Genomic DNA, 72,089 nt, shown 5'->3' with positions numbered 1-72,089 from the left:
GGCTAGCAGTTATGCTTGTTGGATGAAGCATGACTGTTCAGTATTCAGTTTGTTTGCTATTGCCAGCAAACAATACGCTGGCAAGTGTTTACACTTTCCTTCTCGTGCTATACAAAACTAAGCACGGGTAATGGGTGTCCAGAGTGTTTATGCTAATTCCTGTATAGATCTAGATGTAAAAGTTTAAAAGGAGAGCAAGTCATTTTAGGTCATGCTGTCACCTTCTCTGCACTGGTTAGATTTTGCCTAACATTGTTTAAAGTTACTGAAGAACATTTGCAGCTGACTTCTTCCCTTTACATCTCCCTCTTTTATTTTCCAATTTAGATTTATCTATCTCACTGGTGACGTTAAAGGGAAATAACCAGGTAGGCATAATTTTCCCACACAGAAAAGTAGTGAAGAGCCTGAGAATGCAATGGGATTTGGCTTCTGAGCACATTCCTTAGTTCCTTTGTAAGCCTCTGTCTATATTAATGTATTGCTGCACTTTGCAGAATAATATACTCACACGGGCTTCATAGTCAGCTTTCCCTCTTCATTCTGAGGACCAACATGTTAGTTTTTCAACAGCTGTAATCAGGAAAATAAGAGCTTTAGAGTTTGCTTCAAACCCTGTATCTCTTAGGCAATCTGCTGCTAGAAAGCTACTCACAGAGTTAGCATGAAACTATTCTAATTCTGTATTAATTGCTGTAATTAGTTTTTTTGCGTCATGATCAGATCAAGGAAGCCTAGAGAGAGGAAAAAAAGAACCCTCTTTATCCACAACTCTCCTAAAATGAGGCTCAGTATTGCCATCAAAGGCAATGCAAGTCAGACCTTCCCAGCTGGCAAAAGCCCTCTTCTTCAGAGATGTCAGGGGCAGCTTGGTTCCAGTTGAGCTGAAGTCATTCTCAGCATGCTGTCCTATGTTTAGGCTTTTTGATTAATTTTGTCCCTTTGAGGTCTTTTTGGTTTCCCTGGTTTGCGTAGATCTCTCAGTTTTGGAGGTTTTTTTGATCTTTGCTACTTACAGGCAGACTCACAATTTCCTTACATGATCCCATATATGCACAAGATACTTGTGAAGAATGATACCCCCACAGGTTTCTCCTGACCAGTTTTGAGTGGGAAAATGACTGTTCACAAAAGCACCTGGTTGCAATCTGGGGGAAGTTCCCAGTCTGAGTCTTAGGCTTATATTCCCTGTGATGCAGGATGAGCATTCATTTATAGTGCTCTTTCCCTTTACACAGCTGTTGTTTGCTATTTCCCTGTTATTAAATACTTGCACAAGGAAAGAAATATAAAAATGCTGATACTTGCCATTAACTATTTTTGATGCAACAACTAAGTCTGCCAACTGCATGAAGTGAATGCATTTTGTTAAGCACATCAAAAATACATTTGTAAGAAAAGGCTCATTGGGTCAGATAAGAAGCAGAGTACAGTGGTAGCAAAGTACCTTGGTTTCCCATCCATTAAATGTGTTTTTCTTTCTTTGGTCCTTTGTGTGTTTGAATTATTTAGACTGTAAACTTTTTATAATGGGAACTGCCTCTTAATCACAACTTGTTTGTACAATGGCCACCCATCAGCCAGCCATCAACAGAGAATTCCTTCCCACCTACTCATTTCTCTTGTAGCTCACCCCTTTTTTAGCTGGTATGCTCACCTGAATGTGGTGTCTTCTACATGGCAGCCTTTCTGCATCCTGTTCCTTTCCATTCTTTCTCTCTCCTCCTACACTACCTTCTCCAGATGGTACATCTATAGGAAAATGAACAGATTTAGAAATGGTTGGTTTTCTTTCAGTGGGAATTAAGCTGCATTAGCTCCTCGCCAATGCTTTAATTTGGGAGCAGGCTAATCTGCTAGACCTGGGCAAGAAACCATGTTTCTATTCAACAAGAGCTTTGAAAATGTAAACATTTTCTTGATTTGGATGAAATGTTAACATCTCAGGAATGTTTGCAAAGTCCAAATCCAAGGAGCTGTGAGCTGTGGAGGGCAGACTGGACTTGCACTATCAAAACCCCCATGCTTTTTAGAGTGCCAGAATGCTTCTGCCTCCTAGATTCACTTTTTTTTTAATAAAATGAAACAAATTCAATTTCTACCCCCCAGATTGCCTTGATGGTTTTTTTTGTAAAGTAAAACACATTCGTGGGAAACACCTTGAAGAAGCAAGGTGAATTTGACTGAGCATCCAGATTTTGACTGAGCATGTCCAGATCATCCAAATCCTCTTATGCTTTTATTTTTAATTTTTTTTTTAATTTTATTTTATTTTATTTTATTTTATTTTATTTTATTTTATTTTATTTTATTTTATTTTATTTATTATGTTTGTTAGGACTATTCCTTTATGTTCAGGAAAGTTGAGGTGTGAGATGAAGGAGGGAAATGCAATGGTGTACTGCTCACTATTCCATTCACCTTGTCTCATAAAATCTCAGGTTTTCTCTCTGATTTCAGGAAGAAAAGGAAGATTGGGCAGTATTGCTCCAAAAAGGTTTAATTTCCCATTAAGCTACAGGTTTCCCAGGTGCACAAAAGAATTAATATTATTGATGGTACAGTTGACAGAGCAGAAAATGAAACTTGAAGGACTGTAGTGTGCTTTTTTCAGCAGGTCTGGAAGGAGTGCCATTCTCAAAAATCTCAAATTTTCCTTTTCTCAGTAAGTGACCATTTTTCACAGCAGGTGTTACTTCCCTCTGGCCAATTTCCTCTGGCCCTTCTCACCAGAATGGTATCAATACCTAGTGTTAATTGTTCTTAAATATATTTTTAATTTTTTCTCTACATATCTATACGTGTTATGGACCTCTATGGGAAATTTACTTTAGCGAGGACTATGGGATTGGGCTATTAAATATTAATAAGCAATAAATTTCAGATCACCCAAATTATAGAAATACCACTCCCAGTCATGTGACCATCACTTCTCTCTTGCTCTGCTTTTTTGGAAGTTGAGGAATATGATCTTTTGCATGTTAATTTGTGATGATGCCATCAGTCATTCTTTGAACACTGAATTTTATTACTTAGGTTTCCACATTAGAAGAGCTCAGTTTGTCTGTTGGGTTTTCCATACCACAGGATTTGTGATGTAGTAGGAATCCACTAGAATTATTTTACCACCTAGTACAATATGTCTAGGAGATATAGCTCCTAAGAATGAGTTTCACAGCTCATTCATGCATGGAGATGTTATGAAACTCAAACATGTTTCTAATTCTAAGAAATTATACAAATAAGTTTTCAAGAAGATTGCTTTATGAATACATGTGCTATACTCAGTCTTTTTAAAGAGTAGAAAATCATATAAATGACAGTTCCAGAAACTGTAGATTTATGACTTTTTTTAACTTTCCGATTATGTTGGCAATGACTAAAAAAAATAAAATTTTGTAATTTTGTGGAGAGAATAATGTACTTTTTTATTAAAATAGAAATGACACACTGCTGCATATCTAACTTGATTTAGTGTTTTTATTAGTTATAGAACTGTTTTAATACCTCACTAACTATTGCTTTCTCCCTTAAGATTTTCATTGTTCTCATACCCTAGAAACAAATTGATAATTCTGAAAAAAATAAAGTATTTCTTGGTTGTTTGCTAACAGCAAAATAGCAATCAGTCACCACAGGGTTACTACAATGGGCATCATTATATCTGGATCCTTATCAATTTCACTATATGGGTAAGTATTATTGCTGCATACCGGAACTCCTTTGGTGTTATTGCTTAATTTTAATTGTGATTGTAAAATGTGAAAAATGTGGATATTTAAACCACAATTAAACACCTGCTATACTTGTTGTGCATTGGCATTTAAAGATATATTGAGTATTTAAAATCTGCTGAATCAGATATTACATTGAGAAGGGAAATAAAAAATAAAAAAACAGGGATTGGTTTGAAAGCAAATGTTTGCTTAAGGAAACAGTTGCCGGGAAATTTAATTTAGCCCAATACGTGATGCAGCATCTGAACCTTAAAACATTTTGAAGAGTAAATTCTGATATCGTGCTGTTTCTCATGCAGCTTCAGAGAAGCTGCCAGCCCCTTGCAGCTTCCAAGAATCCCACTGTCCTGTGTATGTCCCTCTGACATCCTGCAAATGGAAACTCCTGCGCTGGAAAACACCTGCCCAGCATTAACAAGATGTAAATGGCAGAAACAGCAGAATGTCAAGTTGCAGAGACACAAAGAAATGAAGGTTTTGTAGAAAGAGCCACTGCTGACTACTCTCAAATTCTTAATTTCATTCAAGAGTGAAAACATTTCTAAATTACTTCTGATTCTGTGGTGAGGAGCCCAGAAAAACACATGATGTTTGTTAGGCATGTGAGTAATCTGAATGAGTTAGAGCTCAGCACATGTTCATGTGCTTTGCTGCCTTGGATCTGTTAGTGGCGTAAGGTGGTTTAAATCTAGCAGACATAAAGAGAGGCAGCAGCTCTCAGTACAATTAAATCTGCAAGCAGCCTGTGCTGCACAGCCTGGCTTATGCACCTTTCCACATCTTCTTTCTTCCCCTTCCATGAGTATAGGTTGGAAAAATTGTTTGGTCTGAAAAATGACAGATTTATTCTCTCGGTAAAGCCTGTTTTACTAATATTTGATGGAAAGTGTTTACAAGCATTCAAAAATTAAAAGTATTTTAAATGTTAATTTTTGTCTAATGCTGTTTCATGTTTATTTAGCCACTTTTCACTCAGAAAAAACGTCATGATATCAACTTTTCCATCTTTGCACCTATGGTAGAAAGGGTTTTCTGTGCCTTCAACTAGTTCTTGCCCATTTCAGGGGATTGCTGGGGCAATCTTTCTCTTCATGATTTATGATCTAGTCAGGTAAGGACCTAGAACCAAATGCCTCCCCTGTGCCAAACCAGCCGCTCTAGGAGAAAAACTGTTCCTCTGTTTAGGAAAGATAACACCAGTACTTTTCTTCTACTGTGGAAGTAATCTTGGTGTTTGTTAGTGGTCTGCTAGTAGGCATCCTTGGTTTTCAGAGGTTTTGCATTGATTTAAGTTTGTGTTTCCTGCAATCTAGGCTCCTGGGAGGATTCCCTGGCTTCTTGCCTCTGTACTCCTATTGAGTTTGCATTGAACTTTGAAACTGATTCAACATGATCTGCTGTCAGCCTCCTACTATACACTGGGTGATCAAAATACCTCTCTTCCCCTTCCTGGGAGAGTGGGGTTCCCAAGGGCACTTCATGGTCCTTATCTTTTCCTGCTTGCTAGCTTGAAACCAGTGATATCTGACTAATAATTGTGGAAAAGCCAACACTGTTTTGATAACTAATGCGTGTAATAAATTGGCAAGTTCTGTATTTCAATTTTTTTCACCAAATTTGGAAGTAGAGTACCCCCATAACTCCTTTGTGCAGAGGCCAAACAGCTCCTCAAATGCTTTACCACAAATAAATCATTTAAGTATCTTCTTCTTGTCTTATAGCATGTTTTGGATACTAGCACACTTTCCTGTCAATCTTCAGTAATGGCTTGTGTCAGGTGGAACCTCCTGGGAAAGAAATGGGTTTATCTTGAAAAGTTTATAAGAGCATCTCCTATATCTCCAATGTGTGTCATAGAGAGGGATTATTAAATATAGAACAAATAACAGACGACTGTATTACTGGGCTTTATTCCATTGAGGGGTTCCATTTTTCAAAAGTGGATTCAGTGCTCATGAAAGCTGTCAGGTTGAGGTCGTTGGAAGCCAAAATGGTGTTTTAACCCACAGATCAGGTGTGATATTGGCAAGAAGTGTGCAGGCACTCCAATGCTGTCCTGCCCTGCAGCACATGGGTTTGTGCTTTAACCAGTCCGTACAAAGGAAATGGAAGGACAGGTTCAGGAGGCGCAATGAAGTTTAGTGCAACTAATCCAAAGTGAGCTCTGAGAAGGCTGGTACCTCCACATGCATCGGTGATGTGTACAGAGGCATTAGCTAGGGTCCCAAAACATGGTGAGCCTCCCTGGAGCGGTGCTGATGTTTGTGCACAACCTCTCAGCATTGGGCAGGCACTGCACTGCAGGGGGAATAAACCCAGGGCAGTGAAGTCTCTAAATCCCACAGGCAAAATGGTCTGACTCACAGGACTTATCTCTGTGATAGGTTAACCCATAGGGAGTCTCACATCCCTCAGGCTCAGCAGGGTGTGTGGCATATTGAGGCTTACATTTTAAGCCTACACCTTTATAGCACAAGGCCTATCAATTAATTTACCTACCCTTGTGTCAACTTTGGCAGCTTTATAAATTGGAAAAAGAGATTCATGATCTAAATCCAGCCTCTCACTCTGCGATGCATTGATGCCTGTAATTCCTCATAGAAAATATCTTTCCTGAAGTCTGCAATGTGTTATAATCTCTAATTATGAATATGTTACAGAATTTGTTCATCTCAAGATGCACTTGTGCATCTGTTATTTATGCACTATACATTAAACTTTACATATAGCTTTAGAAATATTTCTGCAGATGTGCACTTGTGCTTAAAAGACCATAGAAAAGGATATGTTAAGCTATGTGACGACGTCCTTGGGTATGGATTATAAAGCGCTGGAAAGAGCACCATCTTTTCCCCACAGCGGAGTTGTAACTACAGGTAGACAACCTCTGCTGAAATTATGGGGCAGAAGAGCATCTCAGAGACAACATCAGCTACAGGTGATGTTGCAGTCTACCTTCACCTGCACTCATCTGTCTGTCTGTCTCACAGGCAGTTTGTGGGCTGGGTGTTTCTGCTGTTGGGCACTGTGGGGCTGGCAGGTGTTCCTGTCTACCCTGGAGCCCAGGAACAGACAGTGTTTATTGTCTGGGTCTTCATGGCAGACAAGCCTGGTATCAAGGGCATCCTCAGGCCACCCTTTGAAGATGATATAGCAAGAAACCAGTGTGTTTGTGAGGGCAAGGAAGTCTGGCACTGAGCAAGAGAGACCATAAACTTATTAGAGAGTCTGAACTTTATGTTTAAATAGCACATAATGCAGTGGGGACTGGTCCTTGCCTGGCACTTTTAATTGCTGCTGTAATAATAATACAAAAAACAGAGCCACTGTTCTGTACACAGCCATATAAAAAATGATAAATTGTTATTCTTCTTGTTTTCCTATTGTAAAATAATGCTGTCAGTATGGAATTTATTTAACTGGAAGATAAGTCCTCAAATGATTACTTTAGAATCTGAAGGGGAAAAAAAAATACAATTCAGCACTAGCCACTACAAGAAAATTAGAATTAAAGATAATGTAACTTAAACAAACAAACAAACAAACAAATATCAGAGGGCCAATAAATGCATGATGTACAAAAATACACTTATCTTTGAGCACACCCCAAGGTCTCCTCTGGGCCCTGGTTCCAGTCAGTCCCAGAAGGACATAAATGCCACCTGAAAGCTGTGACTGCTTCAGGACCTAATGCCTTTTTAATAGTACTTTGCTGAAATGGAAGCATTATCCAATAGGTTTTGATAGGGGAGATGCTACCAGATTTTTTTGTATGTTAACCTTCCTTGTGCAAGCTAACTAAAGGTGCACATGGTTCACAGAGATGAACCCTGCAAGACTGTGTCTTTGGAAGGTACTGAGATTCCTTCATTCTGACTGCAAGTTAATGAGGATGCTGTGCCAGAAAGGAATAAAAATCTGTTGTGTTGTTTTGGGTTTGGTTTTTTTTTCCTCTCTATGCATGGACTTCTGTACTTTAGAAACAAAAGCTTTTTCTCCATGGAGAGAAGACACCAACATATCTATACAGTGTGCCCCAGCATCACCTCAAACAGATATTTTCTTGTTAATCTGGAAAATAGCAGTGTACTACAACTTCAGTGCTCTATGTTTTCTTTTCACTGTACAACACTGTTTTGCTTTTCATATTGTTTATGCTATGCTTGGTAATAGAAGTACCTGAAATATTTGACAATTGAAAGAAAAAAGTATTCATTGCTTTGCCTTGAAACACCATATCTTTATGGAATCATAGAAGCTGGAGATTGTAAAGGCCTTTTGGGTCATTGGAGCCACCCATGTACTGATACTGGATTGACACTCTTTTCTTTTCCTGTGAAAGCTGCTTGTGATATGGTGGTGCAAGGAAATTTGCACTTTAATAGAACACATTTTCATAAAGGCTCAACCTGATTTTGTCTCTGTTTATGGTCCAGATATATACAGTGCTATACAGGCCATATGAAATTACAGCAAGAAGTTGTGAATGATGTAGGAAATGAAAAATTTGTCACAAAGAGCTAGGATGCAGCAAGCTGTGTTGCACTCTACCTTTTGATATTAAACTCAGATATAGCCAGGCAAGGAAACTGGACTGAAAGATTTCAAGCAAATACAAACTCCACAGAATAAAACTGAGAAAAACAAAAAGACTAACTTAAAAAAAGAAAGGTTTTAGCATATCCTGAAAGTGTTTATTCTCTTCTACTAAAAAAACCCCCAAACACTTCCCAGCTGAAGGGAGCACTTCTAAATGTGCGTTTGTCCCAAATCAAGACAAACTGAAAGGGCTTCTGACAGTTCTGGGAAGCACTAGAGTATTCATACCAGAGGAAGCTGTTTGGTTTTTGTTGGATTTTTGGTTGATTTTGTTTGTTTTCCCCTGCAAGGGGGGTAGAATTGCTCATGCTAGGGCTGGTAAGTAGCACACACAGAATTTAACAGTAGTACACATAACAAATCTTACAACAGGTGGCCTCTCAAAATAAAATCGGGTAAAAGATAGGTAATGCTTAGCCTATCATTACTGCAGCTATTCTGACCTGGTTTGCTTCCACCCATTGCCTAAGTATTCTATACTGTTTTGGGGAAATGGCAAATGTTAGAAATTTCTATAATTTCTATAATTCAATCCTTCTACCTTCCATTTGGGCATATAGATTTCATAATTGCTTGCAGAACTCTTAAAATTTCTTTTTTCTGGTGATGACAAATGCAGAGACTCCTCCTGAGGCCAAGTCCACACAGCACATAAGAAGGTATATGTCTCTCACGTTTTAAAGCTGTGTGTGTTCTTCAGCGCCTTGCAGAATTAGATCCCTAATCATTACCACCATCAGTAGCTACCGCTTACCCTCACTCCTTGTGAAATGCGACTTTTTAAACATGTAGCCCTGGGATTTTGTGCTGGTCAGAAAGCACCCATGATGAGCAATGTTCCCTGGTCTCTGCATACATATTGCTTAAAATCACTGCAGTAGCTCCGGTGCTTAATGCTTTTGCCAGTGAGCACCTGCATCGTACATGTGGGATTCTAATCTTCACACGCGAGATGGCCTCGAATAATTTCTGTGGGTTTTATAGGCAATTCTGTGGTGATCAAACTACTGTAAAGAGAGACCTGCGCCAACCTATAATTTCCCCCCTTTTCAAACATATAATCTAAGGTTTCCCTTGTGGGTGGCCCTTCTTTCTTTTGTGCCATGCTAATTTCTTCATAGGTGGTACCTGACAAGTCCTTTTTTATCCTTAGAGTTTTTTGTTCAGATTCCATTCACTTCAAAATATCATTACCATTGCAAACAAGGAAAATGTGTTTATCAGAAACTGCAAACTCCTTTAGGGCCTCATAGGATTAATCACGGTTATAAAGTTTTATTAAACACAATTTTTGTTTAATGACAAGCTCCACCAGTCCTTCCCATTCCAAACCAATCCTGTCCTAAGGGTGTATCTAGCACAGCAGATTGTTTTCAACAGACTCTCAAGACAATCCCTATTACTTTGTCATGCACAGAGATATTTTTCTTCCTGGATAATTTGAACTTCCTTAAAAATCACATCTGTTTCATACTTTATTTATTTGTAATTTAAATCCTTAAATTGAATCTTTCATTACTAACATCTGGGCTTGAAATGCAGCCCACTTGAAAAAATACAAATTTTATTTTATTTGTAGTTACCCCCCTTCACTCAGTAGCAGTGGTACAAACATTCCCTGGCCAGAGGCAAAACAGCCGGGTATCTTAAAGCTGTGATGCCGTACCACGTGTAATATGGCTCACTTGAATGTCCCTGAAGTGACTGGCAATTTGCCCAGAATTAGACTGAATGCAAGTAATAAGCTGTAGAAATTCCACAATATTGACAATTAGATATCTCTATACAGCAGCAGCTGTGTATTGTTCTCATGGTATATTCCTCTCAAAGCACCTCCTAAAAAAAGGGGGGGAAAAAAACCTGGCAGAAGGTTGCAGGCAGCAGAAAGGTAATATACATTGTATGAAATATCTCAAATTCAGATTAATAGGAATGTTTCTATTAGCACAGTTTTCTACATTAGAAATAATGGCTAAAGCAGAATGCTGAGGAATTTTCAGTTTATAAGACCACATCTGTACTGCAAAATTGCTGTATTTTAAACTTTTTTTTTTTTTCCTGAGAAAGATACTTACCCAGTCTTTCCTTTCATCATGAAAAGGAGGAAGTGTAAGTATGGGCTCACCTTTAGATGCTACTTGAGAAAAAGCTTTGCAAGTCCTTTTGAAAATTGCCCGCAAAACAAAAAGAGACATTAGTCTCCTGCACAATGGGGTCACCACGAGGTTTAGCAATATGGTTCACAACAGAGAAGTAGGGTTAGAGGAAGAGGTTTATTTTTTTACCTGATTTGAAAAAAATTCAGATAGCTTTGAGGGACTTGCTGGAATAAATACATTTATTTCTTATCAATTCTCAATTCCCTCATGTTTCAAAGTTTATTTGTCAGTCTTTCTACAGAAAATGTGGAAAATTAATTCATTGAACATTTATTTTATTTTACTCGCAAGAAGCAGCTGCCCACAGTGATCGGATTCAAATTTTATTTTTTATACCATACTTTTGAAGTTTGCATTATGAGCTATTCATCTTTGATATTTTGCCCAGTGGATATCAATGGAGCTTGTTTCTGTCGGCTACTAAGCTTGTCAAACTTTGGTTTTGGTATCTGCCTTTATTGTAATAGAAATGATCATTTTTTTAAAATAAACTGCTGTTTGGTTGTTTTTGTTTGTTTTTAGTTGTTTTTGTGTTTTTTTTTTTTCCAGAAGTACCATAAAACTGAGGGAACAATAAGATGTCAAGTTTTATATTGCAGATGCTAATTTATCAAGCTAATTACCAACAAAATGCAACTAAATTGCTGATAATCTTGAGACTGATTAATTCAGCAACAGAGATATTGATGAGTATTTAAAGGTTAGGAATAGGAGCATTATGATGCAGGATCCCTTTCCTTCTTTGGTGCTTACCACAGAAGAATTATCTTGGCACCGCATGGCATGCACAACATTTTGACAGATACGTGTGCTGTATGCCAAACAAATTGCTGGAGAAAGGAAAGGCCAGTTTGTGCATTTCTCCGCCTGATGTGACCATGCTGAATATTGCTAAAATAGAGGGAAAGGTTTTGCATGGCACTGTGTGTTCAGGTTTCCCTGTCCTGTCATCTGTCAACCCAGCTCCTGACATTTTCATTTCCTCTTCTATGTTACCTGCCTTGACGCAACTTTTCTGCCTTTCTCCCTCTCTCCCCTGGAAAAAACCCCCAAACTATTCCAGAAATGCAAACACAATAAGACATCCTTACTCATGGTCTTTTCCAGCTGTAGGGGAATTGTAAGTTGCGCCTGAATCCATCTGTCCTTTGGTCAGAGGTAACTTTTCCTCTCTGGGCAGTGGGAAGTGTGTTTCTTACGGCCTTTATCTGAGTTCTGCCTCCTCTCCTCTGGGTGCTGAGACTGCTGAGTCAGTGCTGAATGAGGTAAGTCATGATGCCCATTTCTTGGAACTGTACACTGGACTGAAATGTCTTGAAATGGCATTTCTTGAGCCCTTCTCCTGCCAGCAGCACATCAGGTCCCTTTGGTGCCGAATGTACTCCAATAAAGGAGGTTAAAAAGCCTGTTCATTAATTGACTCCAGCACTGAGTGAGTCCCTTTTATAACCTGTGTTATCAGCAGAAGTACAAGCGTGGTGTGGTAAGAAATGTGATTACGGACGAGATTTCCTGGGAGAGGAATTAGCTGGCTCTGGTGGCGATCTCTGTTGTAATGAGCACACTGCCATCTTTATGAATGCAGTTATAGATGTACTCCCACAGCCCTGAAAAACACCGAGCTCCTCTGCCTTGCTGAGCAGCACCAGCCAGGCTCTCAAAGGGTTAATCTGCAGTTTACTATTGAATAACATAAAATGAGCTGTAAATAATGTAATGATATGTATTGTTAAGCTACATATACTGTACCAGGTGCAAGTACTCCCACTCCTCACTTAGATATAATCTGGGGCAGTCAACAAACACAGATGTATTTTAACAAAAAAGAAAGAGAGAGGAGAAAAACATAAAGAAAGTATGAACAAGAAAAAAATTAAAACATATGTAAGATAATTTAACTGAGATAACGATCCAGGTAAAACCTGGCTTATTTTTCAGAGCCACTTTAACTGTGCTGTGTAAAATACAATGGCATTTTGACTTGTTTTTGGAACATGCAGGAGCCAAACACGTGTGGAAACACCTTGACAGGCCTTTTGTATAACTACAAGAAAACTGATAATCCTAAATCAATTACATGGGGGAAAATATGAATCTTTGAATACTAGTAATTATAATGGTTATTTTTCACTTTTGTAGCACCTGCAAATGATGCACTGTATATATAACAATGATTCAAAAAGCTCTAATTAACTGTTTATTTTTTTTTCTCGTTTGCTGGCTGTAACCAGTCCACATTAATTGACAATTTATATGTGTCTGTGTGTGTATATAGATATAGACGTATATTCTCTCTCCCCCACCCTCCCCACCCAAATATTTTCTATTACTTACGACTGCCTGGAAATCACACATTATTGAATTTACTTCTTCTAGATTTGTTCTTTAAGCCTCATTAGAGACTTTTTTCTGAACTTCCAGTAACACTCAAGGGGTGGAAAAACGTGGTAGAATATGCTGGGCTGATCCTACCTAGTGGGGACAACTGCAGTCCCTTCTGTAGTGTGATGACATGGCTCCTGACTAATAGTGCCAGTCAGAATTCCTAACTGCTCCTACCAAATGTAAAAGAGCTGATTTTGGAAGACCTCCAGCCACAGCTTTCCACTGCTGATAGATTACTCTGGGCTATTCATGGAGCAAGATTAGCCTGACCACCATGAAGAAAACTCTTTGTTCCGTGTCATTACCTAGGACGGGTTGAACCATGTTAAGGCAAAGCTGCATTGGTGAGCTAAATTCATACAGAAATTGGATCAACAATTATTGTGAAATTAGGCTATTATGGGTGAAGGGAGCAGGGGTGTAGATTTGTCGGGGTTCTAGGTAGGTGATGTGAAGCACAGCAAAGCTCAGTGGAGGGAGTGCGGGGACAGCTTGCAGTAGGCACTGTTAGGATTTTTAATGTGGGTGCGAGCGCACAGTTGCCATAAAAGCAAAGCACAGCGGAGCTTTGTATTGAAATGAAAATGCAACTGTGCCTAGGCAGCAGCCAAAGGGTCCTGAGCCTGGGGTAGGCACCACGCACTGCGGCAGCTCCAAAGGCACTGGGAGCGAATGGGCCGGTGCCTGCGAGGAGGCACAACAGCGCCACACAACGCGAGCGCAAGATGGCTGCTGTAACCATCTGCAGGACATCAAAGTCTGCTGCCTGATGGCAAGTGGGCTGCCAAAGCTTCTAAAGGCTTTGGCGCCTGCATGTAAATCGGATGCAAACTGTCCATCTGCTGCATGGCACAAGTGACAGCTGATTCTTTTTGCAGTCCGTAAGATGAACTAGACCTAAGCCAATCCGTCCCTGTTCCTAATCACACAAGGTTTGTCCTACCAGTTTCATTAGCCAGACACACGAGATACAGTATGTGGTTTTTCATTTTGCTCGGTACGTGACACTATAAAAAACAATGCTGGGGATGGGCTGTGAAACCAAAGGGGACACACTGCTGCTACTGCAGAGAAAGCATATTGGCAATGTTCAAAGCATATTGGGGCATAACAGTAGTCTAAAAACCCCAATATGGATTAGGACAGCTGACCAGATGTCTTGACTGACATTTTTTAGCACGATTCAAGGGTGTCCCTACAGTACATAAATGCAAACTATACATCTGTGTACTTTTTTTTTCCACTGGAAATACCATACATGGATGCTTTGATTGTAGCTGACAGCTCCAGTGCGAGGAGAGAGCCATACAATGCTGCAGCTCTTGCCTTCTCCTCTGAGAGGCTTGCTGGAAAAAGTTTGACTTGGGCTCCAACACAAACAGGCAAGAGAGAGAAGTTGTCTTCAGCAGAAAGTTACCTACCTCCTTTCCTCATCAGATGGGTAGTGGGAACTCACTGGGATGCTGTGTTGAAAGTGGGGGATGAGATGTGATATACTGTTATAATAAGAGAATGTTGTTCTTTTCTAGACTGATCTCAAATTTAGAAAGTTGGATTACTATCAAAACATGATTACTCAGCTGTGCAATTGTTTGTGAGAGAGAGGGATCAGGAATGCTTGAGGAGGGGAAAGCACTGCAGGTATATTGAGAAGCAAGGAACAAAGAGGGTGAAAGAACAAAGAAGTTTCTAATTTTTCACCTTACAGTTTTTAAAACAGAGGTCAAATATGAAATGTAGATCCCTTTCCCTCACCAGCCTCCTAATCAAATTAAACATGAGAGGTGGCAATGGTCAGTTTGACCCAGTGCACTTAGTCTAGACTGCTTGCTCTGTGTGTTAGTGTGTGAGCCCAGTCGGCGTCGCTCTTTCAGTTTTCAAGAAATGCTTCACGTGCATGCTTCCACCTTTCCATAAACATAGGTCACTACTTTTCCCCTTCTGCCTCTTGTGCATTGCTTGTATAGGATTAGGAGCTCTGCAGGTAGGAAGCCAGTTTTCCCACCTGCCTCTCCAGAAGCAGCTTGAGGCATGGCAAACACCATTCTCAACAGCTAAAGTTTGTTCCAAAATACTATTCTTTGTCCCTGCCCCAGCCTCAAAGTACAGGGAGAACTGAAATCTTGCATTCTTCAAACAGGGAACTGTATTATAAGCTAATCACAGAGTCTGCCTCTGTCCCCACTGGGCTTCAGAGTGGAATTTGGTCTCCTCTGCTGACACTCCTCGTTAGTGTGTCTGAAGGGGGAGAATTATAGTGTTTGCAAGGATATAACCAAATAGATTAGTTAGTTTCAGCATGTACTCTCTGGTTTCCTGGTCAGTGTAAAGCAGTGTCTAAATTTCTGTTTGCTTGGATCTAATTGTGTCCTTGATAAACCTTTCCTTTTCCCAGCAACCAGCTCCAAACTGCATGCAGAAACAAAAGAAGTCTTTAAAAAGCAAAAGGCCCTGTAGTATCATGAGGCCGTAGATAAAGTTCTGCCCAGCATCTGCATGTACATTTTCTATGGTGCTGTCTACTTGGCTATACATTTTATGGACTTAAGACTTTTGATAACATAAAGCTTGTGCCTTCTGGTGATAAAGCTTATTGGCACTTAAGTTCAGCTTTTATGTACCCATTCAGAAATGTAATATACCCTTAAAAAGGCTTTGTCCTGTGACATGAATTACATCTGTGTCTCTACAGATATTGTATATTTACTCCAAATCTAGGTCTGGTGTCTTAGATGAGTATTTGAGTCTAGGGAGAAGAGTTTCTCTGAGGAACTGTTGAATGATAAAAATGCTGCTCCAGTGGGTCCTGGGACTGGAGAACCACTGACTTGACCCCAGCTCCTCCTTGCTGCTGCAGTGGTGACATCAGAGGATCTCACAGTGGCAGCAGACCCCTAGAGCCCCTGACACTATCCTTCCTGTCTGCAGATGTTCTTGTGTGGCCCTGGAAGATTCTTCAGTGAGTGGGATGTCAGCACTGCTTGTGACCAGCATCCTCCCAGGCTGACCAATCTCAGGACAGAGGGACTGCAGGTGTCCCCTGCTGTGCATAGCTTGCTGCTGCCCAGGATGGCTGCACTGCCCTGTGGAAAGGATTTTCCTGCTGTGCAGGTCAATGTTCAGATGTGTGTGCCAGAGCAAATGGTCTGGGCCTGCTCCATCTTGTTCAGGAATCAGCTGATGGCTGCTATGTCGGTCACCTACATTAGGAGGGTGGAAACAATGAAAAATGAGGTATATGGGGTTTAGAGGAGGCAGCACAAGCCTATGAAAAGGTAGCTGTCTATGTTCCTGTGAATAGCAATCAAGAGAAAACTCTATTCTTGAACACGGAAAATTGCTTTACGTCTGTATGGTGATAAGTACCTATGTCCCTAAAAACTAAATACTTGCCAGCCAGGCAAGCTACTGATAATGTGCTAACATGACTTTTATGCTTATATTGTTAACTATAAAACTGGTGATACAAACTAAAAAGTGCTAATAAGCACACACTGAACTGTGGAGGTACACCATAATTCATTTGTCTTTCCCAAAATAACCTTCCTCTTTGCCGACTGATGGAAAATCACAGATGAAAATGTCCTGAATGGAACTGATGGGAATTTTCCTTCTTTTTGGTCATGTGAATGTACTGTGACTTTCAGATAGCACCTGAGATTGCAGGGATTTTACTACTGAGATTGTAGGTCCTACTGTAAATCTGCACTAAACAGGCACATGTGTAAATTGCTATCATGCTGTTGCATCAGTAGATCAGCTTACAGTCCCTTTTAGATTCTCTTTGTCTAGTTATTTGTATTCTATTCAGGAACTGAGCGTCAAGATGGATATTTAAAATATAGCTTTTGATTTACTTAACTACAAATATACCTCTGACCTCCACATGTAGGCTATGAAATCCCACTGATTTGCCTTCCTGGACTTTTCTTATCTTTATTTCCATGAAAAAGCCTATTCCTGCAAACTGGATGGGGATTTTAAGCCAAAAAAAAAAATCTTTGATCCGGGAATGTGCCTGTCACCAATGGTCATTGGAATACACACTTGTTCACACTAGACTTCCAGCTCAGCAACTCTGCAAAAGTAGAACATATCATAATGTCTACTTCAAAGCAATTCTGAGTCTCTGAAAAGTACAGTTTCCCACATTGCTGAAAATAAGAATTAACATTAAATTCAGAAATATAAATAACCTGTCTGCTAAGGATGCTCCATTTGTTGCCTGTACCAGAAACATTACTTAGAGCATGAAAAAGGGAAAAATAAGTTGCTTACTTCAACTACTGAATAATGCAAAATGAGGGTACAGATATTGCATAAGCAGGTGATACCACCACACTCTGACCTGAGGGCCAGGGGGCTTTCGTGGCATCAATGGGAGGCAGAGGTACTTTGTGGTGGTTGACTGCAGTTCTCATTGTGGACTTACCTTGAACCCATGACAACTGTACTTCAACAGAGAGGCCACTTAGTGTTTTTCTCCCTTTTATTGCAATGAGGCTTAATACAAAATGGGGAAAAAGGTTCTTAACAATGTAAAGGTGTTTTCTTTTTCCTTTGATCTCAGTTCAGATCTATTCTTTTATTCTTTTTGCTGAAAGAACTCAATCATCAATGTTTAATGCTCTGCCATGACAGAGAAGGTACTTTCTCCTTTTCACAGTCCAGTAGCTATGAGCGATGCAATAAATACAGAGGGGTAAGGTCAAGTATTTAGCAGTAATTAATATGTATTGAGATGTATATGTTTGTTAAAGCATGAGTATCATGCAGTACATTAAAAAAAATCATGCAGCTGTCCCTCTGTCCATCCATCCATCTGTCCATCCAGTCTCAGGGTTATCTGCCTTAGTACATGGTCTTTAAATTCTACAGGGTATCTTGCTGCCATCTAAACTAAGGGCCAAATCCTGTTGTCTTCCCACACTTTCACTCAGACGACCTCCCTCTCTATGGCACCTTCACAAGCCGATAGAGATGCAGTGCAGTCTGCATGCTAGCCCCAAGCTAGAACACATTATTGCTCAGACTGTGGAAAGGCTGATTTGGATCCGTTCTTTGCACTGCGGCAGTCCTGTGTGATCCTTGCCTGGCATGAGCTTCCCATGTCATACCAGCTCCTTTTGGGCTAGTTTTGGGCAGTGTTAACATAGCAAAAGGTTTTGGGTGTTTTTTTTTTTTTTTTTCCATGTGGAAACAAAGTGGCTCCTGACAAGATCAGAGAAAACATTTGGGACACTGCTCATTGACATTTTACCTGAGGAAAAAGAAGATTGCGGCATACTCAAAGTAAATCACACAGCAGAGGGAATGTCCTCATTTTAGACTGCAGAGCAGAGAGCCCGTGTGCTGCAATTGCTAAGGTAATGGTTGCTGCTGCTCAACTGTTTCCTCGAAATGCAGCCACTCTGCCTTTTTATTTTTGGGCACTTTTGCATGCATAATGATATCCATCCATTTAAAGGCGAACGTCCTCTTAGTTTTAATGGGCTTCTGTTCATGGAATACTGGCAAATACAGTCTTACTTTGATTTTTTTTCTTTCTTTTTGTCGTTTGGAGATAACTATTGATTTGTCATGACTCTACTGCAGGCACAGGATACCTGTGCCCTTCAAGCAGCTGCTCAGCATCTTTCAGAACAGAGCTGCTCTGTGTACATTGTGGAAAGATATAAATTTTTATAGTGTGTTTTTACAGGGGATTTATCACATAAATAAGGAATAGAAGAGACCTTGCTGGTCTGTTAATTTACCTCCCTGTAATATTAGATTATTCTCCAGAGTGCATTTTCTAGATCCATGGACAGTCCAATTTTAAATGTCGCAAATGATGGGGTTTGCACGACTTCCTACAGGTGAATTTGTAGCCTGTATGGCCTCAGTCACCTTTCAAATATTTACATGTCCTCTACTTCCTTGCTTATTTTTTTATTTGAATCGACATGATACATACATGAGTTTTATTTTTAACCTTCATTTATAATCTATTGTCTCCCTGCCTAAGAACATTTACAGGCCCTTCCAAATCTACCTCCTTTTTGCCCCTATCCTTTCCTATTAATTCCTTCTTTCAAATCAGATTCTTTTTGTATTTAAAATACTCTTTTTTGTTTTCTGCTATCAAACTGAGTTCAATTAAGGACTGTCTAACATTGCCTCTACAATAATGCAAAGGCTGAGAAGGCATATCTGTAATTTTAAAAGGTGTCCATTTTACCTACATAACAATGTATGTGGGGAAAAAATGCATTACAGAGAAAGCACAATTTTGAGAAACAAAGTTTCAAGTAATTATTAACCAGATTTAGTAATTTTCTTTATTTTTTTTCTAAATTAAAACAAGACGTTGCTTTTCTCTTCACTTCCTGTGAATATTTCCAGTCTCTGTAGCTCCCAATTAAACATCGTATGTGAATTTACCACCTTTTTCAGAGCATTAATAAACTTTACTGAGTTAGATTCCAAACAGGCTTTTAGAGTACATGATAATTGTAATACTTTATGTTATGGTGCATCTTCAAAGCTGGATTTAATGAGTCACAGAGCCTACCTGTAAAATTGTGTCTGGAATGAGTTGAAAGGGGAATCACATTTTTTTAAAAGAAAAATATTTTTTTGAAGAAGCTCTGCAAAAAAAGGGCAATATTTCTTAAATCTAGCTATCTCCCAGCTTTGCTTTTTTACATTAATTTTTTATTTAAAAGTTTTTCATTCCACTTGGCTTGCGAACCTTGTAATAAAGTGCTTCTAGGATCAAAGGAAGCTATTTTTATAGTATTACCTCATTTTCTTTTATTAAAATAGAGAACAGCTTTAAGTTTTACACGTATTTGGTCAAAATGATAGAAGCCCTAACCATACTTTCTGTATTTTTTGTAAGGTACAAAGGATGGTCTAAGTTTTGGGTGACAGTCCTTTACAGGGGCACAGAACATCATCTGGAACAAAACAATGCCCTTCTTCTGTTCTGTGTCAGAAACTCTCCATGGCATTTTCAGAAATCCCATCTCTTAGGCAATAGCAATATTTTCATAAGATGTAATTCCACAATAAAGGCCTTGTCTTTCATTTTGTTCATTGCAGTGGAGTTTAGGGTGCTTAGGAAATGAAGGCCAGGGCCCTAGGTAATAGTCTATTCAGGTCAGGAAGGCTAATTAATATGCAGACACTAGCTATGTTTCCAGTGTTTTGTTAGAAGACTTGGTTTATTTGGTCAATGACAAGTACAGTCTGATGGAAAAGATTCAGCCTCTGGAATATCAGTGTTTACTTGCATGTACTCATGTTAGACGGTGAGAATTGTGTCCTGTGTACATTTTAGGATAATGTAAGTTTTTTAGAAGAGCTATAGCTGAAAGAAAAATAATCCATATTATGTACTGGCCTAAACAAAGATGAAGAGAGAGATGTGAAATTTATGCCATCATTCCTTTACAGATTTCCCATTAGACTTTGAATAAGGCATGTAACCCTTACAAGTCATGCTCTTCTGTAAAAGGTGCATCACAGTAATTCCTATTGCAGATATGTGTGTGTTTAATGAAATTAATTTGATGAGAAAGAACTATAGCAATGTGTATCTTAGAGACTTCCTCTCTGTCACTCCTTTTGGAAACAAAAAAAAAAAAGTCACACCAGCCTTATTGGGCTCAGAAGAAAATTCCAGGTGCAATGTACCACGACATATCCATCTTAGATAGCATAATAATATACTGGCAGGGGTCTTTGTGATTAACATAGTTCTTGATCATGAAAGTTCAGTGGTTACAAGATCACTCAGGCACTCACAGACTGTATTTACCTACTACTCATGTCGTTTACATGGCAGTGTGCACCCATGTGCCACTGCAGGCCAAGGTCAGAAGCTTCAGCCTGAACATTACACTGAGTACTTTATCTCAGATTAGGCTCATCCCGTCACTGTACATTTGGGTTGGGCACAAACCAGTTTAGTGTGTTGGAGCCCAATTCATCAGGAGTTCTCTCAAGACTGGCTTTTCCTGAGCACAGGGAATGATTTGAGCCTTAGTCATGTCTAAGCTAGCATCGGTGATTTCGGTGCTGAACACGTGGATCAGGGACCTGGCATGGTTAAGTCTGATCTCTGGTCTATGGTCATGTTAACATCACAGAGCTTGTAACTGCTGAGCACAGTACCAATTATATGTACCACCCTATTTAAATGAATTATAGATGCAGATCTGGCCCAAGGTTTTTCTGACAGATATTGCAAAACTAAAGAGGAACCTGGAAACCAATTCTGATACATGAATTGGAAATCCACCTCACTCATAGAGTTAAATCTACCAAAAGCAGAGTCGATTGTGTGGTAATGCTGTAAGATGTATCAGTGTCTGTAGCAATCTATTTCTGGAAGCCACATTGCTGCAAACGATGTTAGACTCATAAAGCTACTTGTATTATTCTCATTAATGATATATAAGTAACGTGAATAAAGACATTGCTTGTCACTTTAATAGAACTCAGTGGCTTGTCTGAGAGATGGTGTCTTTGGACTGTGTAGAAGAAGGTACAGAGTGAAATGCAAAAAATATCAGTCGGTTTTGACCAATCCAGACACTATTTTACAGATAGCATTTCATTTTAAGAATAAAAGCAAAGGCTAATAGCTAAAGGTACCAAACATTTTACTTTGTCTTATCAATCACTGGTTCTAAAATACAGCAATAGAGAAACAACCTAGGATAATACAGCCAACAAACTGACCAAGGGCTTCTAAGCATCAGTGGCAACACTTTTATTGACCTCACTGTGGCTTGGACTGAGATCCAAATTATTTTCATTTTTGCAGTTTAAAACTGCAATTAAGCTGATTCCTAGACCATATGTTTCACCAGAAACAAAAAAATTGTAGTGACTGTGGATATGAAAATTAATATTTTCTTAGAAAACTAATATTTATTAGTACATACATGTTGTGTCATTCGTTTAAAATTCCTCTATGATTAAACATTGATGCTTCCTCTAATTTGTATGTTTGGGTTTTTTTTCAACAAGAAGTAATAACAGGGCAATAAATATTTCTCAATTCAGTGCATGTGTAAACCAGACTGTTATAAAAATGTCTTTAATTTAGGTTTATTTACACGATTTTGCTATGTAGAAGTCATTATAGTTATATACATTTTAGGGTTCGGACTACTGTATTCTGCTAAAGCAAAGCATTTCTTTTTTTTTTCCTTTTGTTTGAGCAGGCTTTTTTTTTTTTTCCTGCCCTTTTTTAACATTTTAGAATATAAATTTATTAGAAATGTTCTGAATTGATGGAGACTTTCTGTTTTGCTCTTAATATTTAGCTCTTAAAGTACATTTTCCTTTACAAGCTTTTGATGTATTTGTGGCCGTGCTACTGTTACTCAATATTAATAATATCTGGCCACTGGGAAGACATATATTTATTTACAATAAAAACTGATGTATTAATTATTTCATTCAGTAGACAAGTATCATCATAAAGGCTGGGCTTATACAACATAGCAGGCATCATAGCTAAAATCATAAATACTGTACTTCTGTTTAGCTTGACAATGGCAGGTAATAGACTATCATTTCTGTTCCCTTAGCTACTGTATTCTTTTCTATCCATCATTCTTTATTGTTATTATCACACTTATTTCAGCATTCTTGTATCGGCAGCATTTAGTGACATTGCAAAAACATGGTTCAGAAAGGCTGAACTTTTAATTGTGATGAGAAATAAGTTAGCTTAATTATTCTATGTAAGTAGAAAAGATGTGGTTTGTTCTTCTTCGTAAGTCCTTCCTTCCTAATCGCAATTCAACACCCTTTTTAAGCATTGCTATGTATGAACTTCATGCTGCTAGACAAATAAATTCTTTGGAAAAATGCACATTTTTATTTGGAAATAATGCCATCTCTTTGTTAGATTTGCAGCAATCCTATTTTGCCTCTACTGTTTTTAAGTCGAAAATGAAAAATTATTTAGAAGATGTTTGTGCATCATATTGTGCTGAATGGTATGTAGGTCAGCATGCTGCACCATAGCAGATAAGGCACAGTGAACAAGTGTTCTATGTACTTACAAGCAAATATCAGTCATAATAGAAGTAGACAGATCTACAAGAGCGTTTTGGCTTAGGAAATGTTTCTTGTCATTAGCATTTAAAAAAAGCTATGAGATTCAGGCCTATCAGCACCAATTCACAGCAAAGCCTGGCTTGCACAGGTTGTTATCTGTTCAGTACAGAGGTGCAGCTGGTTAGCAAATGGATTTGCAGATTTTTTTTTTTAGCAGGGATGAGTAAAAAGGCAAAGAATCAGGTACTTACAACCCATTCAGAATGTAACAATTTTGTTTGTGTTATAAACCAAACCTTCTGTTTTTTGCAAACTGCATTATTTTTAGAAACAGAACTAAGAAAAAACGGCTGATTTAAAAAAAAATCTTTATTCATATTCCAGTTTCCCTAAGGGCTCCAATATCCATGAAGTAATACCAGCAAAGGGAGCAATGAAGACTGCAGACTTCCATGATTCAGTTTATGATGCTGCTTTATTGTGTTAGCAGTCAAGTCAAAAGGCAATATCTAATATTTTTAATTTTTTATTTCTTCCTCTATTGTTTCTCAGAAATGTGAAGGGGAAAATATATGACTGATTCACTCCCTAATGCTGTGGCTGAAGGTTAGAGTAATTTTTATTTTATGTGGAAGTGGAATCATTCCTCATGGAGATAATAATCAGAGCTGGTACTGAAAGTAGCTCAGTTGTACCTGAATTGTAGGGTGCTGTTCTGCACAGTTATTTTCAAGGTGGTAGGGATGGGTTTCCTTTTTAAGGAAAGATGTTGTGCATGAGCAGTTCTGCTTTTTAGGATATCACTGCCTTATTCAATGTATTTTAGATGTGAATCCAATGACTCACAAAGTGTGAATCTCCTGACAACATTTTCAGGTAAGACCGGAAATGAGAGAAGAACCTCTCCAAATTAAGTTCCTTACAGTGTCTGATACTCTACTGCAAAATTAGCTCCAGTTTGCCAAGTCGAAACTATGTTTTGTGTTTCCTAGTCTAAATACAGCTCACTGAATTTAATGGACATTGTATGAGTGTAACAGAGAGCAACACTTGGTTCAGGAGCTACAAAAAGAAACATCTCCAACACGATTTTATTACACTGGTATCTTACATTGAACATCTTACTATTGACTATAGTAGCAGGTCTCTACTAGTGCATACTTTGCTATTGACAGATAAGACATTTATAAGCTATAGCATTGATAAGATTCTCACACTTGTTCATGGAAGATGAACAAGATTTCCTTGCTCAATATGTATGTTCAATAATCTGTTGACAGAAGGAGGTAGAGACAATTCCATGCAGATTTTTTTTGAGATAAGTATCCTATAGTATAACCATTTTTGATGCATAACCATATGGGAATGTCTTCACCATGAATTTAAAATTTACTTTGCTATTGGTTTAATGTAAATTTTTTAATTAAGTATTAATATCTCTATAGATTTTGTAATTGTTAATTTATTGCTCACTTTAACAAAGTTTATCTAGTGATGGAAAGCAGACTCCTTTACCCTGAAAAAGCCAAAGTAGGAAGCTGTGGTTTTCCCAGAGTGCTTGAAGTTCATATACTAAAAATAAGGATAGCAAAGATAATCGAACCATCTCAACAGAGATGTGAAGATGTAGTGCAGATGACCTGGACATCAATGTGAACTTCAAAATAGGTCCTGCTCCATAAATACAGCATGTCCTTTTCATTTGTCATACCTTTACCTTTGCCACCACCTATCTAAGCAAGCAACAATACTTAACAGCCCGGGAGATGGACAGGACTTTACATACAGGAACCCAGGGTTGCACACACTCAAAAGGAACCTTGCTTCGATAGAAATGTATTTATATCAAATCATCAAATTATGAAATGTTATTCTGCACTAAGGCACAATCTAAAGGTATGTAATAAGAAATGCAACCCACTTGAGGGTCAATTTATAGATCCAGTAATTTCTTTTTTATAGAAATAGAGATATATTTGATCGTGCATATAAATTTATAAACAGTATAACATATCAATGAAAAATAAAGGATGACATCCTAGAAATCAATGGAAAAATTCTCATTCACTACAAGAGAAGACTTTATGAATTGAAATTGCCATTTAAGCCAAAATTACCTGTAATATTCCAAATTCAGTGTAATCCTTTGTCTCCTTGTCTCACCATAAGTTTGACATTTTCAGATTGCTGTGGAAAAACTGTCTCAGGCACACTAGGAGACAGTTTAGTTATAAGATCTTGCATTAATTACAAAGTTCATTCTTATAACATCTATTACCTTAGTAAGAGACATGACCAAAAATCATTGCTAAACCTAGGGAGTGAATTAATGAAATGTTGCTTTGCTCATGCTGTAAAACAGGTTCCACCTGAGGGAAATAGATGGGAACAATAGCTGAAAGCTCAGGGTGCATTAGCTGAGCTCTGGCCACGTGGGCAGTGTTGTGTGAAGCACAGGCAGCACCTGGCCCAAGACAGCTGTCTGTGGTCAGCCCTTCAGTCTGCCTGCTCTCGAAAGCTTCCTGGCAGGTGCTGTCCTAGCAGTGGCAAAATGAAGGAGTGTCACCTGTGAGGAGCAAATAGTCTCAAGATAAACTCATTGCCTCAACAGCTGCTACTTGCACAGAAGAGCTGCTGGTCTACTGGGGTAGGGTGAGGTGAGTGCAGAAATAAAGCAGGTCAAGGCAGCCTCCCAAGGGAACACAGAGGACTGAATAGTTGGCCGTCTCTCTGCCTCTTAGAACCTACTACCTCAGTCCACTGCAGTCAAACTTGAGTTATCCAGCCCAATTCAAATCCACAATAACCTCCGTATCCCAAGGAGTGCAAGGCTGCTGTGTGTTAACTAAAGAGCAGCCATCCTGGTTGCTGAGATAGGCACTTTTGTGTGTCAATAATAATGTAAAGTGTCTCCTCCTGACTTGTCCTGATTTTCCCACTTACACATGTAATGAATGAGGAAAACATTGTGGGCCACGTTTGCAGCAGCATTGTAGAGGCTATCTGTGTTTGGAAAACAGAGGTCAGAACATCAGCTGTTATAAAATGGTGTTATGTCACTGTGATAAACTGGATTACAGCAATTTACATCAGCTGAGGACTTGGAACTAGATTTTTAGGAACATCCGATGAAACAATCCTAGAGCAAAACTCTACCTTAGGCAGCTCCACATTTACATGCAGTGGGAACCTGATACCTGATGTATCAGAGGGAGGAAAGTAAACTAAGGCGACAAAACCAATACACAATTAGTCTGATGAATCTCATGCAACTGGTTTCCAAAGCTGGGCAAGTCAAGGCCATACATGTAAATAGAAATCCACTGATTTTATAATTTCAAAAGCAGATCAGCAGAACTTGACCTTGCTTGCACCAGTACTGCTGATATCTTTGATTTAAGTGACAGCAGGATCAGAGCTTTACTCACCATACAGCTAAATTCAGCCTTACAAGTGGCAAAAGGGGTGAGAGTTAATAAGGAAATACATCTAATAATCTCATTTTAAGTTTCGTGTTATTTTATCATAGCTGCTCTTAAGTATGGAACTAAAAACTGGTAAAGCAAATACTCGCACTAAGGGCTGAGGGAGAGCACCTGCTTTTTCCTCTTTTATTATATAAAAAACATGGAAAGAAAAATTAATAATGAAACAAGAACAGCTAAAAAGAAAAATTATTATGTTTAGGAGCAGAAAACAAATGCCAAACAGCTCATATCATGTATGGATAAAAAATATTGTACATATTATCAGTAAGCCAGAATATGCAGCATATTATTCTTTAGAACAATATGGATCAAATTTATAAAATCCTTCATACCCTTTTTTTTTGCTCAGAATATATTGTGACTTATAGAGAGTCAGTCAGAGGTAGGATTTTCAGGATATGTCTGAGCTTTAATAGTTCTATTTCCATTCAAAGCTGAGAATCAGTTTCTTAAGTCTTCTCTGAGAGTTATTAGGGGAGTTTACCCATTGGGACAACGGGAAAAGAGGCCAGTTTTGAGCAAATAAAAACATTAAAAAATGATGCACAATTGCTTGATGGCTAGGTTATAGTTATTAGCACTTGTAAAACTGTAGATACAATTAATGGAACATGGCTGGGACATCCCCAGAAAATTAGATGTATTGCTGTGATTTGACAGAGTGCTTCCATATATGTCTCCAATATATAAAAAAGGAGTGGGTAAGAGCATAGGCTAGGAGGAGAGGAAGAGAAGAGCTTGAAGGTGGCAAAGAGAAAATGTGGTTAGGCAGGCTAATGAATTTCTGGGGAGGGTGAGGGTAGTAGGTGTGATTTATAGGTGACAATGCATTTTCTAGATGGTCCCAGGAGAAAGACTGATTCCTGTGCTGGTAGCATGCCTCGAAAAAAGAAGGATTTCAGCCCTTTGTTACCTTGCTTTCATTGGCATTTTAATCTACCCAACATCTTAGTCACGCCAAAACACCCCTCATCACAACCCCTGGATGCAGTCTTTCTGTTTCACCATTAGATCCCATCCTGGTAGCACCAAAGCAATATAGGTTGTTTAGAATACCTTTCTCTGTTACTGTAAGATCTCATGATAATCTCTTTTAGTCCACAGTCAGCATCTAGTGAAGTCCGTATGACTGAACAGGGCTCTGTCTTAAAAGACATTCCACAAACGAAAAGCAGCCTTCACTGGATATCTGGCTCAGCCAGCCCTTTTGCAGGCTTCTTCCTTGTCCCAATTCCTTTTGCCTGTTTGCTCACATACAAACAACAGAACTCACTATCCTGATGTGACACAAAGTAATGTACTTATTTAGGCATTTTCAGGAAGCAAATGTGGAAAAGCACATATATATATACGTGTACAAATACACACTTTTAGAAATGCTCATTTGACAGATTAATAGCCTAAAGACTCCTGAAACAAAGTAAACATGCAAGTAATGATTGATATAAAAACCATTTTCTTCTGATTAAAGTGTCAGTTGGGTGTAAACAGGGCAGAACAGGGCTTTTAAAGAAAAGATGGTGAACCCCTTACTCACAGTGCCGTGCTGCTCCTCAGCATGCAATGACACAAGGGTTCATGCAGCTACTTTTTGGAGGAATTGCTCACATTGTAAAACAAAGGCTTACAAGCTGGGGCTTTGTCATTTGGTTATGAAATTAACTGATTTGTGTATTCCTGTAGATTCAAATATTTTATTAGCATGAAGTACAAGGCATGAAGGCCATTCCTGTGCCACAGCTGTCTGAAGAGTATATGTGAGGTTAACAAAATGAAGTGAAAAAGAAATTTACGCACAAAAAAAAAAAAATCTAAAAAGGAAAGGGAAAGTGCCCTTGATGTTAGAGCTTGCTTTCCTTTATGCAGGAATTCTGTTGTTACTTTTGAAAACGTAAAAGCGGTTCCAAAGCACATTGGCATGTGCATGAAACTGCAATACTCACTTGGCACTGCCTGTTCCCAATGCTGGCAGTGTGGCACATAGACCTCTTTAGCCTCTTCCTCTGTTGTTTTCTGCACAAGAGCCAACCATTGTGGCTACTCATGAGGCAAGGCTGGCAGCTGAAGAACCCAGATGCCAAGCTCTGGATTGTCTGTCTGTTCGGTTTGTGGCTGGTCTCTTCCCTGGCATCTGCCCTGGCATTGCAGCAGGCTGTGTAACCGTCTGTGGAGTTGGGTTCAGGATTAGTCTTCTGCTGGATAGCATGCTCTCCTGGTCACTGTTTGCCTTTCGAATTACTCTTGATTATGAGGAATGCATTTCTCTCCTGCAGACTCCACCCAGGACACGCGTGCTTGTGCAGAGGGGTATAGTGGGTGAGAAAGGGTGGGCGCTCCCCTCCCTTGGCACAGCATGGTTTTTGCTACAGAGCAGAGCGTGGTTAATTTCAGCCACATAAACCCAACCATCTCCTCTCAGCCAGGAAAATTTTCAAGTTGAATGTGATAACATGCTTATATGTCTTTTATGTGGCTGAGCCCTCAGGCCCCAGCAAAGGCCTGAAGAATGCCACCTCTGGTTTGTGTTAGCCCACGTGTCTGCAAGATCCTGCTTGGGCTCTGGCTGATTTTTAATCCACTCTAAGTGTCACAGCCGAGCGATATGTGGTGGTTGTTTCTCCTTTGGGGTATGTAGCTCTGACATCAAGAAAGTTCAGCAGGTGATTTAAACAGAGGAAACTTCCAGGACAACAGAAACACTGTTAGTGCGTGCCTGAAGGGGTCAGCTGCCTTTTCTTGTAGTTTCTTAGTGTAGCGTTGTTATATCTCATGACACAATCCTTTATTTTTAATATGTATTCTTCTGCCTTTCTTCTCTTTCACTTAGAGAATGCCAACTGACCAGAACCTGCCAGTCTCTGGGTCAAACTTCTTTGTCACTGCATCTGCCTAATGCGGGGGTAAGCAAGGGAAAGATTTCTTATATTGTGATCAGGCTTTTGCTCCACTGGCATGACACTTATCTGGAGCCTGATTTTCAAAGGGTGTTTCTTTTCTCTAGGGTCCCCTTTACCTTATCTGTGGATTGGTATAACTCCAGGTCACTGCACCCCTGTGTGCATATGTTGAGCAAGACAGGAAACTGCCTAAAAGACCTTGATGAGAAACCTCTTTTGAACCCTTCTAATATTATGAAGTTGTGTTTATAGATGTTATGTCAGAATGTTTCTAGAAGAAAGTTTTTTCAGTAAGAAAATAGAATAACAGATTGTTTAGCAGTCCGTTTTCTAGTAAGCAGATCTGTAAGAGGTAAAAGAAGTATGTGCCTAATTCAACATTTGTGGATGCTGGGCTAGTTATAGCATCATAGAATCATAGAACAGTGTGGGTTGGGAGCTCTCACTGTGAGGTGCAGGGACATCTTGAACCAAATCCGGTTGCTCAGGGCCCCGTCCAACTTGACCCTCAGTGTTTCTGGGGCTAATGGACAATGTGGGGACTCATTTACTTTTTGTAAATATTGTCTGTTATGAGACTTCTGAGAAGAGTATTCTGGAATAGAGGAACCATTTCTTGGCCCAGCTGGACATCTCATGCCAGCATGGCTGTAACAGTAGCTGAGAACGAAGGCAATACTGAACTACCTGCATTTATTCTTTTCTCTCTTCTACTAGCTCACACTTCAGGTGTCTTGTACCCTGTAATATTTCATACAGCTAGGACTGCAGAAGTCCATGAGGGAGCAGCACAGTGCAGCTGTGTGACTGATGCCCCATGGGCACAGCCAGTAGCATTGGTATGCTCTCATCGCACCAGGAGACATTGTCACACCATCTATCAAAGCCTGCCACAAGCATTGTGTTGCCTACCCGGTCAGTTCCACCACATCTAGAGCTACTACATATCCAGTCCATCTCCAGGTTTTTCTACTAGAAGTTACTTTCAAAAACATCTCTGTTTGGAGCTGAAAACACTTGAATAACAAGTGTCCATGTTATTCTTTCTGACTGGAGGCAAAGAAAAAGTGGCTTTTCGACAATTCATCAAATTCTGTTTGGACCAGAGAACTTTACTATGGTGTTGTGCCAAGTTACAATGCCAACTTTCAGTAAGATGTCAGAAGATAATTTAAACAGAAATTTCCTACTCAGAATACTACTGAACAATGCCTTTCCCAATCTTTTATAATTAAGATCATCTATAAACCTCAGAAATATAATGACATGTCACATAGCCATTAGCACTGAATAAGAAGCCTATTAATTTATTTTCTGGGACAATAAGCTGTATTTGTGTATAGAGCTGCATTAGTACCAATTTTAATATTATTAAAACCGGTTCTCTCTGTTTATAGAATGCATTTTTGCTATCATGAGGAAATAGAAAATTTTCAGCCTCCCATATTGATCAAGTTGTTTTAGTAAGCTTTATCACAAGAACTTGCTGGTTATTTCTAACATGTAATTTGCTTGAAGTTGAAATATGAAATAATTCATAAAATTCTGAAAAAAAAGTTCATTTTCTAGATCTAGTTTGGATTCTACTTCTACATTTGACAGCAAGTAGAAATTCTGGCATCAGTATGCATAGGTAAAAATTTTTCACTTTGAAACTCACACTGTATAAACCCTTATAAACTAGTCATAAGCCTCTTGTGTAGTCTGGACTGCTGTTTTTCATTCAAAACTTCTAACCTATGGTGGCCTTTAAATCTATTCTTAAGTTGTTTCATGTCTGTAGCCTGTGCAAATGACTAGAATCGGAGAACATACACAATTGTGTTGGCTGTACTGATTGTGGGGAGCTGATGTTAATGTCAAAAAAGGTTGTGACCAGTTGGCTAGAAGTGCCCTCCTGTCCCCAAAAAAAGGGTGATGCTGCAGATGGTTTCAAGATAGCATGTGAAGTGCTCTGAATTGTGACCAGGGATAGAATCAAGAGATTTTCATTTTACCCACAACATGCACTGCGCTTATTTTGTACTCCTTTCTTACTCTGATATAAATCATCAGAGGCAGATGCTTATCACTTTTTACATCAATAAATCCCTTCCCAAAGACTGAAAATATATACTAGTCATCAAGTCATCATTTGTTTTGAAAATCCAACCTAAAGAACAAAATATGGAAACATTATTTGAAATTATATTTGGACAGCAAATGACAGATGTATGCTGGTTTTGCATTTACCTCTTCTCTTAAAATCACGTCATTTTACGATATACATAATTTTGGTCCTTCATCCCTGAAGAATTTAATCATTAGTGGTTGGACTGTGTTGATAGTATATAGTCAGTTTTTTTGGTACAAACCCCTTTAAGAATAAGTTGGCAGAAAAAAATTATTTAAAACCTCATTAAAAGGAGCAGCTAAGGTTTGGCACAAACAAATCTCAGTGAGGGAATTAATTCTTTTTCACCAAATTAGAAAATATCGGTTTGTTTGTTTTAAAATGATATCGGTGCAGCAACCCCCTCATACCTCCTCCCCCAGAATATAGCTGATCTGCTGCTTTTGATGCTTTTTTGTGCTCATAGAATTCTTATATAGCTTTTATTTAAGATGAAATTTGGCAAGTGATTAGACCATAATATGTCTAAATGCTTTGTGTATTTTGGAGAAAAAAAATAAAAAAGAGCTGAGATAATAAAGCTCCAAAAGTTGCTGCTGCGTGTGTACTGCAAGTGCTTTTCAAAGAAGTTTCATAAGATTTTTAATTAGGTGGCTAAGACTATACATGGTAGACTGGAACTGTTTGGTCTGTGGGGTAAATAATGTGCATTTTAAAAACATTTATAAATACATATTCCCCCACTTGACAGTGCTATTCCAGTCCACTGAGTAAATAATGCATATTTTTAAAAATTCATAAATACATATAATATGTAAAAAAGCTGCCCAGATACTGTATTTGTGGGACCTAGAAACTTGGATGATGCTGAAACAGACACAGTCCCCAAGGATAATGATACATACTCTATAACCTTCCATGAAAATTTTCTTTCAAAATAAAGCCAGAAAGGAAATTCTATAGACCAAATTACACTCGAACAAAATGAAGGCTCTGATGCAAACCTCCAGAACTGTGCAGAGTCAAAGCAAAGTTTGTTTTTGTCCTCAGATCATGCTGCTGAGTTTTTTACTCCATTCCTTTCTTTTCCTTCTTGCTACCTTAAGAATAGCGTGATTTAAGAAAAGAAGGTCAGTATTCATGTTTCATTTCTTGAGCCCTGTGAATCTGAATACACAGGATTATTCAGAGAGAAATGTTTTATTTCTATTCATTAGTTTTCTGGATTTGTTTTTTTTTTAAATTAATTCCTGAATTAAAGGAATACAGGAGTAATTTCAAGCAACCAGAAACCCCTGGTATGATGTAGGAAATGTAGAATCTCTAAGTAAGAAGTATAGATGAATAGGTCAGGACTTTCACTTCTGTAGTCCTTGGTACAACAAAATGCTGAAGCACACACTTAACTTTAAGTGTGTGCTTATACCTAGTCCTATTCAGCAATAAACTTAAACACGTCCTCCGATCAACTTTAACTAGAACATATGTTTATATGTTTTTCTGAGTCAGTGCTTAAAGTTACACTGATAAAATGTATCAACAAGATTAAACATATTTAAGGTATGTAGACCTACTGGGAGTTGTGCTATGTGGTGGTCAACCAACCTCCTCCCTCCTTCTCTGTGCATTTATTCATAGATATGCAATAAGGTGGGCACACCCGGAGCAAATTCTGCCCGACCTGAATGGCAGCACTTCATGGCGTCCTGAATTTTATATGGAATGGAAGAAAATGAGACCCCAAAGAGATATGGACAGCAAAATTGTCCATAAAATTATAGGGTTCGAGTCTGAAAGGAAATTATATGAATTTTAACCTCTGGTTTTGTTTTTTCCCCCCCCCCTCCTTTTAGAGGGGAAAGACCAACTTCATGTGGTCTGGTTCCTTAGTGAAATTATTCCTTTTTGTATCTTTATATTATTTTCTTAGCTTCTAACTACTGTATTTCTGCACAGTTTTGTATCTGCTAGCCCCAGCATTTACAGCCTAGGAAAACCTCATAAATCTACTTCATTTTTCTAATAAGACATGAAAGTCCTTAATTGGCCTTAATGAAATGCACTTAAAGGGCAATAAACGTGTTTAAGCCCCTCTTTCAGGGTGAGCTACAGTACTCTCACTCTGCTCTGTTTTAGCCTTTGTGGTAATTAATCACTTATTCATATGTGGCACATCAGTAACAAGATCAAGCAACTACTGCACAATTGCATGATAATAAGCTGCTCATATATGTGTCAAGATTTAGCAATCCTTTTTAAAGCCTAATTTAAACTCATTTTACAACTAAGCAGGCTGCTTCTCTGAAGTATTTCTACCCAGTATCTTTTTACATATTACTGCTGAAATGCCATCTTTTTATTTTGTGTAGAGAGCTGCATTTGCCTTAAATCTACTCATGGCACCAGAGTGAATTACAGCAATGTAAGAGCCTTACCATTGTATTTTTGCAAAGGCTTTATCTTTGATCCAAGACCACAGTCACTCTCACACAGAAGGAAAGGCCACAGAATTAACATCCATTAGGATAACATTTTAAAAAAGTAATGAATTACAGTGAAGGTTTATTTTCCAGGCTACTGAGACAGTTTGTGAATCCCATGCTGCTCGCCTCTGTCAGTGGGCACGAGTACAATCTGAGTGAGGGAAACCAAAGTTATTTCTTAGGAGTCAGGCCTTTGATTGCTGGCAATGAATCTGCTCCTAAAACCTGGAATCTGATTTGTATTTGCTGTAGCTTCCAGAATTCCTTTATTTAGACGCAGAGGAGTGCATATATTGAATCTAAGTTCAAGTAATGTTGACAAAGCTGATGTCTTTTGCCAATCCAGTGGCCTGAGGTGAAAAATAGCAGTGTCCAAAATGTCTCTGAGACAGGTGCTCACTTTTGCCAGCCAGGTGTTGTATCCCACAGTGACATATTCACAGGAAGTGATCTGAACATTTATGTTTGGTTTTCAAATAAACAAGTGGTCAGGTCAGTGCTTACTACATATGAAAACTCACAAGTGTAAAATGGGCCTGTCGTTCTCCATGGATTATCTCAGGTGGAAGAGCTGTTAAAAACTTTAGTTTCAGTTTTGGGATTCTGAAGTCTATTTTGTATGAATCTGTTTCACAACAGCACTAAATAGAGCCTGCAAAGTCAGATTTAGATTTCTAATGGTTATTTCCTGTCTTGTAGGCATTCCCATTTCAAAAGTTGTCCACTGTCATATCTGATCTAGAAGAAGCAGCTTGTGTTTCTTACTATGAGTGCAGGCATTTTTACAGACCAGTGCATGGGCAGTTTAAAATCACGTCTTAATCCAGCTCCCTATAGTAACCTGGATATGGTAAAAATGTAGATAGTCATCTGTGCCTGTGCCTGTGGGAATGTGTGTCTTGGCTGTGGCAAGGTTGTCAGTAAATCTAGAGACATGCCCTATATTCTGGCAGCTTAAGATCAACACCCATGTATATTTTCTGTTTTGGACTCCATATTAGTGTAGGGAGATGGGAGAAGGAAGAATACAAACACTTTCCCTATTCATGCCCCCCATAGAAAGAAAATGGACCCATATCATCTTCTGTATTTAGCAGCTTGTGGGAAACGCCCTGATTGAGGAAACTGTTTCCAGAGGGATGGTACAGTACTTTGAGGAAAGACTGTCACAAGCCAGATCTTTTGGTTATGAAAGCAGCTTACATTACACATTACATTAATCAGTTAAAACTCAGAAGCAGAACACAGCAGGTTTTTGTCAGTCTCAAAATACCCTCACACCTAGAGTTAAAGCAATTTGAGGGAAGAGCCAGATTGGAAAAATGGAACAATTAAAACCCTATTAAAGTTTAAACTCTTTTCAAAAGTGGCAGATAACTAGGTTATCTTAAACCTAGGTAAGGTTTAAGCAGTTCTTCAGTCTGTAACTGTGAGCACTTGGGACCCGCAGGAAGGAAGGCAGTCAGGAGACAGCCTTATTCCAACAGTTGCTCATTCTGCAGTAGCTGATGTCGTCAGTACATTGCTAGCTCAGGCAGAGGAGGCTAAGCTATGAAACAGTACCACAGAAGCATGAGGATTTCTGCACCACAATTAAAAATGTAACGGCAAAACATTCATTTAACAGAGGATATCAAAAAGAAGGTGGAAACGATGGAGAGTTTTGGACTTGACTAAATCTGAAGACTCCGTTTCTGTTCTCAAGGCACTCGATCTCTCTGATAAGAACCAGATGGTGCCCACAATCTGGGACAAGACACTTTGAGAGATGTTATAGGAAATCCTAAAATTAACGTTTGACAAAGCTATTCATACTTATCAAGCATGGGAAACCACTTGGTTGTAATAGATTAGGAGAAGCTTATGGGAGGTCATGGGTGCTCTGAAGTGTTGGATGTGGCACAGAATGTAAAATGCTACCTTGCGAAGCAATGGGGATGGGGATGGGGACAGGGAGGAGAAAGCTGTTAGAAATATCCCCAGTAAACACTTTAAGGAATAATTCTCAGCAATAGATGTGGGGCGTTTTTAACCAATCAAAAACATGATTCCTAAGGAATTCTAGAAATATGTATTAGAAAGAATACACAAATATAATTTAATGGTTGGAAAAAATCTCAGAGGATGACTAGGAAATTTTACACTGGGCTGGTGTCCTTTCTAAAGTGTGCAATGAAAGCCAAAAGTGAAATGGGTTAAAAAAGGGATTGTGCTACCCATCATCGTTTGCAGCCTTTGGTTCAAGAAGCCCTTAAACCAGCTTCTGATGGAAGCCAGTAAAATAAGTGTACCAGGGAATCAGCTCATGCCATCTCTCATCTCTTTCTCTTAGTATCCACTGCTAGTCAGAGTTGGAGATAGGGTATTGGGGAAAGATGGACCTTTGATATGACTGTGTATAATGGCATCACAGTAAACTGAGAAAGATATAAAAGTTTATTCCTATGCCAGAAATGTAGTCCAAGTCAAAATAAAAAAAAAAAAACAAAACCAAAAAACTGGTGGTACAAGGAAAATTGGCATTAATTTGTTTATATTGGCTAGGAAAATCCTTGTACTTGTCCTTAACTGTTATTTTTATTCTTATTATTTCTCTGGGATATTCTACTATAGAGACAAAGGAAATTGCATATCAAATCTATACACTTCACACACAGTTCATAAATGCCTGATGTTGGATACAGGATAGTTGTCAGGAATTTACACTGCTTGAGCTTTGAAATAAGGTTGCAGATGCAACACTACTGATCCTATTATGCAGCAAATTTGTGGAAAACCACAACTAAAAAATACGAAGGAGTCTCAATTCATATAGGCTGTAGTCAATCTCATCTCTATTTAGCAGTCTTAAATTACAGAGCAGCACTAACGAATCAAACATGGGTTATCAACTGCTACCATTTTGTTCAGCTGAAAACTGAAAACCAGGATACTTACATTGTTAGAAAGTAACGTCAGAATCCCCAAAGACTTGCAGAAATAAAAAGGGACAGATAAAGCAAAATAGGATTACTTGGAACATGGGAATTTCCACCATGCCATGAAAATGATGCTCTGTGTAGCTACAACATAAGAAAAGAGGCGGAACTAGCAGTGGTGTCACAAAGAGAAGCCCCAGGGTTGCAGATCTTACATGCTTTTTTAGTTTTTCATCCCTGAGGATTGTACAGTAGGGATGAATTGATAGCTGATGGGCTTAGTGCTGTCTGTCAGCAATGCCGCTGATGCACTTACCTATGGGTCTGCAGAACAGCACAGGCTACTGGTGCAAGCTGGTCTATTTTTTCTAACATTCTTATGTCCTTAAAGAACGAGCTTTAGAAAGTTTAAGTTCTGCTTTATTTTGATTATTCATTGTTGCTATTGTCGCATCTAGTGGGGAAAGTAAGTTCTGTATTTTTTAAGAGATTTGAGACAGATGAAATAATTGATAGATGCTTTTGTTATCTGCTGCCTAACCAGGACTCAAGCACTGAGCAAATGCGGCAAGAAAGACAAGGAACCTGGTCCTTGCCTGCCTACAGAGTAGGCAGCATGTGCCAGGTGAGCAGGTTGTACATTTGTGTTTCTGCATAAGCTCTTGCTCATTTTGGTAATGTGAGCAAGTGCACCAACTCCTGCCATTAGAAAGCTGGTTGTACAAAGTTAAGTGGATGCACACCAAAATACATTTCATTAGGTAGTGGATGAAGGGAAAAGATCTGTGTGGAAAAATCCAGCTTTGTTCTGGATTCTTGTAAATAAGGAGGATATTTCTGCTCATGAACAGTGGCAGACTTTTAAATGAGGAGGCTGATGCTCTACTCTTTAAAGTCATACAGAAGTGTAAGTTCATTTGATTTCTGAAGATCCACAGTACTTAGACTGGCTTGGTAAAACTACTGTTATTTATTTGCTAACATGATCCTCAATCTAGCCATCTTTTCCCTGCAAACAACTTTTGAATTTTTTTGTGAACATCAGCTAAAGGTGATAAGAGATCATGCCAGCTGCTGTGAACTGTTCTCTCCATCCAGGGGAAAAATGATTCTGCTTTTCCAGGTGATAAGTGATGGGAGAGGAAAAGACAATACTGTGGGGTGGACTGCTGGAAATGAGAAAACGAGAGGATGTCTTGGGAGACTTAGGTGTCTTAGAGTTGTTGCCTGTGGTGAATCTTTACTTTCTGGTATTTAGCATAAAGGTGAAAAAAGGTCAGTGTCCTGATTAGACCTAGGAGTGGAAATGTAATGAACGAAAGTAGAGAAAGGAAATCTGGTCTCAGGCTTAGGGACTTTTGAGAAGAATACTGGATCTCCATGATGGACTTCAATTAATTTTTCAGTTGATTTTTTAACTCATTTATGTTTTTCTCATTACATGTTATGGTGTAATTAAGTATGGGAAAGTATGTCCCCTTTTGTGTTTTACAGCCTCTGCTTGACAGAGTCATGCAGTGCTTGCTAGTTTGGATGGTATGAGATATAGTGAATGACTTTTACCTTTTTGCCTTTCCTACACTGCTTATGACTGCTCATGACTGATATGCTCTTCCTTTCAGTCATTTCTGTTTCTAGGCTGAAAACTCCTACTTTATCTAATCGTTTTTCATATGGTACTTACTCCACACCCCTGATCAGCTTTGTCACTATCCACAATACCTTTTCTGAATCTATTGTAACTTTTCTGAGGTGTCTGATTAAAATATTCAGTATGTGCAGTATTCAAAATTATAGGTGAACAAGGCAGAGGCAGAATAATGTTCCTGTTTTCTTCTCTATTTCTTTCCTAATAGTTTTTAATGTTTTACTGGCCTTTTTATGTATTTCTGAATGTTGAACAGACATTTTCAAAGTACTAATCAAAATTACACTAAGAAATCTTTCCTAGTGTCAATACTAGTTTCTCAGCATTGTAAGAACCTTCTGTAACTCTGGTTAGTTTTAGTTCTGAGGATCCTGAAAACCTTAGTTTCACCAGCAAACTTTCTTAGCCTCTCCATTTGGTTCCCGTTCCACATTATTTATAATATGTTGAAAAACACAGGTGTGCCTGTGTGTCCCCAAGGCACTGGTAACCTTCCTCTGACAGGAAACCTCCACTTTACTTTAACTCTTTGTTTCCTGTCTTTTAACCAATTATTAAGTCATCAGAGGACTTTGAGTCTTATTCCACATTGATTTAATGTCTTTAAAAGCTTTTGGTGAAGGATCTTGCCAAACCTGTTTCTTTCAATCAAAAAATACTTTCTTGGCTGTATTGCTTACTATTGTTAACACTTTCATTACATTTTAATGGATTGGTGAGGTATGATTTCCCTTTGCAGAAGCTGTCCCAAGGTATCATATTTATTTACACCTCTACTGCCCATGTTTCTTATTATTGATTGTACCAATTTTGACCCTAATAATATCAGACTTATGAAGCTGTAGTTCTCTGCATCTTCCCCTGGGTAACTTCTTAAAAATCCATCAGAGTTGTCATTTTTCATTACTGATATGAGTTAGTTACGGTTTTAGAAACTTCCTTTAGAACTGTGACTATATGAAATGTGACAGTTTATCCTATTTTCTATTTTCCTCAATTTCTTCTATTTGAAGGATGTAGATATATTTTGTTTATCTTTCAAACTTCTTCTGCTTTACTACTTAAGCCAAACCTGCTTTTCTGTATTTTTAAAGTCTTTTTAAATAGGTCATTAATGTATTTTCCAAGTTAGTGCTATTAGATCTGAAATATTTTGCTATTTTAGCTACTCCTTTTAAATTTTTTCCAGTGTAATATTTGTCTTTATTTGGGTCCCATATTGCAACTGGAGAGAACCCACAGTTTATTATTTTCCAAAGTCTTATGATCTGTAAACAAGTCCTATGATTGTGCAGAGGGTTTGATTACAGGGTTCCAGCTAATGGAATAATGAAATTGCTCTGTCTGTGTATCAGTAGCCTCCTAATGACCTATGAGCTTGCTGCCAGTTTCAAACAAATTTGATAGAAGGGTAGATCCTAAACATTATTGTGTTTCTAAAGTTTCATGGAAATTGTCTGGGTACTGGAGAGGGACCTCAGCTGAATGATTGCACTGAGCTGAAAGTCAAAAAAGGTAAAACAGACATTATCCTGTTTCTTAGCAGATGGATATATAGTCAGACACAGAGCATGTGCTGTCTCTTGCCTGGTAGACAGGAGACGTAAGAGAATCTAAGAATCTCGTGCTGGGAGAAGCTTTGAGAGAAGAAAAACACAGATAAGTATAAAACCTGGTTTCATTAGTTCTTCAGCTCGTAAAGTCAATTTCATAAAGTTTGAGTTGACAACATGATTTAATTATGGCTAAATTCTGTCTCTGTCCAAGAATATTCTTTAAAAAAGGAAGACTAGAAGTCCACATCCTGGGACTCCCTACACTACTTCATCGGGTGAGGCAGCTAATTTGCACCTTGCAGTAAAACACTCTTAGAAAGCTATTGCAAAGGTATCCAGTCTTTTGAACTCTTCACCACGAGGGAGTGCATGAGAAACAGCAGCTGCCTGCATGGCCATCTCTGTATACTCCCCTGTCCAGTCTCTGGCCTCTTTCAAACTGTGGGTGCTGAGACAGGCAAGGAAGATTTGAGCTGAGCCTGATAATAAAATGCTGCAGTGTGGAGGGGAGATTAGACTGCCGTGTAGCAGTCAGGTATCTGCTGGGGGAGACCCTGTTGTTTTGGGGTGTCCTGATGCTGCGGTGAAGGTGCTGGGGGGTGGCCGTGTTGTCCAAATGAGCTCATCTAGCTCCAATGTCTGCTCTCAACTGTAGTTCTCCTTGCTCACTCACATGCTGCTTAATCCCATGCAGGATCACCCTGCTAATTTGGAATAATTAAAAAAAAAATCAACAGAACCAAACAACTTGATAATATGTGCTAAGGAGAGCTGGCATGATTTGCTTGTCTGTAGCACTTAAAAATGAAACGCTCCATCAGCAGGCTTCCTCAGTACCATTCAAGGTGATGTAAACATGTACCAAAAATCTGAATAAAGTCATATTTCTAATGGTGCAGGCAAAAATTCTGACCTAGTTTAATCAGTCACTGTGCTTTTCTGGTTGTTCTGATTTGTTGTTCATTTGCACTGGGCAGCTGGACAATAGGATTTTGCATGGGCCACAAACAATGAAATAAAACAGCAAGATGTACAGTATTTTACTGAAACATAATATAAAGGGCAGCAGGGGACTAGTCAAAGCCCAATATTCTGAGACTGTAATTTTTTATCACTAGTTTATTTCCTAAACCAAAATGTTTTTGAGTATAAATATTGGATGAAAGCAACGCTGCACCATGTTTGCTGTCATGGAGGCAAGACCAAAACCTAATTTTTATTAGAATTAAATTAATATGGCATAAGTAGTTTTACAGTTTTAACATTTTAATATTATTTATGTTCTAACTGCTCTGCATAAATAGAACTGTTCCTTGCTTCTTTTGGTTTTACTCCTAATAAAAAGTAATAGGCATAATAATTCAGGGACTGTTTGCATTTCCAGGCACTTTTGTTCTGTCATGTTTACCTACTCAAGGAGACATACCAAAAGCCAGACCACAAGAAGCTTTAACACAAAATACAGCAGCCACTTTTCAACCAGACTATGTATCTGAGAGCAGGAGGAGCCTAAAACAAATACCTACAATTAGTATTATTGATGAAAGGACTTTCCAATAAAAAGAAGATTGAGAAATCTACTAGGATGGTTTTTCAGTTTTATTCAGTGCATTATAGTAATTACATTATAGGTATATTAACAGACATATTTCCCTAATTACCAATTGATTTCCCAGAGTACTCAAAAATGTGCGGAAAAAAACCCTACGCGTGATGGACATAAAGGTAATTTTTTAGCACTGACAAGTTTTTACATTTCATTTGACAGTAAAATGAAGTATGGAAGAATGTCATCAGTCCCAGTGCCAAGTAGGTAAGAATCTCAGTCACCAGAAACTCATGAAGTCAGATTGTGCTTTCAGGTCTCCAATAACAAAGGAACAAATGTAGATTTCCTCTGCTAACATGACAGAGCATGTGGTGTAGAGGCAGCATTTTTACATTTTAAGGTATATTTAGCAGTACAGCTTGGAATACATTGAAGAAAATAGGTGTTTTCTGTAACTCTGTAACTCTGTAACTCCTAGAAGCTTTTTCTTGGACTTTGCTGGAGTCAGGAATGTACACAGTACACATTGTACTGCTCATAGATTTATGTAAAGCAGCCTACATGTAACCTCTTTCTAGTTAACCCTTAGAGGTTAGGCAATTTGGCCTTATCACAAATGCTGACTTCAGAGAATGTAAGACTTCCTAGGCTCTTCCCGCTGCCAGTGCCTCCTAGGAACACTCTACAGCTCTACGAGGTCTGAAAATCCCTGTCCTGACTCAATATCTAAATTCTTCCTTGCCTCACTGACACTTGGAAAACTAAACAGTTTGGGCTTCCTTAGCTGAAGGTAGCTTTTTTTAAAACCTCTCAAAACCTTTGATCAGTGACTGCTTAATGAGGAGTGATACCTTTTCACTTATCCATAACATGCCACTACTTCAGGAGTTTTTTATACAGTGTCATCAAACAAAACTCATCTTGCATTTGTGGGACTCGAATATCTTTTGCCTAGTAAATTATGTAAATTGCTTTAGTAGAGTATTTGATGTCACTATTTCTATGCACTCCTTTCAAATTTTCCTCTGTTACAGTAAAGGGTATGATTCTCCTTTCATACTTGCCTAGTTTATGGGTCACAAACAGAAAGGAGTGAGGTGGGGGTTTTGTGATTATTAGGCGTATTGAGTAGAATGGGTTACATCTTTATCATTGCCAGTTCTAGTCCCTTTCATTCCACTAATACCACAAAAGGCAACTGAATATCCACTGACTTGAAAGGGCTTTGAATATAGTTTACAGAGACATATAATTTATATAGTTTATCAGCAAACCTAAGGATCAAGTTCAGCTGTTGACTAAACAAGCATAAGTGCCTTGATTTTGACTTCTTGCGTGGGATGAGTTTGAAGCTGTCATAGCCTGCTTCTGTTTTTGCTTATATTAATGTAGCAAACACCACCACAGAAGTCAGTAGAATTCTTATACAGGCATAAATTTACTAAAAGTTAGAAGAAAATTAGGCCCTAAGTCTCCTTTGCCTGAGTCATGTTTTAGTCATTGATCATTTTATCCTCAGTTTGGGATAAGCCTAGATGAAATTTTGTACAGCCCTATTGTGTTTGCAATCTAAAAAGAGGTTAAGGAAATAGCCACATTGGGAGGAGTGACAATATGCAAATGCCTTTGCAAAGCACATTCATTCTCAGCAGAGTTGTAACATGTCCCATGGTTCTCATTAAGGGTTCTTTGCTAAATCTTTTTGTTTTTCCTGTCTTACTGGCAAATGTTTACTATTCCCAGATATTTACTGCATTTAGCATCAAACTGTAGCTGGAATCACAGACAGCTGCTGAAAATGTTGGTGAGCACAGAAAATGCTGCAAACAAAAAAAAGCTGAAGGTGGGAGAAAGGCAGGAATTCTCACAGCCTGTATGATCAAAGACCAGGACCTGTATGATCCTCCACAGTGCTGGTCTTTCACAGTCTGCACTGTCTCCCTTTAAAATATGAAGTATTTTCTGTAGGTCTTCAAAAATGAATGCTGCTGTCGTCGCATACATTGACACAGAAACCCCCTCTCCTTCCCAAAGTATCTCCACCTTGGAGTGTATGAACTGCTAATGCTGGGCTCACCATGGCTGATGGGGCTTCTTTAGGACAAGCAGGTGTCTCACAGAATCCAGATGTTCTGCAACAGAGAGCAAGGCCTCAAGAAGCATCTTGTACCACCATGCCTGAGATAGTGTCGCATTTCCTCAGTGAAGGAAAATCCTGTGGCACCTCACAATGCGCGATGTGAAATGCTGAGTTCTGATGGCAGTTGCTGCCAATTTGCTTATTTAATTCCCAGCATTCGCACATTGGTTGCTGAAGACTCAAGCTCTGGCACAGAAGCCCTGGTATTTTTGAAGTCCAGATCCAAGAACTAAGTGTGTATGCCTGGGAAGTTTGGGCTATGCCACTGCAAGTCTGCACATAAAAGAAAAACAAATGCAGTGAGTAGAGTCCTATGTTTAAATTTTGTGCTGGAGATTCAAAACAGCATTCTGCAAGATCTAAAAAGTGACAGTGACTGCTCCCAGCCTCTGAGGGAGTTTTTAAAATTGATTTCAGGTGATTCTGGATCAGGAGGTACATACCAGTTTGAAAATGCAAATGCTGGACTGGTATATCACATTAAAATCCTCCTGGCTCAATTACTCATCTCTCTGTTGTACATTAATTGACTTTGCCTTATCCTGTTCCCAAAAGGGAAAGTTCCTATCTGTTTGTACTGTAAAGTTATTGATCTGGATGATGGCTGTGTCTGAGCCCTCGGAGACATTTTGCAGGAGGCAGGGGAATAAAGCACTGCAGCGTGAGTTACGGCAAATTCACATTGGGTCCAATTTTGCTCACAGTCTGTTGAGGCCCGAGCAGTCTGCAAAGCTCAGAGACACAGCAACAATTGGACGGTAAAGGCCTCACTATGAGGGTGGGGTTTTGCAAGTGCAGCAGATCTAATTTTAAGGTCAGAACCCCCAGGTGTCCTTCCTCCGTGCAACGGACACGTACGTGGTTCAGAGATAAAGTGTGTTGGCTGGCTCAGTGTGAAATAAACTGCCACACACTGATGTGGGTTGCTTTTATGTGGAGTCTGTGGAACCAGTTACAGCTCAGAGCAAATACAGCCACTTCTCTTTAAATTGTTTATGCCCCATTTCTAGTAGTTCTCCTGCTAGTACAGATTGTTCAGCAACCAAATAGCAGGCTTAATCCATCAGGTTTGAAAGAGCAGAGATATGTTGAGGACAAATTTGGCCTCATGTGTCCATGCTGAAGCTATTGGCTCTTTTGAATGTTTTATTTCTCAGTTTTTCTGTTGGCTTTTGTCTCTTTCATTCGATAAACCTCCTCTTTCCATCTGGAATTCCACCTCCTGTGTCCAAATCTCATCTTTCTAACTTTTCTAAACTTTAGGAAATAAAGAAGAAATGTACATAAGCTAGAAATAAAAAGCTGGCCCTGCTGAAGGAAGTAGAAAAATTGAGACTGATTGATTGAATTTGAACTTAAATATTTCAGGTTGAGGACTCAGGGACTCTGGCATCCAGAAAATACTGGATGTGAAAACAATGTGGGTTTTTTTGCTATCTCTGTTTCTTCCTGGTCCATGACTAGTTGCAGAAGAACATGAAAGACTTTTTCCCTAGTGCCATGATTTTCTCCCCTGCAAAACATGATAAGCAACATTCAGTAATATTGTTATATAACTCTTAAGTGATATTTTTTGTCTAAAAATCTCAAAGTATATGACATGAGTAACTGAACAGTATCATTCCTGTTCTAGGGGAAACAGAGACTCAGTGCTGTATGTTTCTTGCTCCGTGCCACATCCGCTGAACTACAGTGGAAGAGTAAATTGTAGGTCCACTGTTCCAGATAAAACTGCTTGGGCAGACATTAAAACAGTAGATGAGAAGGACTTAAGCAGGTACTTGCCTGGTTTATTCAAATGCCTCTCTTTCAGGCATCAGCAAAGACACTCTATGTCCTATCTTCTGACTCGAATACTCGTTTATTTTAAAATTTACTATAAGCAAGTGCTCAAGCATGTAAGCTTAAAATTCTCTTTCTGAAAGCATTCATGTGAACATGAGTCAAGTACTTGAATGTTTGTGGAAACGAAGGCGAAAGAAGCATAAGTGAATATTTATGGGAATTGATTGTGATATGTACCCTTTCTGTCGGACTAATCAGAACAAGATTGACTGTGTGAAGGCATTACCAGTGAGTTGCAGAGGGACCACTTGCCTACCAGTTCCAGAGCAAGGACCAGGAGAAACTACTCTGAGGAGAGCAATTACCACCCCTTGTGCATTCCTGTGGCTGCACATTGCTACCCAGGTCTAGGTGAGAGCCCAAGGGATGGGATAGGCTCACACTCTCAGTTTAATATAATAGCTTCTTTTGAAAACAAGATCATATATTTATTTCCTGATCATATGACTAGGGGGGAAATAAAAAAAAAGATAAAGCAGACAAGAATACTCTCATTTATTAGGCTTAGGGAGCTCTGATGTTCAAGCTTGGTTCTTGTGGGAACTGAAGATAAGAGAAAAAGCTCCCCACTGCCAGATATAACCTCTGCGGCACGATCTCTAGAAAAAAAAAAGGAGTACATCTGAAAATGTTTTCCTTTGTACTGTTGGGTTTTTTATATTCCTAGGGACTAGCTACATGGATCTGGGAATTATATGATAAACTTTGGATTTATGCCGTCAGTTTCTATGCCTCTTATTTTTTATTTGCTTAGATTCTGATCTCAGTGCATTGCTACTTTTCACAGTACATTTAAAAAATCCACTTACACATATATGTGTTTGATATGTATGTCATACCCTAAGGATCACAGTCTGGCCAAGAGATTCCCTTTTAACAATTAAAAGGAAGGAAGAAAGGAATAAAATTATTACCACATTTTAATTTTTCTCTCGGTGAACTTCATATATTGGCTCCATCGTGCTCTTCTGAAGTATGACAGGTGTCATTTGTGCCAAAACAGTCTTGAAAAGGTGTGGTCTGATATTCCCCGAATTGCACATCAAAATGTGATGCAAAGCAAAGAGAATGGTAGAATTGGTTTGACAGCCACTGAAGCAGGCAGAGAGCAGATATATTGCTGTCCAGAAGAAGGGAAAAATAACATTGAAGGAATGAAAAAGGATTTAGAAAAGTATTTTCTAAATATAATTTGTTTGAGGAGCTCTCCTGATTCTTTAAGGAATAAGTGTGTTGCAGTCAATTTGGGCACAGAAAACAAACTACTATCCCTTTTGTTGTATTAACAGACTAAATTCAACAGTATTTAATGCAAACATTTTATAAACACATCACTGTCACAGTACATTTTGCTGTGAGGAGCATGCATCTGAATTTACAGTTCATTGTATGAAAAAAAGTGATCATTTATTTAAGATTATACACAACTTATCATCTGTTAACTAAGTACTAGGAAAGATTGCTGTGAGTTACTAGATTGTGTTCTAGCTCCTGGTTCTGAGTATTATTCAGGAGATAATGCTATGGGAAGTAAACATAGGAACTGGCTCTTGGTTCAAAAAGAACAAATTCAGGTTTTGAAAAAGGTTGACAGAATGTAGACAAAAGCACGTACAAGTGCAACCTGCAGAACAAGGTGTCTTCAGAAAGGTGAATCCCATGTAGTTTCCCGGTGAGGTCCTGTGGGACTCCTGGTTTGTACTCTTCTCTTAGTGGTCTATATTTTTAAATAGATGTAAAGCAGTCATCTTCTCCAAGCATTTTGAGGTGTACCTTTTGGTTCATGAAATATGTGCTGAATATGGATATTTTCTTGTTCAGAGTTAACCAAATGTGTGTACTAGGAGCTGATTATTTTTAACTGCTTAAGATTTCATTTAAATGCAAGAAAATTCTCTCATAATTAATTCTGAAATATTTTGGACATACGTACAATTTTGGGAAAAACATTTTTTTCTACAGCTCTTATCATAAACAAACAATGATGCTGTCCCAGGAAAAATATATTTCACTCTCATGGGCTTTCATTGAATAAAGAGATTTTGAACTGAGCTCCTTAAAATATCAATGCTCTATATTACTCCCCAGATACAGATATAAATCTTTATAATAGTGCACTTTACAAGCAGCACTCCCGAGTCTTTTTTTGATTGGTAATCACAGTGTTTCCTTATTAATACAGTAAAAATTGTAAAAAACATAAACAGTTTTCAATCTATCTGTTCTTTCTGTATAGATATACATCAGCTTCTGCTTTAAGCAATCCTATAGTTTCAGCCATCATACTTTTTATGGCTTTATATGGGAAGGAAATTGTACCAGGAAACTGAATTCAATGACAGCCGTTCTGTGAATAAATCCAGTTATCTTTGGTATCCTGGATATAATAAAAATGTACAAAAGTTAAATTTCTGCATCATCACAGGGTTATGTTGACTGTTTTTAACATCAGTAGGGAAACAAAGTTCTAACCAACATTTTTTTCCCCCAAATATTGCCTGATTTTGGGTTATGTTTTCATTATAACAGTGTCTAAAAGACACTGTATGCTTACTAATCCTGACACTAAAATATCTGATCAAAATGTAGAAATATGCAGGAATAAAAACTAATCTAAACTTTGGATAAATTGTAAGACTCCAGATATTCCTACTATTTTTAAGCCTCAATTTTCCTATACCCTTGTGCCATGACTTTGATGAAACCTCTGATGACCAAACTGCTTCCCCCCTAGTTACAGAGGCAATTTGTCTTTCTCCCACTTTGATTAACATTATGTTTGTGTTAGGTGGGAAGCTATGAATACGTAGGCTCCCATACCTTGGCATGAATTCTGGTAAACCCACATCCTTCCCACGAGCAACTTGTATTTCTGGAAGAATTCACCCACATCTGGCAGACTCTCATTCCCTACCTTTTTGTATGCCTGGACAACATTTTTAGGAAACCTTGTCTTTTCCTCTGGGAAGGCAGAGCAACTGGGTAATTTTTTTGTGGAAGGTGCAGAGGGATTAAGAGGTCTTTCTTACACGGTCTGTTGTGTGCTAAGGTAAATGTCATGAAACTCCAAGAACTGGATGACTTTAGAGTAAAGCACCATTTTGGCAGTGGCGAGTGTTGATGTGATTCCCATTTCAGAATATTATTTTGGCTTTATTGCTATTTGCCGTTTGCCAGCTGTCATTATTTGTTGAAGTCACCTACAATGAAGACAAATGGAAAGTGAGCCTGTTTCTTAGACTCAAGGCAAAGTTAAGGCAAAGCCTGAATGCACCACTGCTATTTGTCACTGTCAGTACGATACTTCCTTAATGCTGGTGGAGCCTGAACTTTTCTGGAACAGGCCAGGCACTGCTCTACAAGTGCCATGCAGATGCTAAATCCACCATATTTCAGACAGTATTTGTGAAGTAGGATATGCTAACTTTCTGGAACATGAGCAGCTAATACAACACAGACTTCATAAACCACACAGTATGGCTTTAGGAGCATCTTCTCTGGAGTTTCATAGAATATTCCCTAGTTGTCCCAGCAAGATTCTTTTGAGGACATTAGATGAATCTGTATATAATCTTTAAAGGGATGAATGGTGAAGTCAATATCAAAGATAAATTCTGTAGTCCTGTGTTTTCACTCTTCCATGGAATTATACTCTACAAAACCTGTGCTTACATCTTAGGTGTATAATTTATAGGGTAACACTGTGAACTTACTTGCTACTTAAACTAAGGGATAATGATAAATACTTAATAAGGATTTTGTCCCCATGTCATAGGACGTTTCATAAGAATGCCCTGGAAACACAGGTTTGTTGAAGAATTTATAGAGCACTACAAAAGCTGGCTGGATGACTACATGTAGGTCATCAAGTGAAGGATTTCCTGTCAAAATACAAGTTTATGTTGATTAAGATTTTGCAGGGATCTTGGCTACCTTTTGGTCTAGTTCATTGTGATACAATATGAACCTTATGGAAAATGTATGCCTACAATATTTTCAGTTGATGTGAAGCTGATGGGACTGCAAGGGTGCTGAAAAATGGGATTAATATTCAAAATTATTTTGACAAGTTGTAGATACAGCCTGAAAAAATGGATGAAAAATTAAATTATACAAGAAAGCAGGTATATCAGGTAACCAAATACATGACAAGAAGGTTGGTTGGGATCAGCTTTTCAGAATTAGTTTTGAGGCTAGTGTGGGTTACAAACTGAATATAAATCATGATGCTGTAGGAGAGACAAGATTAATGATGGGATTTATAAACAGGAAAGCAGTCTGCCATGCAGAAGAAGTCCTTGTACTCTGGTCAGAAGTGGTAAAACCTAGATTAACTGCTAGGTCCACTTTTTTTGAGACTTACAAACAAGAACTGGATCTTACAGAAAGAGTTGAGAGAAGGAAAGTAGAAATGACAAAAGTTCCATAAAGTGGCTACTTGAAGTACTGTAATACCATTTGTAGAGTTTGGTGATAACACATAGCTGGAGAGAAAACTAAGGCACTGAGATGTAGGGTTTTCTGGTTCTGCATAGAAAATTCTCACCTGCAGTATGATTGTGGTTTGGAGCAGTCATGTGGAGAAGCAACTTTTCATAGTCAACCATGTACTGATCATGCAGTTCATAGAGGGTAAGAAATACGTAACCCTAAGTCTTCCTAAAGTGTGTATCATTATTATTAAGCATTATTTATCGGGTTCATTGTTTGGCTCTGGCATTCTTTAGGTATAAATTAAGATATTTTCCTCTGGCTGTATTTCTCTGTAAAATAATAAAAAAAATCAACATTTTTTAGATTTTTTTTAGAAACTATGATGTCTACTTAGTCAAAGTAATGCTTATTCCAATCCTGAGTGCCTCATCATGGTAATAGCCCAGAAAGAACTCTGAGTGCAATATGTCTGGGGAATAATGTGAACGGTGGAAAGGGGCTGTGCTGAAGACTCACAGTGGCAAAACGACTGACATATTAATTGACTGGGATGGACTGTAACATAGCAGAACATAACAGGAAAACTGGGATGGTGTAATGCTGCAGGAGTCTTCAAAATCTGTTGGACCACACTAGCAATCCAGTTCCTCCCTTTACCTAAGGTGAAAGAAGTATATCTAGACCATATCTACATCCTAATTATGTCTAATTTTTTCTTAAAAATCTCTCACTCTTGCTAAAGGCTCCACATAGTTCCTAGGTTTCCATAGATATATAACTTTTCCTATACACACAGACACATATATATATATGAATATATATATACATGAATTTTCTGCTGAAAAATAAGCCAGTTGCCAAATACTTCTTCTCATTACTTTAATGGTTCCTTCATTACCACACCAGAGTGTGATGGTTAGGGTTTATCATACATTTTTTTTCTAATTATATCCCATCTTCTAAACATCTTACTCTTCCTGCTGCTCTTCAGCCCTTTCAATTTGTCTACATCTTTCATAAAGTATGACACTGAGAACTGACACAGAAGTACTGCTGAGCTTGCTAGCAATGGGTAGAGTGAGATGATTCCTTCCCATGTCTTACACAGGATGTTCTGGTTAACACATGTCAGAATGACATCTGTCATTTTTTGTTTTGTAACAGCGTTATACCACAGGCTGAGAATTAGTTACTCTGCTGTCTTCCACCACACCAGGCCCTTGTCTATGCCACTGTCTTCTGAGTAATTAAGCACGAGTGCATCAGTGCCCTTGTTTGTTTTTTGTTTTTTTTTTTCTCTATGGTTTCTTTACTTTCTACCTGTCTATACTGGATTTTGTTCTATTGACTTAGAAGCCATGTTAATATGGCTAAGGAATGGTCTCAGGCTCAACCGGAATAAGCAAAGTGTCAGTATTTCAAAGATTTTGTGTGCTAGCAGCTAACCAGCTGGGAATAGCACTGTCTCCTGATGGTGAACATGGACTTATTCTTGTGATACTCTGGGTCATGTCAAGGGCTGAACTCACTGTGCTTTGCTTTTTTTCCCCTTGAATTATCCATGTGTTGTAGCAGCTATGACACCAGACACAGGGCTGTCTCAGGAACTAGAGTGAATGTGAAAGCTGGTGTTAGCATGTAGAATGAAAAACAGTGGTGAACCCTGTCAAAACTAAAGATCGGACTGGGCCCCTGTACCTGTTACTTTGCATGAAAAAAGGAACAAATCCTAGGGCTTTCTTCCAAAGGACCATGAGCATTGCAATCCCAGATAAAAGAGGAACTATGCCACTGTTTAGTCACATTTAGTTTAGGTTTCCATAAATCCCCGATCATGGGTATCTTTACAAACTGCACTGTACGGAGAACTAAGCTGTTCTTGAATATTAATAACCCAGACTAGCCAGATCAATTCTGTATTAAGGTCATGTCACTCACTGCCTGCCTGATGATGTCAGGGCAGTTCCAACAGTCTTTAAAGTACCATATAATTTAAGGCCATGAATGCTAATTAAAACTTTTGGCTCCATTAATGCACATGTTCAGGAATGACTCGGAGTTGTGTAAAATACTGGGCTTTTGTCTATAATGGGAACATCAGTGGAAACTCATAGGTGCCAAAGGCTTTGCATGTTCTGCCCCCAGCTTTGGAGCATGGTGCCAGCTGAGACTCAGAATGTTAATTCCATAAATGCCTTCAAGTCAAGACTACAGGCATGTTTGTTTAATCTGGCTTTTCCTGAACAATAGCTCTGTCTCTGGGCGCATTCTCTGAAGTGCTGAGAGATTTTTTTTTGGTGTTTTTTTTTAACATGAAGAATACCACATACGTAAATGTATAAAATGTGTAATATATTTTTCATATGCAGTGATACATTTATCTTCATCACCCTATACAAAAAAGGAAGCTTGAATTCATCTGATTCCAAGAACTCGAAAGACTTTTTTTATACTAGCAATGAAGTTAAAAAAATCAGCCCCTTCTAAACTTGTATATTACATAAATAATGAACATTAATGCAGTTTCAAAAATGGTAGCAATCATTTCTCAAATGTATTGTTATTTTAATACCCACAAGAGATTACTTTGATATTCTGAATAATATCTAGGTTTACAGCAGGAACTGCACAGCCTATGTGAGTAATATGAGACCTAATTTTGTTATAGCCTGAAATCAATAAATATGTGCTTTTAAAAGTGAGTTATTGATGCCATTTGAGAAAAATCTCCTTACCTGGACTTTTGGCGCAAACTTGGATGCACCAAGTTTGGATGGAGGAAAAACCAAACCCTTCCAGTCAAGGCTGACATTTTGCTGTTGTTTATCTCCCTTCACCTTCAACCCTCCCCCATCTCCCCTGCTTGCCTTCACCTGGCTGCCTTTGCTCATTTGCAAATCTCAACTGAACACTTTTTTTTTTTAATTTGCAAGAAGAAATGCAAATTGCTAAAATGCAAATGATGGTAGTGACAAGAAGCTATATGCAAAAATATGATATAGGACTTTGATATAGAACCAATTGTGTCTGTGGGAATGACAAATGATACTCATATAGTTAAAATGCTGCATTTATTTTACCATGATTCTCCATGTGGACATTCTTACTCAGAAGTAAATACTTTTTTTGTTTCTAGTTTAGATAAACTGCTTTCAAATCAACAGAAGCTAAACTGGATAAAACCACTCATTTTACTCACATGCACACACACATTCACATCCTTATGGAGGAAAAAGGGGGCTATATTGTCCAACTACAGTGGTTTAAATTCCCACATTACTATATATTGTTATAATTTCTGATATAGGCAGGCTCTTGCACTCCATATGGCTTCCATATGCACAAACCCTTGGTAACTGAAGATGGATGAAAGCCATATTGTTTTTTAATGCATATGCTGAGGAAAAAGAGCTATCACTAACCTGTGAACTGATTATACCTGGTATACTTACACTGATGCTGTTAAAACATAACTATAGTTGCATAAAGCTGTGCCTATAGCAGAAGCCTTTGGTAGAATACAAAGGGCATTTAAAAGCAAGTTATATTTTTTTAAAAGGAATTTTCATTATTGGCAGAAGTTTATAAAGATATTTTTACTGAAAAGGAAATGTTTTTTCTGATGCAGCTCATTTTATGGAAGGAGACGGCAAAAGCTGTGTTAGAAGTATCCTCTTGGTGGTAGGACAGCAGTCACAGCAGGACAGGATGCTGGTAGAGCTCCCCTGACAAACACTCTTACTCTAGACCAGGCCTCAGGGTCCATTTCTTAAGGTGTTATGTAAATGGGGTGTTAAAACCATTGTGACAGCAGACAAACAAAGACCATTCCTTGAGGGGAAAGGAATATGCAAAACTGGCTGGAGACAGTCCAACAGTTTGGGGCCAGGTTGTCCTCCTCTTCTGGATCTGGGTGAAAGAACCAGCAGGCAAAATTGAGTTCAGTGAACCATGGCAGGGCCGTAAAAACATCTGAGCTGAGGTGGTGGGCAAAGTCCAGGGGCATCTGGGAGGTTTGGCAGTAAAGACGGTTCATGTCACTGAGTTCAAGCCCCATTTTGGCCCCTGTTTGGTTTTCCTGGGACTTCAGTGTAAAGCAGAAAGGTTGTCGTAGTGGGGAGAGTGCAAGTATTAGAGGAGAGGTGCAAAGTCTTGTGCAGGCACTCTCCATTGTCTTGTATGGAGGAAGGATGAACAAAAATATGCAGATAAACATGGTCCAAGTGGCAGATGTAGCTTTCACAAAGCACCCAGATATTTCATGGTTCATTTTCCATGGTTCCGGATCAGTGTCCCTGGAGAGGTCATAGGCAAAGATCTGCTGAGAAGCAGTTTATTTTACATTTTTCATACATTTACAGAGCTATGGTCAAAATACTGAACCAGAAGGAAGAACAAGGCTGTGGGTAACCTTGGGTAGAGCAGTCAATAATCTCTGCTTTCATTCCACTCCCTCCTGCCTCCATGCACCCTTAGACGCTGGGTGGATCATGAATTAAGGTCCTTGCTGGGCATATTGGTGTCAGCACACAGTACAGCCTGAGTCCAACAGAAGTGCTCTTGATCTATCAGCAACATGAAAGAAATATTACAGCCCAGTGGCAGCAAGCAGGGGAAAAAACAAATAAAATGTTATTATAATATTTCCTGTTAAGGAAGTTGAGATAATATTGTGACTGGTAGCTGACCAGCTGCTTTCATTTAATATTTTTCTAATTTTAGTCAGTGTTGGTCAAACAAACACAGCTTTCAGGGGATTTCCTTCAGTGTTAACAGACTGTCGTGTAGTTGGTTGAACAGAAGCTTTGCAGTGTGAGGTATGATCAAGAAATGTGCCCTTTATAAAAATAGTGCTACGTTGGTACAATGTAGCTGTTCTTGAGGGGAGCAGATTTTCAAAACCTGGGATCCTGGTTGTGCTATTCATTGGTTTTACCCTGCTGCAATCATACACCTCTGGGGGACTGGATTTGGACAGGGCAGACCTGCTTATGGTAGTGCAAATCAGTAAGGAAAATAGAGATATTCCATATTATGGCTCTGCTGATGCTGGAGTTTGGCCTAGGGAGCTCAGCCCCTGGAAACAGTGGCTGTAGCTGGAGGTGCAAATGAGCTGTCCTGCACCTGCAAAAAGTAAGTCTGGGACTCCGACCTTCTAAAATTATTCCTGGGCACAGAGTGGGCTATTATAGTGGAATTTTCAAAGAACTCTTTGTAGGGCAAAAAATAAAATTCGTTGGCTGGCTGGTAGCAGAGAGTCATAGACAGTCTGCCACTGTGTACTCAGTGCCCAATGTGCTGCTTATTCTAAGTTGAGCTGCTAAATTGCTTAGTGTTAATAATTTGTTTTTTTGTTGCAGTGGTGGAGCTGCCTGCCTGCTCGTGGGACGATGGCTGGTTAACTATTGCCTCCCCAAGGGTTGCTAACCTCCATCCTCTTCTTGACCTTCTTTTTGCTGCCAAGTTGCAAGACCTTTACGTCGCATGCCTTGCTTTACAAGAGTTTTTCAGCATGTATCAGATGCTTGCATGAGTCAGAGAGCTGGCTTCCACTTGAGATCGCTAAAATCCATAACACTGGGATTCAGGGCCACATGCTTCTCTAACGTTCATAACCAAAATGTCATGGCAATGTGGTTCCTGCATTCAGCAGCATTATGGTTTGCTACAGATGTTTATGAGTGCATGGGCACAGTTAGAAAGTTTGCTGCCCAGTCTCCATTCTGCATGGAGGGATTTGAAGAAAAACCCAGGAACCAGACCCATTTTAGAAACTGTAAAAGCTGTTTTGGGGTATTCAGGAGTCCTGACTAAACTCACCCGAATGTTAACAAATTGTGTAATGCTATCAGTGTTATGTGTTAAAGGGAGAGGAAACAGCTACAAACATATGTCATTTTGTATCTGTTTCATATAGTACTATTATGATCAGAAACTCTACATCATCTTAGTATTCTGATATTTGTGCTCCATCAGTATGTCTGTAACACATTGGTTCAGCTGAGAATTTAAGTGATATTTTCATTTTGCTTAATAGCTGGTAATGGAAACACAGTCTAATGTCTCAAAATCAAACTGTGAAAGCCCTAAGTCTTTGCTGAAGAATTCAGTGGTGAAACTGCAGCTCTCTGAAACCTCTGAGACAATTGGTATGCTTGCAAATATTGCGAAGGAAGAAAAGGAAGACAGAATAGTGAGTTGCCAGAAGGAAGGACCAGGAAGAAGAACAGCTTTCAGTTTATGAATGTTTGCGTTAGAATGAGAAAGTACATATATCCAAGGGAGGCCAGGCAAGGTAATCTTACTGAAGACATTCTGAGGCTGGCAACGTTCTTCTTATTCCCAACACTTTGTTAAAGTCAAAGACTTTCTAAAATAAGTATCTGCAGGTAGTATTCAGTCCAGTTGAACTGTGTTTTAAAAGTTTTATAAGGCTATTCTTCAAAAAACAACCAAGTGATATAAAAAAAAAACCCAAACGGTATTTGGAAATTACAGGAAATGATAGACTTTGCTCTTCAGAATGTGTTCCCAAATTTTTGCTCTTTCTTTACTCCTTTGCTAACATTGCAACCAAAGCTATCTGCAACTAGCAGTGGATTCAGAGAAAAAGAACAAAACTGTGCATTAGTGACTACTACAAAGAAAACATGAAAGAGGACATGTCATGGAGGACATGTCATGGAGGACATCTGCTCAAACAAGAAGAGCAGACATTCTTTTGGCAGCCAAAACCAGCATCATAGTCACGTTAAGAGTACATGTAATGTAGTCCTAATGGCACTTTAATTTGGTGTTCAGTCTTTACGCACTAACTATACAAACCTTGCCCTTATGCCACCTAATTGCACAGGGTGTGTCACTCGTTTCTACCCACTACCAGCTTTGCGCATTGAAAATGGCAGGTTTCACCCCATAAAGGGCTTGTTCTTAATTTTTCATCCTCAATTAAAAGAACCACACATTTACCATATTAAAATTTAAAATTGTGTTTATTGAGACATATGGGTATTTACTATGTGCAAATGTTATGTTTACTTCGAGATGTTTTCATATCTGCATATTTCTGTTAGTGATAATATTATTATGGCAATTCCTACATAAATGTGTGTGATGTATATTTTCAGTGTCTCTGGAAGTATTTATTAGTTATCTTTTTGCTAATCACTTTCAGAATGTAAAATATTGAATTGTGGGCTAAATAGTTCACAAACATCTTGATTTCACTTACCTTTTATAGGGAATATTTGAGGCAATATTAAATCTGATTGAGACAACCTAGGCAAAGCTGTCTGTGGGTTTTCCTGAAAAGCTACATTTGGTTCAGTTTATTGAGAACTTTAATGAAAAGAGATCTGAGGAGAATCATTCTCAAACTCTTGGAAAATACTTTGTAGGCTGGCAGGAGGGAACACTGCAGTTTCTAGAAGCGAGGACAGAATCTGACCTACAGATATAAGGAGATGACTGAAAAACAAAAACAGCTTGGAAGCCTTATATTCACAGATGCTTTTATTCTTAGTATGCCATTCAATTAAACATTCTCTGAGAATGTATGGCAATGCTTTCTCATATTTTCTCATTAAAAAGCCAGTTCCTTGAAACAATACTAGGGAAATCTTTGGCCACCAAAATAATCCACTTATTACTGTTTGTGACCTCGGCATTACTAGCTCTGAGGTGAAAAAATTAAAAGAAGACCAAGCACTGTGACCTGAAGTGAATGAGAGTTTTGATTCTCATTTCAGCAAGGTTCAGATTTGGTAGATTTTAATGTAGCAACTGCAATACCCTCTTGGCCTAACACTTCCTAAAATTACCTGAAACTCATGAATGTAATGGTAATGTGACGTACCTGAAGGACACATCTACACCAGTGTCTTAGTTCACATAAAAAGTGTGGGTTTGGATGGTAAAAACAGTGATCCTGATCATCCCTGCTTGTGGTACGTCAGGGAATCTCCATGGCATACTGGACCACAGTTTCCTGGCTTCCTCATAGATGTGGGATCATGGTCCAGGAGATCGTGGGGGGTAAAAAAAAAAAAAGGAAAGTGACATTAATTATTGTTGTCATTTCTGGTATGCTAGCTGAGTTACTTCAGGATAAATTGGGCTCACTGTTGAGAAGGAAATTCTATAATATGTTTGTGTACTTATCAGAGTAGTGGAATACACTGAAACACCATTTTGCAATGACCCACTTCATCAGAGCATTCTCATCACAATAGCAGCTGGTTGGCTTTGTGTCAAATGACTTATAAGGCAAGTACCCTACTTTAAAGATAGTGATTATCATGATTTATCAGATACATTTTAGCATCCTGACAAAAGAGAAAAACATTGGTGTTATGGACATATCACCTTAAACACTATACAAATGATTTGTCTCTTGAATGTCACTTAAATCTCAGTCAGGTAGGTAAAGCTTGGATTCTCGGCAAAAAAAAAAAGAAGACAAATATAAAAATAACATTAGAAAGGAAGAGAACAAAAAAAAATCTATTTATTACATTACAAATTCCTTTTGCTTTGAACACAATATGAATCTTGTAATGGCAAATCTTATATGTCTGTGAAATTAGCAGATGGAAGAAGGATGTATGAAGAGCTCCAAGTCAACTGAGAGAATAATTTACATGATATCTTCACCTCTGAAAATGCAAGGATTCCCAGGCAGTAAGTCAAGAACATTTAAAAGACCCTCCTCTTGATGAAATGAAACTGTATTATTTACAGTTATCAGGGAGAGGGATGTTCTCAGTATGCTACCTTACTGAAAAGAAGGGGGCACAGCAAGGTTTATGGGACTAAACACATCATGTTTTTATCATGAGCACTGAGTGATCTAAGTGAGTGGGTCCTGCAAAGCATGCTAGGTTGTGTCACAGCAGTGTGGGGTTGTAAAGAGAGGTCAATAATTTGAAATATTTCAAAGCATTTCAGAATTTATTAGGGATAAATGCTCCTGAGCACCTCATATTTTCATACTTTCACTCTTGCTTAGGTGTTTAGTGGTTACCTGGAGACAGATAACCTCTGTGGTTATCTGGTCAGCTCTTAATACCTAATTATCAGTACATCGCAGACTTTAAGCTGGGTGATTGAGATTGAGTATGTTTAAAAGTCTGTAAACAAGGACTTTTAAAATATATTTTTTTAAAGAAATTAAGTGAATTATTCCCCTAATAGGAATACCCTCAGTAGATATGGGAGAGAAAACTAAGGTACGTCCCAGGGCTTTGCAGAAAAGGTTGGTTAAATTAGGCAAGGGTTAAAAAAAACCTGCTGATTTTTCCCATGTGTTTTATACCTTTGGTCGTCTAATACAATATAGTAAGCAAAAGCATAGACTAAGAAGAAGATTCCTCCTTGGCAACAATAAAAACCAGTTAAAGAAGCAAGCAAGACACCTTCTTTTATAGCATTTCAAATGTATGGGTAAGTGTAAACACACCTTACTTTTTGATGCAGTAAGTGGGATACCTGCTCTAATTTCTGGTCATTTGTATCTTCACATTTGGTCCTCTAGTGAGTAGATTCAAGAAAAGGGACCTGCGCCTGGTAAGGAGATTCTGACAAATATCTTGCTCTTAAACTTGATCTTACAGAATCACGTCCTCTTTTCCCTGCCCCCACAACCTGCCTTCTCTTATAATTTCAAAAGCATTTGCAAAACTTTCAGTGGGCACAAAAGAGTTGGCTGCTTTCATTTGGTTTGCCATTCCTGACTATTTACAGCATTCATATAAAGCCTGCTGTGGCTCTAAAGGCATTACCAATGCTGAGGATGAGGGAGGAGAAAAAGGAAAAGTGTAGGAATCAGGAAAACCATTGGAGGAGGAGCCCTGGTTAAACCTGTTGACTGGGGAGCAAAATGGGGCAGGGTCCACCCTTCAGAAATCAGGTTGCTAGCTATGCAGTGGCATTTATTTCTTACACAGACAGAAAAATTTTTGTGTCCTTTACCCTTGTGTGTTTACCTAGACTGTTGAATATAGTCTTCTGCATCTTCCAGATGCAGTCACTACTTTGTTTAAAAGGCAGAAGCTAGAAAAGGGTGCTAAGAAACAAACTAATCAGTGTGAGGCAGCCATAAATGAATATTCCATACAACTACTACACCTTTTCATCTCATTCATTCTTTCATTCATTCATTTGCTCAATCACTCTTTCCATTTGTCAACTGTCACCTTCAAGATTTTGAGTCATGTCTTCCCGTCTTCTAATTTTCCTGGAGACTTCCAATCCCAATGCCATATCTTCCTCAGGACCTTGTTGATTCTCTGTATGGCTAAATCTATAACCTTTCTAAGGCATGTTTTATTTATGGATGTGCACTCAGCTGATGAGAGGGAACATTTGTGTACAATTTTGTATGCATGCACTGCCATGGAAAAGCAAACAAAGCTGATAATTTCTAGAACTATGTGGGGAACATCAAGGGCACAAATACCAGTATATTTCATGAAATTGATGTAGGGACAGGTGTTCTCAATCAGATCATACATAGTGTTTTCCTCTTCTGCCTTACCAATATCTGTGGGTGAAGGAAACCCTCTTGTAAGTACCTATAAAGTAACCAGTTCAAAAGGAAATGTTTTTCTCCTGCCATCAATTTTCGGTTGTTGTTTTTCTCTAATTCTCTAATTGTGTATAAAAGTGAAAAGCCTTCTTAGTTGAGGAAATATGTTATTCTTTGTACAAGCTACATCAATTTTTCATTAAAATATCTCATGACAATGAGTTCCATACAGTAACAGACTCTTTTGCATTTCTGTTTTGCACTAAAAGTCCAGAATCAGTAACGTGACCACAGATCTCATCTCAAATTTATTTAGAAAATCAACAGAAGTCTGTTGAACTTAGAAATGCTTGGCTCTGGTGTATCTAAGAAGAAAATTTTCTTATTTGTGTATATTTGGCATTTTTAATAACTGAAAAAAAGGAAAACAACCTCATACCCATAGGTTTATTCTGGGGAGGTGGTTTCCTTGGGACTGATATGTAGCCCCACTCATAACTTCCCTTTCTAACTGATTTAGTTTTGGTTTTTAGTCATTAAAACAGGAGAAATGAAGTTGAAATATATTACTGTGATTTCTGCATGGTGAACATAAAAATGTTAAAGGTATCTGCTGCTCCAGGAATATGATGGCTCTCCACAGACCCAAATAATCTGGGCAACAGAAGCAGGTGCCTAGTGACTGCAATACTCGCAGCTGAACATTTAATTCAGTACAATTCTGAAGATGACTAGAAAAGAAAGAATATATATGTTCAGGATTAGTTTGAGAATATGCCAAGTTCTTTATGAAATAAGAAAGAAGTCCCAGGGAAAAAAAAAGGAAGGATCATTCAGAAAAGGAGTATTTACTTTGATTCTAACTTGTAGGAGGAAGTGTACCACTGGTGTACAAAAAGGCTACAGTGCAATTTGGTATAGAAAATATTATTGACAAGCAGCTTTATAGGATATGTTAAGGTATTAATTAAATTTATATATTGCTCTTACTCCGCAACTAAATATTTATTTTGCAAGGAAATTATACTTTTTAAAGGAAATGTCCTTCAGTGTTGCTTCCTTTCATACAAGTATTTTCTGAGAGGTGTTCCTTAGAAAGAATATATGGATCTTTTGGCTCTGAACATTCTGGTTTTTTATTGTTTACTGTCACAAACTGAATAATCTGGAATGGAGTAAAACTTAGTCTGATTGTATCGTTGCACTAGTTAGAAGCATGTGCTTGATGATGTATAAGACCTGCCTGTACCAAAGGGCTCCGTGTGGGAAGTCACATGGTTTTCAATGCCTGTGGAACTCAGCAACTGAATTGAGAGACAAGGTCACATTTCACACCTTATTCACGAAGACTGTTCATGAAATGCCTCTTATATAAAAATGTCCCAGACTCCCAGGAAAGAACTATGGGAACGGAATTTATAAGTAGGAAGTTCAAAACTTACATGGAAGAGAAGTCCCAGGAGGCTAAACTGCTGGGCCTATGCCATTTATTCAGCAAAACAATTAATTCAAAGAACACATGATAAGTGGGAGCCAGACAATACTGAGCCACAGTTTTCTAGACAAATCATAGTAAAATTGTGTTGTAAGAGCATCAGAATCTAATTCTCATTATGGTAAAATGAAAAGTATTGAGGGAATTGGAAATATCATCATATCACAGTGATATATTTAAAGTTGCTGAACAGCTGATATTCTTCCATATATTTTTTAGCAGTCCCAGAAAGTTACACAAGCAAATAACAAAAGCTAAGCTTATTCTGAACTTGGCAGGGGTCTAGATTTAGATTTTTTCATGTGACAATGAAATGATATATGAATTGGTGGCAGAAAAAAAAAAAGAAAACTCACCTGCTATTGCATTAACCTTAGTTAAAAGAAGAACTGAAAAAAGATTATCTAATATACTTTGTACTTCAACTATTAAAGACCATCTAATTATTTATAAGTTTAGAGAAAAGTATCTCAAGCTTAGTAAACAGACAAATGTCTTAAGGGGCTGCAAGAGTACGCAGTAGGTTATTTTCCCCAATGATTCTTTTTCTATTTGTCAGAGTAAACTCTTTAAATTTAAAGCCTCAGCAGACTTCTTGTTTTTTTAAAGCCTCAGCAGACTTCTTGTTTTTTAAAGCAGCTATTGTTCTGACAGCCTCTTCATTTTCTCTTTATTCTTTTTCTTTCAGCAGACCTATGCACCAGAAATTGAAATGTAATGTGAGTTTTGTCAAATCTACATCAAAATAAAGTTCCAAAGCAGTATTTAACAGGAAATGGAAAGAAAGCAATCTAGTTTGCCACACTAGCTTGATGCTTAGTTGTCATATTTCTTGCATTTGTGATTTCTCCCTTTGATCACTCTAATAACAATTCCTTAGACTATTAAAACTGGAAGCCAGAAACATGTTAGTGAAAAATTCTACTTTTCACCATTTATACTGTCTGTTTAATTTTTATGATTTGCTCTCTTTGGACCCTGAGAAGAAGGCTAATTTCACCACCCTCTTGCCCCAGTGTTATGCCAGTGTAAACCTGTCAGGATTCATTTGTAAAGAGGTTAGTGATGTGTGCTTGATTGGCTTTGTTAAAACCTACTTTTAGGCCAAGCACCTTTGATGAGGTGGGGTGAGTGTAGTCAGTAGGATTTTTCTGTATTGCTGCTAGCAGCACAGGAAAAAGTAGGGAGCAGGTAAGAGTGGCACAACATGGATATACTGGACCCTTACTTTATTTCTAGTTCTGCTTTCTAGTCCTCTTTTAGAACAAAACCTCTCCTTTCTGAGAGGTTCCCCTAGAGGAAAATGCTCACATTTAATCTGACCTGAGAGCAGAGTGCTGGGGAAATGGTCCTTTTGATTTTTGTTCCCTCTAGCACTTCAAAACACTTCCAGATGAACAGATAACCACTGTTGTTTGTATTCCTCTTTTAAGCATAACCAATGGTAAATATTGAAGCAAAACAACAAAGGTGAGAATGTTATCTCTTACCTCACAAGAGTCTGAATTACCCGATCAATGTCACAAATGTAACAAGGACCATGGGAATAACTTGGAAATGTTTACCTTTCCACCTCTCTGTCAACACCCGTGGAGTTGTTTGCACTAGGTATTTTGCATGATGCTATTTTTTGGCTGCTGTTTGACACCATTTATGAAGCAATCTGTGTTTTAACATGGACAGTGTTAGTCTCTGAGTTGCTAATACCTTTAAAGCAACCTCCACGCATTTTCTTTGCTTGCTTTTTATGGAGTCAATGTCTGAAGTTCAGGGCTTGTAAAGATGTGGGACTGGCAGTGTTAGCTAAAGCCATCTACTCTGAGAGCCACTAGCAAGTAAGCTCCTCTGTGCAGCAGTGCCAATGCAGTATAGCCTAACTTTGCTGTTTCCTCCTGGACTGCTCCTCAGATGAGTTTGTTTTTGTGGCATGGGCAAGTGGAAAGCAGGTTGAGGCTACCATGGTAAATTCCTTCTGGGATGCAAGACAAAGTCTGAAGGTAGGTATTTAGGGTGAAATGCTAGTGCAGTGACCTTCTCAGAAAGGGAAACTGTTGTGGGACTTTTCTGCACACTAGTGCTGATATTTTTTTCCATTTTGTGTAAGTCTACCATTTCAGAATCATTGATACCAGGTCCTGAGGGCATGCTTTGGCTACTGTAGCTGACTAGATGAAGTATGGATCCCTTATTAACTTGTCAAAGTGTGCTGCAGCTGCATCATTTGCTCACCCATTTGCTTAACTTGAATAAAGGTTGGTGGTTAGGCTTCTGTTGAATTGTGCTCTCCTGCTAATTATCAGTATATTTGTTTTAGAGACAATTAGCCACCTGGTTCATTCTCCCATTGAAGTCAGGTCATCATGAGTTACATCTGCTTTCAGGACTCTTCAAGTCCAAGACATAATAAAAAGATCATGGCTATGATTATAAAAAGCATGCAGGGTTGGGTGTAAGTTGTACAGTGTTCCGAGTTCCCAAGGAGAATTGGGTTACAAAGCTCTTGCAGGGGCTTCCTTCTGCCACAAAAGATGCATGTGAATAGAGAACAGTTTTTGTGATGCCAGAAGTCCTTTAGCCTATGAATGGTAAAGAGTGTTTGCAAAGGTAGATGAATAAAGGCTAGGCAAAGTGAGACATGATACTTCCCTTTGGCACTGCAGTGATACGACACAAAAGTGACATGTAAGCACGTCTCTGAGCATACTGCATTTGCATAAAAATAAAAGTTGTTCAGACCTGTGGGTGTTTCCTTTTTAAAAATGTGCTATATAATGTAGCATGAGATTATGTGTAATGCACATTTACTTTTATAATCCCATATGTTCCGGTAAAACTCTGTATTTTGGAGTAAGATTTTATTACGGTAGAATCTCATTAATTCTCACTAATGACGGGGGACCCTTTGCAAATTACTGAATATTGTATACAATCAGATGCCATTTATGCATTGTGTTGCTGGATGTTCTTCTACGTCCTGGGGAAGATGAGCTGTGGAGAACCCTGCAGTTCATGCCTCAGCTACATTCACTCTGGAGAGGGGGGTACAAAGTCATTATGATGGGTTTAGCTCCAGGTGTTTGTTAAAGATGTTCATGTGGGGCTAGTTCTGGAGAGGATGGAGCCCTGAAAGAAAGGAAAGAACAGATGGAGACCTGACAGTGAGTAGATTAGCATAATTTACTGTTTCATCCTTTCTGGCTTGGGGTCATGTAGGGATCACAATCTAAATTTTTGTTGGAGAGTATAGGTATCATTATCCTCCTTGGTGTCAATATGGCCATTTCAGATTCAATAGAGCCACTGACTTAAATAGAGGCAAGACCTAATCTTCCAGTAAAGAGCATGCCATAGTTGATCCCAAGAAGCTGTGTCAGCACACATAAACCAAGGTAAGCATTCACATTTACTTAGGCACACTGCGGATGTCTGCACCAAATGTAGGTGAGTTCAAAGGAATTTTTGCATGCATAAATGTCCTCCTGGACGTATCTACTGGATGAATGCTCATTGGTTGGTGTGAAATGATGGAATACCTGCTCGCATCTCTTTTACCTGCCATATTATGAATTAATAATAGCAACTCAACAATTAAGATAATAGAATTTAGCTCTTCATTAGAAACTTGTTTTTCAACCTGATCTGATTAACTCTGCCTCAAAAAAAATCAGTCCTCCTGAATCACTCCTTGTCTCTCCCAGGACAGAAGTTGTTTCAGACATATTGCAACTGAAAGCAAACCCCCTTAATTCTGTTTACTGGGTACGAAGAGGCTAAAGGGGGAAATCTGGGGAACTTTGGGGTTCAATAATTATGTACAGAGGGAGGAAAACTTGGGTCTGTAAATGGGAGACAGAGAAAAATTTTGGAAATGTCTAGGAAAGGTCATGCAATTTTTGGGAATTCAGGTGAACCCCTGAGAAGCAGTACAGAGGTCATGGGGTCATGGAGGGATGGAAGTCACTTGGAGACACAAAGATGACTGCAGTGAGGAGAAAGATGGCAGCAATATCACAGTGCATCCATGGAGAGAACAGAAAGGAGGACGGAGATGGGAGGCGTGAAGGTGAATAGTCATGAAAGGGAAAGATAGGCATGGACGTGGGCTTATGTGAGAGGGGTACATGGCATGACCAGATTATCGGAGAGATATGAAGTGCTGGCGTAGGCAGGAGAGAAATAGAAGTGAGAGGAAAAGAGGGAAGATGATATGGGAATGGGGAACTGGAGCATACTCCTAACTGTTCATTCGCAGGGTTTTTTAGCACTTGTCACGTTTTGAAGATATATATCTTATAGCCAAAGAGTAATTTATAGTAGGACAGGGAACACTGTTTGTTGGTTTCCTTTCAAAGACTACTTTCAGCCTAACTCCTACTAGCCAATCCTATGGTTAACAGTGCTCAGACATCAAAGTGTTCCCTCGTGCAGATCTATTACATCTAAGCCTGACAGAGTTCAAGAAGCATTTGCATGATAGTCTTGGGCACAAGGTGTGACTCTTGGGAGTGGTCCTGTGCAGGGCTAGCAGTTGGACTTGATGATCCTTGTGGGTCCCTTCCAACTTGACATATTCTGTGATTCTGTGATAATAATCCAAGTATTTGGCATCATGAGAATTGCAAAGAAAATAAAAAGTCCATCATGATCTGACACCTGAATCCTCTGTCCTGCCACTGGCTACAGCTGCTCCCTGACATGTACAAGGAATAAAGACCCCTGTGGCCACATGTGCTTGTATCTGGTAGCCCACCCTCTCCCTACTTTGTTTCCTTCATCATATTTGTCTTTTTATCCACTTACATGAAACTTGGATGGGAATCCTCTTTCTAGTGCTCACTGGCTGTCTTGGAACAAATCATACGTGAAGTCACATAGCTTCTTTTCAAGCCTGAAATGCCTTTTTCAAGCCACAGAGAAATTACTTCCTATAAAATGGCTCCCATACAAGTCAGTAGGAGAAGAGTGAATGGGAGACCCTGTGGGAGCTGGATGGCGGTGTAGAGGAGCTAGAGGAAAGACACTAGACTGCCCTAATTTCCTGGCATGTGAGAAGGTAATTCACTTTGATAGCACATCACCACTGGTGGTTTTCCAACAGACGGGAAAGACTTGCTAGTTGAGGAAGTAAGTAATGTCACATGAAACATACATAATTTGCACAGAGAGAAAATGTAAGACCACTAGGGTTATTGTTTTGGTAACAATGATTCATGACAATGACACTTCGGAGAGTGCAGGCCTGGGTTAGAAGCCATGAATAAAATGTATTTCTGCTTCAGGGATCTGTTCTTGTATCTGCTTTCTTGCAAACTTTAAGGAAGCTATTGCAAACTTAATCCTGTTTAGCAATTATGATTTACTTCAATTGGCTCCACTCTTCATACTGTTTAATCTTAGATTTAAAGAATAATATCCACCTTGTTGCTTAACATAAACCCTGTTAAAATAACACATATTTAAAATGGCATTCTTGGCATTATGGAACAATCAAAGGGGAAGACAAAAGCTTTCCATAGCATTAATATATATATATTTCTCAGGAAAAAAAAATTGTGAGATCTTTTAATGAAGACTTCAAAGAATACATCTTTCATAGCTGAAAAGAAGAATGTCTCCTGACAAAAGCCAATTAAAGAGTGAATATATTTTGTTTATTTAGACTTGAAAAACATATATTCTTGTAAAATGGAAAAAAAATCCCCACCACCCCAACAACCCAACCCAGTGTTCTTTTAGGGCTACGAAGTAGCTAAAGAAACATAAAGATGTATGATACTGCATGAAAGAAACATAAAGACTGTGATTTTACTGTTACCTAAGGCATGATATTGAAATATGTGTTCTGGAAGGGCTCTTTCTCAGCTTGCCTAGAGATTCTGGAACAAATTCTACTCCTGTTTACACCTCTGTAAATCTGGATTTACTGCATGACAGGTGGTAGCGTTATCCCAAGTGTGTGCACTCCTAACTGAGAGAGGGACTTTGCCCTACATTAGAGGCAAACTAATAGTAGCTCTCCCGTGAGATGCCCTTGTTTTGTGCATTCCTGATCCTATACTTAAGGCTGTCAACCTACATGCTATCAACCCCATATTTAAAAATCAGTGTGAGAAGTCTTTCAGCCTGGGATAGCAAATAGCCTCTGTTGGAGGCCCTGAAGGGCTGTACTGCTCTGATCCTTTTCCTCTTTTACATGGATGTATTTAGACTTGCTTTTCTGCTGGTCGTATAGCACATAAATTCCAGTGATGGAGGGGATCCTGGAACAGGCTCTGAAGCAATTTATGTTGCTCTTTATCTGCTGCCTTAGGACAGGCTAGGGATTATTCAGTTAGGTGATCTCTGCCATGCTATACTGAGATTCCTTGCCTGTGTTTTGGATAAATATAATTTACTGTGTTGAAGAAGTTAGAAAACATCAGATATATTTTTAAAATGCTTACTTGTCTACTGCATGGGATGGCTAGACACTTAAAAGGCAGTAGTCAGGAGACATGCAAGTGCAGGCACAGAACAGAATGAATTGTAAAATATATGTAATAAATGAGTAAAGTGACTATTGGAGCATGAGTATGATTGTGAAAACAGCCATGGGAGTACAAAATGTTCTGACCTACACAGGACTTCAGTCAAATGAAAACAGCAGAAACCTGTACTGTCAAACTGGATTGTCCTTCAAGTCCTGCATCTTGCATCCATTCCTGTGCGTTCACCTGAGGAAGCAGGAGTAGAGGACTTTCCCCACATGGAGCCCTTAACAGATGCTCCTTCCACCTGCTTCAGATTATGCATTTAGGACAGTGTTTGTTGTCAACACTTAAACCTGAAATATCAACATGTTCGTAAGAACTTTGGTACATCAGTGGAACTATTTAAATCATGCCATTACTCCTCTGTATTTGCACAATCAGGACCATAGCTTCTAATTTCCTTTGAGCAAAGACAGTCTTTTAATATAGCTGTCATATGGGGTGTTTTAACTTTGGTAATATAATAGTACAAAATAATCAAAAGGAAGTAGTAAAAGGTGGGTGAAATGTAGAAAGAATCAGTTCTGCTATATGCCAAACCAGCTGTCTTTCTATTGGTACAAGAAAGCAGTAGATGTAAAATTTAGGAAGAACCTAGAAACAAAGCAAAACCCACCATATTTTGCAAACCATAACTGAGGAAAATCCTTATTATCTTAGAGTCCTGTATGCATGGCAGTTGTGATTAAAAGGTCTGTTTGGTGATACTGGAAATAGCACTTAAAAAAGTCATGCTGAGAGAGCGTAACTGATGCAGGAAGTCTTATACCACAGAATGGTAACTGTCTTTAAATTATATATTTCACAACTACATTTTTTCTCTAATAGGACCATATTTTTCATCTATCACTTAATTTTATGCTTTCCAGGCTTTAAATAAAGTCTTAAACTTTTAGTGTACATTTAACTTGGAGTTCCAATGAGAACGATGGATTATATTTCTTAGGAACCGCAACAAACTTTTAATTTATAACATGACAGTGAAAAATAGGTTGTGTCAACATAAAAATATTCTTTCCTGTGGAAAGATAAAACTGTGGCTCATCAGACTCGTGTGGATACTGATACTGCAATTGGATTTATCATTAATTTATTCTGAAAGGCTAGATTGAGGATTGGAACCCAGGATATTTATTATACTCTAACTTGAAAATATTGGGTACCTCTTGTACTAAACTGGAACAGACGAGTCGGGATTTATGAAAAAAGTAATTTGTGTTGTTTGAGGAAATGTGAGTGTGTAGGGAAAAGCTAGGGTCTCATCACGAAGAAATCACATGGTAAGTAGAGCTTTATTGTGTACCACAAAGAGGGAATTTGAAGACTGTTTTCTTTTATCATTCAGAGTCATTCTGGAAAATGGATGGTAAAAACTTCAAAGTCAAGTGCTTATTGATGTTTTTCTTATAAAAATAGTACAGGTGCTTAACAGCCTTTGTATTATGTACATTCTTTAACATGAGTGGGTAGCTGTGTTAGTCAGCAGGACAAACTAAATAATAAAGTTACCAATACATTTTTATAGACAAATCAAAACAAATACCTGGGCTTTCAGAATCACTCAGGATGCCTCTTTACAACAGAAACAGCCTGAGTAGTTCCGAATGTTGTGTCTACAGAATATTACCTATAACAGCAATGTAGCCAGAGTCCTATTGTGCAACAGTAGATCAAACTGAAACACCTCTCAATTAATTGTGCATTTATTAAACACTGAGAAAAAATTGTAGAGGGAGTTCATACCCAAGTTTTATGTTTCAGCAAGAGCAAGCAAGCATTTCAGTATGGCATATAGTTTTTAAACAGAAAAAAATATATAGGCCTCAGCGAAGAATGGCTTCATGGGTATGCCACTTTTTCTGATTGAGCACCTGTTCAAAGAGCCACAACTCCATCTTTGTTTCCGTATCTGTTCACGGGAGGAAGTTCGGTGATCACTGAAGGGTCATTCAGAGAGCCTGAATAAAACCCTAAGGAGGCACCCAGAGCCAGACAGAAAGAAGCACAAGCATGAAGATACTGCTGCACTTTAATCTGAGATTACTGGCCCCAGCTCTGTGGTCTACAGGGCTGCTTCTGCCACCAGGCAGCACCCTTGTGTCTCCACATGCAGTCTGACAAAAAAGAGAGTCAAACTCCTCTTTGCCTGTCCTATGTGACAAGCTACATTTTCTTCCTTACAGATGAGAGAAAAAAAGATAGTTTGCCTACGGAGAATGAACCTAAATTGCCTACAGTTGCATTCTGGGGAGAAGAGGAAGGGATGCAGCCCCTAGAAACCTGGAAGAATCAGTTTACAACAGAGTGACATGAAAGCACTGCTGTGTTCAAAGTGATACAGTACCATAAGCTTTATTTAGGGTTTTTGAATGTATCATTGTTAAGTCCAATTTGATCAATTTTAATAGAAATTGTATTTCAGATTAGAGTCTTCAGGGCAGCCATCATCACGCCTCTTTAATTCTCCTAACCTATACATTTTTACTGCATGGATAAATATGCTTTGAAAGTAATACAGTGTCATTGAATCCAATATATCTGTAGTGGAACCAATCCATGCATACTCAAGTCACTAAATTTTTATGGAAATGAATAGATTTCCTTTCAAGGCATAATATTTCCACTTACAACAGTAGCTTTTCATTGAAACCAATGCTTTGTTTTCCAAAACCAACATATTTCAGTCCAGGTTCATCTACATATTGCTTGAATTTATTTTTTTTTTTACTTTCTCATAATTAAATCCATTGAGCTAAACACAGTATTGGATGTCTAGTGAAACCAACACATTTTCATAGGGACTACTTAGAGTGAGTTTAAGCCAGTGAATAGAATGAACACTATGAAATGGAACATGCTTTTACAGACAGTCTGCTTCAGGACTATGCCCCCGTATTTTACTGTAAGTTGAGTTTGAGGCCTTAAGTTTTCCTGCGCTTTTGGAGGATTTTTCTTCTATGGTAGCTAGACAGGCTACAAGGAGGATAAAGAAGGGCTGGGGTGACTGGATGAGTGTTGGGTGAAGGGGGACTGAATGTTAGAGCATCCTTGGAGGAAAAGATAGTAGTCAGATGACCAGCATGCTTGGGACTCTGCTAGCTGGTACATTTTAGGAAAGTCTGTAGGCTATTCTGGATATGATGAAGTTAGCTATTACACTGCAGTCCCTCCAGCATTCAACTGTTACCACGTTGCAGAGCTGCACCGAAACCTTGCAGTTTTCAGGAGGTGTCTGTGATCACTTCCATTACATGTCAGGGAAACAGGGGAATTCTGGGGCAAATCCAGATTAATTCGACTTTCATTCAGCTATGCCAGAATTAAGTAGTGTAACTGATCAGTTTGACTCAAGAAGTTGCCATGCATTGTAAAGAAATGTACTGTAAAGTGACAGTGATTTATTTAATAACATTCAAAACCAAATATTTAACTCACAATTGGATAGAAAGTAGCCACCGTTTGGTTGTAGATGCTTCATTGTTTTGGCAAAGGTCAGATGTCATTTTTATAGCTCTCAGTGCTGTTC

Source organism: Manacus candei, unplaced genomic scaffold (genome assembly GCF_025592945.1).
Source record: "Manacus candei isolate 608988 ecotype Guabito, Panama unplaced genomic scaffold, ASM2559294v1 h1tg000072l, whole genome shotgun sequence".
Classification (NCBI taxonomy): domain Eukaryota; kingdom Metazoa; phylum Chordata; class Aves; order Passeriformes; family Pipridae; genus Manacus; species Manacus candei.
This window is presented reverse-complemented; position numbering follows the sequence as displayed.